Genomic DNA, 72,089 nt, shown 5'->3' on the forward strand with positions numbered 1-72,089 from the left:
GCTCTATTTCATTATGTGTTTAAGTTTAACCCTATTGAGCCTTGTGTAGCCTATGTTCTTTGTTAACCCACACTATCCTCACCTAGCTTAGATTAGGACCATCCATACCCTTCTTGAAGTATAGTGGAGCATAACTTAGAAAGAATTCATTTTGATCAACATTATTGCAGAAAACAAGTGTGGGGGAATTTAGATTTCAAAGTTGTGTTTTTTTTGTGTGTGCCAAAGAAATTGGGCATGGCAGAGAGAAAAATTCGTGAAAAAAAAGAAAAAGAAAAGAAAAATAAATGCATGAGTTGCATGAATTTTCCCTTGTGTTTAAAAGTAGATTTCTGCATTCTAAGAGAATTCTAAGTACCTAAATCATTACTTTGCTCACTATTGCTTTAAGAACATTTGTTTACCCTTACCTTTCTTTGTTAGCCAACGCCCTTAACCCCATTACAACCCTTGACTTCTATCTTGAGTGTTGTGTATTTCAATATGTGGAGTTTGAAATTGGTATGAGCATATGATATCACTGATTCTCGCTTCTAAGTAGTGGCAATCCGTTCATGAGATCATATATATACATGCATTAATAATTCCAGAAATTGTTTCTTTGTCAAAAAACATATGTGAGTACTAGTTTTCTTGTTTACATCAATCTTCTCATATATACCTAGTATAGGGAGTGTAGTAAAAAACTTCTTGTGTGAAAATAAGAGTGTATCTGGTAAGGAATTAAGGGAATTCTCTAAGGCATGTTACTACATTCAAAATGCTAGTTTAATTGATTAAATGTGAGCTAGTGAATGGTGACTATGATCAAGTATGCTCGAGGGTAAGGATCGCTTAAATCTATGTGAGTGGTGATCTTTGGCATGTCATGTTTCATTGAAAATCCCTGAGGCAAATGTTGGAAGGTATAGGTTATGTTTTGTTTGTTTCGTTGTTTTGTTTTGCTCGAGGACTAGCAAAAGCTAAGTGTGGGAGAATTTGATAAGAACATATTTATGCAATTGAGTTAGCTTGTTCTCATGCATTTATGTTGTTATTTCTTAGTTAATTATGTATTTTAAGCTATTTTCGTGTGTTTGTAGGTCCATAGGCCTTATAAAGCAATAAGGTGCATTTTGGTGCATTTTGGAGTAGTTTTGGGCTTGGAATGGATAGCACATGCATGGAGCAAGGTGGATCGACGAAATTGAAGACTAAGGAAGCTTGGAATGTGTTAAAAAGAAAGAAGAATTAATGTAAAAATGACAAAGAGCTCAGCAACCAAAGAAGAAACATGAGTCAAGATTACCTTATCATCATCCATGTTCCCTCCTTGCACTTAATTGCTACTCCATTCCTTGTTCCCTCCATCATTTCAGATTTCATGCATCATTACTTTGAATCATTTCAATACCACTCCATTTTACCCATGCTTTGCATCATTACTTCACTTTCACCTTTGAATCATTTCAACACCACTCCATTTTACCCATGCTTTGCATCAATACTTCACTTTCACCTTTGAATCATTTCAACACCCATGCTTTGCATCAATACTTCACTTTCACCTTTGAATCATTTCAACACCACTCCATTTTACCCATGCTTTGCATCATTACTCCACTTTCACCTTTGAATCATTTCAACACTACTCCATTTTACCCATGCTTTGCCTTGCACTTCCTCTATAAAAGTGTGTGTAACATAAATGGAGTTCATATATTTTTAGATCATTCACTCCCATTTGAATACAACCTTCATCCAAACACATCCATTCCTCCATACAGACAAACCTTCAAACACTCACCAACACCTTGTGCCGTAGCAAAGGAAGGAAAGGAAAGTGCTTGGACGTGCGTGCTGTCAACTTGGATCGTTGGAGCGTTTAGGTGTTTTCTTTCTTTTGTTTCCAATGTTAAATCCATTTTCTGATTTTGTTGTAATTATGAGTGGCTAAACCCCCATTTAGTTAGGGGGAAGTTTGAAGCCATGAACATGCTTGAGATATGATATGATATTAACTAGCACTCAAATTAACCCTCTTGTTATCAATTGTAGCAAAGTATGTAAGTAGGGATCGTTCTAGGCCGGAGATTAGGAGCGATTACTAAATCACTAGAAAACTGACTCAAATACGTAAAAACAAGTTTAAAACACTAAACTAGACTCAAAGAATGCAAAACTAAACTTTAAAACACCAAAACAAACCAAAAGACTCAAAACAGCAAACAAAAACTCAAAACTGCCTTAAAAACACTTTCTGGGCAGTTTTTTTTACACCAAGGAAGAATTTGGACGAAAATTGGTTATAACTTGACTCAAGACACTTAACAACACAAACTAAATTGATTTCTAACTAATATGACTCAACCAAGTAAAGGGGGATTGATTTTGGACGAATTTAAAAACAAAACAAGTAAACTAATGTAAACAGATTTTAAAATGAAATTGGTTAAAGTGAATGGATGGAAGGCTAGCTAAGGGGTTCTTCTCCACACATGTCACACTTGCATACAAAACGATTTCCAATTGCTTCTCAATAAACCATGAATTCTCAACGCCCCAAGTTAATTAGGTTCGCTTAAATTAACCCTCAGATTTTCCTTAAGTTATTGAATTGGATGAATTGCATACGACAACCCAAAGCATTCCCCACAAGTTCCCTACATGAAAGCGCATAATAGAGACACATGCAAGAATCATTAAGTTCTATGAAAACCATAAGCATTGACGAGGCACTTGTTACTATGAATTGCATGAAACTTATGCCAAGAATTTACTTAACACGATTGTGATCAACAACCTTTACTACTTGTGAATATAAGTTCATAACAATTAATTGAAATTCCCTTATATCCTAGCATCAAATTCATGCATGCAAACTAAGCGGGCCCTCTTAACCAACATACACAAACCAGTTTTAATTCATATAGATAAGTAAATTGAATTCACAACTTATGAAACGCAATTAGAAGTAATCAAATCATATAGCAAGCATAAACATGGTTTTGAATCCCCCCTAGCCAAGGGGGGTTTAGTTCCTCATATGCACAAAGCAAAGATAAATAAGTTTAAACATTGAAATCCAAAGAAAGAAAACACCTAGATACTCCAACTTGGACAGCAAGTGCATCCACGAAGTTCCTTCCTTTCTCCTTGCTGCGGCACAAAGGTTGTGGACAGGTTTTGGGGTTATGAATGGTGTAGAATGGATAGGGGATGTGTGGTGGTGTCTAGGGTTGATGGGTGGTGCGGCTAGGGATGATTTTGGGCAGAAATTATGGAATATGGTGGTGGAAGGGTGCGGCAGAGAGCAAGGGATGATTTCTGGCGTGAATTGATGTGTATGAGAGGTGGTAATTTAGCCAAAGGGTTAATATGAGTATATATAGGCACTTAAAACCCTAGGGGAATCAGATATGGACTTGTATAATTAAAACCCATCAGGAAAAGGCTTAAAACAATCAGATTTTGAATGGGAAAAGGCCTCCTAGGTGCGGCAGGTAAGGGATAGGGTGGATAAGGCTTCTAAAAAGCCTTGCAAGGCAAGGAAATCAGATTTCTAGAAGGGAATAGGTGCGGCACTAAGGGATAAGGTTGATTGTGAAGGGATAAGGTGTCCTAAAGTGTTTAGGACTCCTCTTTGGAGCTGAAATCTTTGTACATTAGGATTAGGAAAGTTTGTCTTTGTCAATCCTTCATCATCTTGGATTCCTTTTCCTTCTTGGACTTGGAAAACTTCTTTGTTGCTGAAACTTGATGCCATTTGGATTTAACTTTCCTACTTCAAGTAGGAAACCTTGTTTGAGTAGGAATCTTCATCTTCTAGGAATCCCAATTCCACTAGGAAACCTATTTCAACTAGGAATCCTAATTCAACTAGGATTCCATCTTCAATTAGGGACTTTCCTACTTCAACAAGGAAACCTTGTTCAAGTAGGAAACATCATCTTCAAATCTTCAATTTCGTCCATCCTTTTGGCTCCAAGCATATGATGTCCATTCCAAGCTCTAATTTGCTCCATAAGGCTCCAAAATGCATCATTTTGCATACTTTGCCCTTATAGCCTGAAAACACATAAAACTAGCTTAAAAAACTACTTTAACTGAGGAAAAACAATGTAAATGCACAAGAACAAGCTAACTAAGGTGCATAAATATGCCCCTATCAAATTCCCCCACACTTAGCTTTTGCTAGTCCTTGAGCAAAACAAAACGAAAACAAAGTAAACAAAACGAAATAAAACAAGTAAAACACAACCTAAACCTTCCAACGATTGCCTCAGGGATTTCCAATGCACATGACATGTTAAAAATCATCATTCCCACAAATTTTAGCCATCTTTACACTTAAGCACATACTTAATCATAGTCACTACTTACTAGTTCACATTTAACCATTTAAAACGATGTTTTGAATGTAGTAACATGCCTTAGAGAATTTGCTCAATTCCTTACTAGATATGCACTCAATTTTCACTCAGATTTGATGTAGACTGATGTGAAAATTATGTTGACACTCAAATTAACCCTCTTTTTATCAATTGTAGCAAAGTATGTAAGTAGGAATCGTTCTAAACCAGGGATTAGGAGGGATTGCAAAATCACTTGAAAACTGACTCAAATACGTAAAAACAAGTTTAAAACACTAAACTAGACTCAAAGAATGCAAAACTAAACTTTAAAATACCAAAACAAACCAAAAGACTCAAAACAGCCCAGAAACACTCAAAACTGCCTTAAAACCACAATCTGGGCAGTTTTGAACACTAGACACAAACTTGGACGAAAATTGGTTTTAACTTGACCTAAGACACTTAAAAACACAAACTAAAGTGATTTCTAACTACTATGACTCAACCAAGTAAAGGGTGATTGATTTTGGACGAATTTAACTTTTAAAACAAAAACTTTGAAAACAAACTTTAACAAGAACGATTTTGATGAAATAGGATGGTGAAAGGCTAGTTAGAGGGTTCCTTCTCCACACATGAAACATATGCATACGACTCGATTTCCAGTTACTCCTTCAACAAACCATGAATGACAATGCCCCAAATTAACTAGATTGCACCAATTAATTCTCAGATTTCCCTAGATTCATTGAATTGAATGGAATACGCATTACAACCAAATTATTCTTATCAAGGACCCTAACTATGGAATACGCATGATAGAGACACATATCAAAGATCATTAAGTTCAATGGAAATCATAAGCATTGACGAGGCATTCATAACTATGGGATACGCATGTTACTCTTGCCAAGGATTTACTCAACACAATCGTGACTAGCGACTTTTACTACTTATGAATATAAGTTAATAACGATTAGGTGAAATTCCCTTATACTCTAGCATCAAATTCATGCATGCGAACTAAGTATGCATCCTTAATTAACACACAAGAACAAGTTATCAATCAAATAGATAAGTAAACTACATTCACGATTCATGAAATCATAACTGGAGGTAATCAAGTCATATAAAACATATGATCATGGCTTTGAATTCCCCTCTAACTATAAAGAAATTAGTTCCTCATGTTCGCAAATAAACAAAGATAAATAAATTTAAACATTGACATAAAGATAGAAAACACCTAGAAACGCTCCGACAATCCAACGTCTTGAATGGCATGCACGGCTCCAAGTTGTCTTCCTTCTTCTCCTTGCAAATTCACGGCACAAGAGGTATGATTGGTGAATGGTGTAGTGAAAATCTGGTAGAGGGTGGTGAATGAAAGGGTGCGGCAAGGCCTTGTATTTATAGGCTGAAAATCCCATCTCCTAGGTAGCCAAGGACAAGGTTTTAAAAGCCTAAGTTGCATAGGATAATAACATACAATCCTATAAGGAAAACAAGTCAAAACCCAAAGGGATTGGGAAATAAGGTGCGGCACAAAGATAGGAGATGATAAGGCTTCTAGAAATCTGAAATTCCAAGGGAAATAAGGTATAGGGTGCGGCACTTATCTAGGAAGGGATAAGGCTTCTAGAAATCCCATTTTAAGCATCCTAATCTAATTAGAAACCCTCCTAAGTGGCTGGAATGTGGATAGTTTAGGATTAGGATAAGATAAGATAGGATAAAGTTTGTATGGATAAGATAAGCTAAGATAAGGTTATGGATGTGGTTTTGGATAAGATCCTTCTCTTGAGCTGATTCTTTGACTTTACTCTTCTTCTTCACATAGGAAACCTTGCTTGAGTAGGAAACTTTATTCGTCTAGGAATCCATCTTCAATTAGGACTCCTACATTGATTAGGAATCCTTCTTCATTTAGGAATCCTTCATGTAAGCTCTTTCCTACTTCAACTAGGAAACTTGGTATCTTCAATTCTTCAACTTTGAAACGCCTTCCTAGCTTCATCAATTCCTCAAATTCGTCCATCCCTTGTGCTTCATGTGCATGAACTCCATTTTAGCCCAATTTTGCTCCAAAATGCTCCAAATTGCATCCTTTTGCTCACTTTGTCTCTAAAACCTGAAAACACATGAAAATAGCTTAAAAAGACTAACTTAACTAAGAAAACACAACATAAATGCATAAGAACTAACTAACTAAGGCGCATAAATATGCTCCTATCATAGACATAAAAATGAACCCTCGCACATATATATATATAACAAATAAAGCATTTTCAGGAGTTAATAAGCATTTAGATATGATCTCATGAATGGAATGCTACTACTTAGATGCGAGAACCATTGACACCATATGCTCATTGATAGGAGCATATTTATGCGCCTTAGTTAGCTAGTTCTTATGCATTTTCGTTATGTTTTCTTATTTAAAGTAGTCTTTTAAGCTATTTTCATGTGTTTTCAGGTTTTTAAGGCATATTATACAAAATGATGCAAATTGGAGCTTTTTGGAGCAAAAGTGAGCTTAGAGTGAATAGCACATGCTTGGAACACAAGGTTTGGATGAAATTGAAGATTTGAAGATTTGAGGATTCCTAGTACAAGAAGGATTCCTAATTAACGAGGGATTCCTAGTTGAAGATGGATTCCTAGAAGAATGAAGATTCCTACTCAAACAAGGTTTCCTACTTGAAGTAGGAAAGCTAAGCCTAAGATTTCCTATTTTGGGTTGATCTTTCCTAAACCTACATGGCCTTGAGTTTTAGCAACATTAGAAGGTTCCTAAGCGTTGGAAGACACGAAGAATGGTTGTAGAACATTTTCCTCATCTCTGTCGTGGGTTAGGGCCTATGTTTTCTTGGTTTTGGGCTTTTTAGAAGCCCTATCTTCATTCCCTAAGCTTGCCGTGCTACCCTGATGCGAAATATATTAAGCACACAAATTAAACCCTCTTTTGTCAAATTGTAGTAGAGATGTAAGTAGGGATCGTTCTAGACCGGGGATTAGGAGGGATTGCTAAACACTTGGAAATTGACTTAAAAACTCAAAAACAAAGTTTAAACCACTAAACTAGACTCAAAGAATGCAAAACTAAAGGTTAAAACACTTAAACAAACCTAAAACTCAAAACAGCAACCTAATGAATCAAAACTGCCTAAAAACCACTTTCTGGGCAGTTTTGAGAACCTAACAAGAACTTGGACGAATTTGAGTGAAAACTTGAATCAAAACACTTTCTAACTAATCTAAGACTTCAAAATAAAGGGGGATTTATTTTGGACGAAAATTGAAAACAAAACAGAAACTTTAAACTAAACAGATTGTAGAACGTTTTTGAATAAAAGGATGGATAAAAGGCTAGTTAGGAGGTTCTTCTCCACACATGTCACACTTGCAAACAAAACGATTATCAGTTGTTCTTCCAATGAATTATGAATACTCAACGCCCCAAATTAACAGTGAATTGCACTAGTTAACCCTCAGTTTTTCCACAAGTTATTAAGTTGGATGATTGCATACGACAACCCAAAACATTCCCTACAAGTTCCCTACATGAATTGCATAATAGAGATACAAGCAAGAATCATTACGTTCTATGAAAAACATAAGCATTGACGAAGCATTTGTTACTATGAATTGCATGAAACTTATGCCAAGAATTCATTCAACACGATCGTTTTCAAGCGATCTTCACTACTTGTGATTATAAGATTGTAACTATTAGGTGAAACTCCCTCATAATCTAGCATCGTATTCATGCATGAAAACTAAGCGTGCACTCTCAATCAACATACACAAATAAGTTATCAATCAAATAGATGAACGAATTGAATCCACAACTCATGAAATAACAACTGAATGTAATCAAATCATATTGCAAGCATGTACATGGTTTCGAATTACCCCCCAACTAAGGGGGTTTAGTTCCTCATACTCACAACACAAAGTTTATTGAATTGAAACATCGAAGACATAAGAAAGATTACACCTAAAACGCCCAACAATTCCACTTTGAATTCTGCACGTCAAGCTCCTCTTTCTTCTTCTCCTTGCTGCGGCAGAGAGGGTTTAGGGGATTTTTGGATGTGATTTTGGGTTTGGAAGGGAGTTAGGATAGTATTGTGGTGCGGCAAGGTGTATGGATGGTGTATGGAGGTGTAGAATGGTGTATGGTTGTGGAGAAGGGTTGCGGCAAGGTGTGGGAAATGGCTCGAATGGATGGAGGAGTGGCGGCTAAGGGTATAAGGATGATGGTGGCTGCGGCAAGGAATGGGAATATAGGGTTGGATGAATTTCTGAATTGTGGAGAGGTGATGTGTGCGGCTAGGTGTAGAAATATATATATAGGCACTTAAAAACCCTAGCAAATCAGATTAGGGTTTCTAGAAACCCAAATCCACCAGAAAAATAGGTTAAACAATCAGAAATTTGGTGAGAAAAGGGCCTAGGGTGCGGCAATTAAGTGGGCTAGGGTTAGGGCTTCTAGAAAGCCTTGCAAGGCAAGGAAATATGTGTTCTAGAAGGGGAAAGGTGCGGCTGGTTAGTGGGAATGTGGATAGGGCTTCTAAAAAGCCCAAAACCAAGAGAAATTAAGCCCTAACCCACGGCAAGAATGAGAAAATATTCTAACACCTTTCTTTGTGTCTTCCAACGCTTCGGAACCTTCTAATGTTGCTCAAACGCAAGGCCATTCCGGTTTAGGAAAGATCAACCCAAAATGGAAACTTTTAGGCTTAGCTTTCCTACTTCAAGTAGGAAACCTCAAATCTTCAACTCTTCAATTTCATCCCAACCTTGTGTTCCAAGCATGTCCTTTTCATTCCAAGCTCACTTTTTGCTCCAAAAGCTCCAAATTGCATCATTTCATGTAATATGTCCTTTAAACCTGAAAACACATGAAAGTAGCTTAAAAGACTACTTTAACAAAGAAAACATAACGAAAATGCATAAGAACTAGCTAACTAAGGCGCATAAATATGCTCCTATCAAATTCCCCCACACTTAGCTTTTGCTAGTCCTCGAGCAAAACAAACAAAAGAAAGAAAACAAAACGAAACAAACTAACCAAAACAAAACCTAAACCTTCCAACGTTTGCCTCAGGGATTTCCAATGCATATGACATGTTAAAGATTGTTATCCCCACAGATTTGAGTCATCTTTACACAAGCACATACTTAATTAAAGCCACTACTCACTAGTTCACAAGTAATCAATTAAAACAATGCTTTGAATGTTACTACATGCCTTAGAGAATTCCCTCAATTCCTTACAAGATATACACTCTATTTTCACTCAGATTTTCTAACTCCACACCCTACACTAGTCATATGTGAGAAGACTGATGTAGATATGACAACGAATGCTCACATATATGTATCACAAAGAACGCAATTTCTAGAGTTAAGAAGCATGTTTAGATATGATCTCATGAATGGAATGCTACTACTTAGATGCGAGAACCAGTGACACCATATGCTCATACCAAATTCAAACTCCACAAATTGAAACACATAATACTCAAGATAGAAGTTAAGGGTTGTAATGGGGCTCGGGGTATTGGTTAACAAGGAAAGGATAAGGAAAACAACCGTTCTTCAAGCGATAGTAAGCAAAGCAATGAAATTGAGACTTAGAATTCACTTAGATTGCAGACATTAACTTTAACACACAAGGGGGAGACTTAAACAACTCCTTAGGGTCAAATTCATTGTTTTGGACCCTTACTTCAACAAACAATACTTTGGAAGTCTTTGTCTCAACTTTTCAACTCTTTTTTTCATACTTCTCATATTTTTTCTTCATTTTTTTCTTTTTCCACGAATTTTTTTTCTTTTTTTTTTCTTTTCACACGTGCCTATGGCACACAAAATCACAAAAGAAATACTTCCCCCACACTTGTTTTCTGCCAACATAAATCAAAAGGAATTCAATTTGAATCATGCTTTACTATGCTTTAAGAACAAGGTATGGATGGTCCTAATCTAGGCTAGGTGAGGAGAACATGGGTTAACAAATAACGAAGGCTAACAAGGCTCAATGGGGTTAAAAACCTACAAAACATAATGACATAGGGCACACGGCTTTTTGGCTAAGGTGGTGGTCACTACACAACTTCATCTTGAATGTGTGTTATGCAAATCAATAACATGCTTTGAATGAAATGGGCATGAGTTCTAGCATTTGGAACTAAATGATGAAACGCCTTCTAAGTAGCAACCAAGCAAAGAATAATGAGATCATGCAACGACTTTAGAAAACAAAGAATGCACAGATTTTAACTCTCCAAATAAACGTTTAGGCTCAAGTCTCACACGGTTGTAGCGTTAGTTTGAGTTCCTTCCTTCAAGCATGTTACAAAAACTGATTTTTTTCTTTTATGATTGCATGTGAATTCATAAGTTATAACCACAACTAAGCATAACAAAGAGTAAATCAAACTTTCATCCATGTTAATCACTCTCTTTAACAGCCATGTAATTACAAACCGAATCCTCATCATTGTGTTGGAAGGTACCCTAAGACACAAACAAACACACAAAAACAACTCTTTTTGGGTTTTTTAAAACAAATTTTTCAAATTTTTATGTGATTTTCGGATTTTTGCATCAAAACACACTAAAACACATCAAAACTGCTCAAAAACACTTAAAAACAGCAAGGAACAAGTCTCCAAGTTAAGGGTGATAAAATCCCACGAATTTGCATCTAAAACACTTAGTTACCCCCCCCACACTTAAATCAAACATTGTCCTCAATGTTTCAAGCATAAAATCACACTAAACAAAAAGAAACACACAAACAGCAACTAAAACAACTAAAGAGGCAGATTCGAAATAAACAACAAAGTGAAGAGTTTAGGAACGCAAATCTGGAATTGGAGTAATTCCTTGGTCTTCCTTTGTTGAATTGCATGGGTTGCCTCCCAAGTAGCGCTTTCTTTTACGTCGTACAGCCGGACGAAAAGCCCATTCATTCTCCATTTGTGCCCACGGCACCCAAAGAAATATCATCCACGGTTTGTTCAACAAAGCTCTCATAATATGGCTTCAAACGGTGTCCGTTCACTTGGAATTCATGACCTGTTTTGAGACTTTGAATCTGGATGGCACCATAAGAAGATATGTTAGTAATAACAAACGGTCCAATCCACTTAGAACGTAACTTACCGGGAAACAAACGTAAACGGGAATTGAACAATAGCACTTTCTGCCCAATTGAGAATGATTTCCCACGGATCATGTTGTCATGGAAAGCTTTGGTCTTTTGCTTGTAAATGCTTGCATTATCGTACGCCTCGTGCCGTATCTCATCAAGCTCATTCAATTGCAAGCTCCTTTGACTTCCTGCTTCCTCGAGGTTCATGTTAAACTTCTTGATGGCCCAAAGTGCTTTGTGCTCCAATTCAACAGGAAGATGGCACGCCTTGCCATAGACAAGTCGGAAGGGGGACATCCCAATGGGTGTTTTGTACGCCGTACGATACGCCCAAAGTGCGTCATCAAGTCGTAGACTCCAATCCTTCCTCGTTGGCCCAATGGTCTTCTCTAAGATTTGCTTGATCTCACGGTTGGAAACCTCGGCTTGCCCATTAGTTTGAGGATGGTAAGGTGTAGAAACCTTATGGGTGACACTGTATTTCCTCAATAACGCTTCAATGGTCCGATTGCAAAAGTGTGACCTTCCGTCACTAATGATCACTCGTGGCATTCCGAACCTCGCAAAAATGTTAGTTCTAATAAAATATGCAACCACTTTAGAATCAATAGTTCGGGTGGCCTTTGCTTCCACCCACTTCGACACATAATCAACCGCAAGCAAAATATATGTAAAACCATACGAAGAAGGAAAAAGACCCATAAAATCAATACCCCAAACATCAAAAATTTCAACATTTAGGATAGAAACCTGCGGCATTTGGTCCCTAGCACTAATACCACCCATTCGTTGGCATTTATCACATGTTAAGCAAAAAGTTTTAGCATCTTTGAAAATACTAGGCCAATAAAATCCACATTGTAACACCTTAAGGGCTGTGCGTTGTGTGCCAAAGTGCCCTCCACATGCATATGTGTGACAAAAACTCAAAATTGAATGACATTCAGAATCGTGCACACAACGACGTATAATCTGATCGGGGCAAAATTTCCATAAGTACGGATCATCCCACACATAAAACCGTGCATCATGCCTAAGTTTATCACGTTGGTGCCTAGTGAACTCACTTGGAATACGTTTTGACACAAAAAAATTAACAATATCGGCATACCAAGGTGCACTAACCTTAATGGACAGCAATTGTTCATCGGGGAATGTCTCCAAAATCGGCAAAGACTCCTCATTATGCACCATTCGGCTTAGGTGGTCAGCCACCACGTTTTCACTTCCCTTCTTGTCCCGAATCTCTATGTCGAACTCTTGAAGTAGCAATATCCATCGAATAAGCCGTGGCTTGGCCTCCTTTTTGGTGAGCAAGTACTTCAGAGCTTCATGATCAGTGAAAACAATTACTTTAGTTCCAATTAGATATGATCGAAATTTATCTAAAGCAAAGACAACGGCAAGGAGTTCTTTTTCCGTAGTGGAGTAGTTCAATTGTGCATCGTTCAACGTCCGGGAGGCGTAGCAAATGACATGCGGCCTCTTGTCCTTTCTTTGTCCTAAAACAGCTCCTAAAGCATAGTCGGACGCATCACACATGAGCTCGAAAGGTAGACTCCAATCCGGTGAAACAATGATGGGTGTCGTGGTCAACAACTCCTTGAGTTGGTTGAATGATGCTGTGCACTCCTTGGTGAATTCAAATGCCACTTCTTTTTGTAGGAGTCGGCAAAGAGGTTGCGCGATCTTCGAGAAATCTTTGATGAACCTACGATAGAATCCTGCATGGCCAAGAAACGAACGAACCTCTCTAACCGAAGTCGGAGAGGGTAAGTGACGTACAAGATCTATTTTCGACTTATCAACCTCAATACCCTTTTCAGAGATTATATGACCTAAAACGATGCCTTGTTTAACCATAAAATGACACTTTTCCCAATTAAGAACAAGGTTAGTTTCAACGCAACGTTTTAAGATCAAACTTAGATTATGCAAGCAGCTATCAAACGAATCACCAAATACGCTAAAATCATCCATAAACACTTCAATTATCTTTTCTACGTGATCAGAAAATATGCTCATCATGCATCTTTGAAATGTAGCAGGTGCATTACATAAACCAAAAGGAATGCGACGATATGCAAATGTACCAAACAGGCATGTAAAAGTGGTTTTTTCTTGGTCCTCGGGTGAAATGACAATTTGATTATAACCAGAATAACCGTCAAGAAAACAATAGAAAGCATAACCCGTTAACCTCTCAAGCATTTGGTCAATGAACGGCAATGGGAAGTGGTCCTTCCTCGTGGTGGTGTTTAGCGTCCTATAGTCAATGCACACCCTCCAACCAGTTTGAATACGTTGAGGGACAAGCTCATTCTCGGCATTAGCTACCACCATCACTCCGGATTTCTTTGGTACACATTGAACGGGCGAAACCCACCTACTATCCGAGATTGGATAGATAACCCCACAATCTAGAAGCTTTATGATCTCCTTTTTCACAACTTCCATCATAGGAGGGTTGAGACGGCGTTGAGCCTCTCGAGTTGGTTTGGCCCCCTCCTCAAGAAATATGTGATGCATACAAGTCGTAGGGCTTATACCTTTGATGTCGGCCAATGTCCAACCTAAGGCAGATTTGAACTCCTTCAAAACTCGAAGCAATTTCTCCTCCTCTTGTGCCGTGAGGGAGGAGGAAATGATGGCAGGTAGTGTTTCATTTTCTCCCAAGAAAATGTACTTAAAATGGCTTGGCAAACGCTTGAGTTCAAGGATAGGTGCCTGAATTATGGATGGAAGTAATTTGTTAGTCGAAATGGGAATGGACTCACGGGTAGCATACTTACCATCAAGCTTAGGTGAGGACTCAAGGGCAGCCACAACTTCAATTAGATCCTCACTAGGGGGCACGGCATGGCCTAGTCCATGTATGCCATGGGTTACACTATAATCTGCCCCCTTGGTTTTAAATTCCATGCCTCGTGTAATGACTTTTTCAAGCGCATCGTCATTCAAATCGTCGAGATATCCCTGCGCCAAAGAGTCAATTATATCAATAGAAAAGCATGAATGGTCCTCACTTGGGTATTTAATGGAATCAGAAAGATTAAAATTAACAACTTCCCCATCGAATTCCATGGACAAAGTTCCACTATACACGTCGATCTTCGTCCGGGCCGTCTTCATGAATGGCCTTCCAAGTAGAATGGGCAGTGAAGAAGCGTGGTCCGATTCATCCATTTCGAGGACATAGAAATCCGCCGGGAAGACTAAATGATTAACCTGCACAAGCACATCTTCCAAAACTCCCTTTGGATAGGCGTTAGATCTATCGGCCAATTGTATTATTACCCCATCATTTTTCATTGCTCCTAAGTTCATAGATGCATAAATGGAATATGGCATAACATTTATAGAAGCACCTAAATCAAGCATGGCAGATTCAAATCTAGTATTCCCAATGACACAAGGAATGGTAAAGCTACCTGGATCTTTGCATTTAGGAGGTAGTTTGCGTGGCAAGATGGTGGACACATTCTCACCTACCTTTACCACTTCCTTAGTTGACATCCTCTTCCTAGTGGTACACAACTCCTTCAAGAACTTAGCATACCTCGGAACTTGCTTGATTGCATCTAACAAAGGTATGTTAACTTGAACTTTCCTAAAGGTTTCAAGGATATCCTTTTCTGCCACTTCTTTCTTCATTTGCATGAACCTACTAGGAAAAGGCACATTTGAAGGGAAAACATTAGTATGAACCGAATTTGACACATTCTTACCTTTGTGGGACAAATTGGGCAGATTTGGGGCCTTAGGGACTTGCAGAAAAGGTGGAACCACCTTTGCCGTGGGCAACCTTGATTCCTTCTCTTCCATTTGCAAAATTTCATCCTCGTTATGACCTGTTTTTGATGAAGAACCTGCCCCAAAACATTGAATTTGACCCCAAGTGTTGCATGAATTTCCCCTTTGAGTTTAAAAGTTGATTTTTGCATTCAAAAGTGAATTCGAAGAGTCAATTTCATTGCTTTGCTTACTATTGTTTTAAGAACGTTTGTTTACCCTTCACCTTTCTTTGTTAGCCAATACCCCAAGCCCCGTTACAACCCTTAACTTCTATCTTGAGTGTTATGTATTTCAAATTTGTGGAGTTTGGGATTGGTATGAGCATATGGTGTCACTGGTTCTCGCGTCTAAGTAGTAGCATTCCTTTCATGAGATCATATACATGCTTATTAAATTCAGAGAAAGCTTTCCTTGTTATAACATATATGTGAGCATTCGTTTTCATATTTACATCAATCTTCTCACATATAACTAGTATAGGGTGTGTAGTCAGAAAATCTGTGTGAAAATTGAGTGCATATCTAGTAAGGAATTGAGCAAATTCTCTAAGGCATGTTACTACGTTCAAAATCATGTTTTAATTGGTTAAATGTGAACTAGTACGTGGTGACTATGATTAAGTGTGTGCTTAAGTGTAAAGATGACTAAAATCTGTGGGAATGATGATTTTTAACATGTCATGTGTATTGGAAATCCCTGAGGTAAATGTTGGAAGGTTTAGGTTGTGTTTTGTTTGTTTTGTTCGTTTTGTTTTTCTTTAATTCTTTATTTTGCTCGAGGACTAGCAAAAGCTAAGTGTGGGGGAATTTGATAGGAGCATATTTATGCGACTTTGTTATCTTGTTTTCTTGCATTTACGTTGTTAGTTATTGTTTATTATAGTAATTTAAGCTAGTTTCGTGTGTTTGTAGGTTCATATGGCAATTGAAGCAAGAAAGTGCATTTTGGTGCATTTTAGAGCAAAAATGAGCTTAAATGGAATGTATGCTTATGGAGCATAGGGAATGGACAAGTTTGAAGGTCAAATGAGTTTAAGAAATGAAGAAATGAAAGTGAAGAACAAAGAAGTCGGAATTGGCAACCAAAGTTTCTAATGTTGGAAGTTTCTATTCTTGAAGGTTTCCATTTTTGAGAGTTTCTATTCTTGGCTTTGGGCTTCTAGATGAAATAAGCTTTCTAGAAACCCTATTTTCCTTGCCTTGCAAGGCTTTCTAGAAACCCTATTTTCCTTGCCTTGCAAGGCTTTCTAGAAACCCTAATTCATTGTGGATCTCTACCCTTGCCGCACCCTAAACCCTAGCCCATTACTTGTGCTGATTTCTCTAGGGTTTTGTGGTGCCTATAAATACATATTTTAGGGTTGAATCACCTAATTTTTCGTCCATACTTCCAGCCACACCATTCTACACATCCAAAAGCCTCAAAAACACAATTCTAGCCATTTTTCTTCCTTGCCGCAAGCCATCTACCACCATTCTTCCATATTTTCTAACCTTCCCCCATCCTTTTGCCGCAACACTTCCATTCCACCAAAGAGAGGAGCTTTGCCGTGACCTTTGGAGAGGAGGAAGGCTTTGTCGCTTGCAATCTTCAACCATTGGAGTTTCTAGAGTTCTTTCTTTCTTTGTTTCTGTTTTCATGTTTAATTTAACTTGCTTTTCAATTATGTTAAACATGTGGAACTAATTTCTTTTTAGTTAGAGGTGAATTTGAAGCCATGGACATATGTTTTATATGATTTGATTTCTTCCAATTATGATTTCAGAAATTGTGAATGTGATTTACTTATCTATTTGATTGATAACTTGTTTATGTATATGGGTTGAGGGTCGACACTTAATTTGCATGCTTAAACTTGATGCTAGGGTATAACGGAATTTCACCTAATCGTTATTAACTTATATTCATAAGTAGTGAAAGTCGCTAGTCACGATTGTGTTAAGTAAATCCTAGGCAAGAGTAACATGCGTATCCCATAGTTATGAATGCCTCGTCAATGCTTATGATTTCCATTGAACTTAATGATCTTTGATATGTGTCTCTATCATGCGTATTCCATAGTTAGGGTCCTTGAGAAGAATAATTTGGTTGTAATGCGTATTCCATTCAATTCAATGAATCTAGGGAAATCTGAGAATTAATTGGTGCAATCTAGTTAATTTGGGGCATTGTCATTCATGGTTTGTTGAAAGAGTAATTGGAGATTGAGTTGTATGCATATGTTCATGTGTGGATAAGGAACCCTCTAACTAGCTTCTCACCATTCTATTTAATCACAATCTGTTTTGCTTTACATTTGTTTTTAAAGTTTGAGTTTTAAAGTTTTAATTTCGTCAAAATCATTCCCCCATTTATTTTAAAGTGTTAGATTAGTTAGAAATCCATTTAGTTGTGTTTTTAAGTGTTTTGAGTCAAGTCATAGTCCAAATTCGTCCAAACTAGTGTTAGGTACTCAAAACTGCCCAGAAAGTGGTTTTAAGGCAGTTTTGAGCCTTTTAGTTGCTGTTTTGAGTTTTTAGTTTGTTTAGGTGTTTTAAACCCTAGTTTTGCATTAATTGAGTCTAGTTTAGTGTTCTACATTATATTTTTATGTTCTTGAGTCAGTTTTACATTGATTAGCATCCCTAGTTAATCCCCGGTTAGAACGATCCCTATTTGCTCATATACTACAATTGTCATCCATAGGGTTTAATTTGTGTGTCAAGTTAATTTTCACATCAGGCACTACTTCTTTCTCCTTCAATGGTGGCTGCACGAGGTGGTGATGGTGGTGGAAAGGTGCGGCTAGGGTTGTAGAAGTCTGAAATATGGGAGTTTGGGGGTGGAAGGCTGCGGCAAGAACTTAGAACTAGGGAGAATGATGTTGGTGGTTGCGGCAAAGGGCTTAGGGTAAATTTCTGGAGTGAATGGATGATATGGGAGGTGGTATATTTGGCCAAAGGCTTTAAAGGAGTATATATAGGCACCTAAAAACCCTAGCAATCAGATTAGGGTTTCTAGAAACCCAAATCCAACAGAAAATAGGTTAAAACAATCAGATTTTGCATGGGAAAAGGCCTAGGGTTCGGCTGGTTTATTAGGGTTAGAGATGGGCCTTCTAGAATGCCTTGCAAGGCAAGGAAATCAGGTATTTAAAACCCTAGGTACGGCATAGGATTAGGGAGATCAGATTTGGAAATGGGCTAGGGTTTAGGTGCGGCATAGGGTGAATATCCACAAAGAATTAGGGCTTAGGTCCACTTAGTTTTAGACAGGGATTTGTATAACCCAAATCCACAACTAAAGGCCCTAATAAGTCAGAATTTAAGAGAGAATGGGCTAGGAAGTGCGGCTCAAGTCCAAGAGGTAAGGATAGGTCATCCAAAAGCCCAACGCCAAGAATAGAAACTCACAAAAACGGAAACCTCCAAGAATAGAAACTTCCAACATTAGAAACTTTGGTTTCCAATTCCGAATTCTTTGTTCACTTTCATTTCTTCATTTCTTAGCTTCTTTGACCTTCAAACTCGTCCATTTCATGTGCTCCATTAGCATACACAACATTCCAGCTCAGTTTTGCTCTAAAATGCACCAAAATGCACTTTCTTGCTTCAATTGCCATATGAACCTACAAACACACGAAACTAGCTTAACTCACTATAATAAACAATAACTAACAACGTAAATGCAAGAAAACAAGATAACAAAGTCGCATAAATATGCTCCTATCAAATTCCCCGACACTTAGCTTTTGCTAGTCCTCGAGCAAAACAAAGAAACAAAACAAATCCTAAACCTTCCAACATTTGCCTCAGGGATTTCCAATGAACATGACATATTAAAAATCATCATTCCCACAGATTTTAGCCATCTTTACACTTAAGCACATACTTAATTATAGTCACCACGTACAAGTTCGCATTTAACCAATTAAAACATGATTTTGAATATAGTAACATGCTTTAGAGAATTTGCTCAATTCCTCACTAGATATGCACTCAATTTTCACTCAGATTTTCTGACTACACACCCTATACTAGTTATATGTGAGAAGATTGATGTAAATATGAAAACGACGAATGCTCACATATGTTATAACAAGGAAAGCTTTTTCTGAATTTAATAAGCATGTATATGATCTCATGAAAGGAATGCTACTACTTAGACGCGAGAACCAATGACACCATATGCTCATACCAATCCCAAACTCCACAAATTGAAATACACAACACTCAAGATAGAAGTTAAGGGTTGTAACGGGGCTTGGGGTATTGGCTAACAAAGAAAGGTGAAGGGTAAACAAACGTTCTTAAAACAATAGTAAGCAAAGCAATGAAATTGACACTTAGAATTCACTTTTGAATGCAAAAATCAACTTTTAAACTCAAAGGGGAAATTCATGCAACACTTAGGATCAAATTCACTGTTTTGGACCCCTTCTTCAACAACCAACAGCTTAGAGCTCATTTTCATGCTCTTTCAACTCTTTTTCACACTTTTCACTTTTTTTTTTTTTTTTTTTTTCTACGAATTTTTTTTTCTTTTCTTTTTATTTTCTACCCCATGCCTCATTTAAGACTTTGGCACACAATACACAAGGCTCACTTTCCCCCACACTTGTTTTCTGCACACCCTTGATCAAAAGGAATTCATTTTAAATCATGCTTACTATGCTTTAAGAACACGGGTATGGATGATCCTAATCTAGGCTAGGTAAGGATAATGTGGGTTAACAAACAATATAGGCTAAATAAGGCGCAACGGGGTTAAACCTACAAAAACAAATGTATGGAATGAAGGCTTTTTGGATATGGTGGCAACTACTAAACAACTTCTTCTTGAATATGTGTTATGAAATTCAATAACATGTTTTGAATGAAATTGGCATGAGTTCTAGCATTTGGAACTAAAGTGATAAAACGCATTCTAAGTAACAACCAAGCAAAGAATAATGAGATCATGCAACGACTTTAGACAACAAGACTGCACAGATTAATAACTCTCCAAATAAAGTTTAGGCTCAAGTCTCTCAGGGATGTAGCGTTAGTTTGAGTTCCTTCCTTCAAGCATGTTACAAAAACTGATTTTTTTTCCTTTTTGATTACATGTGAATTCATAAGTTATAACCACAACCAAGCATAACCCAAAGAGTAAATCAAACTTTCATCCATGTTTATAACGTTCTTTAACAGTCATGCAATTAAAAACCGAATCCTCATCATTGTGTTGGAAGGTACCCTAAGACACAAACACACACACAAAAAAAACTTAAAAACGACTCTTTTTGGGCTTTTTTAAAACAAATTTTCAAGTTTTTATGGAATTTTCGGATTTTTGAATCAAAACACATTAAAACACACCAAAACAGCCTAAAAACACCTAAAAACAGCAAGAAACAACATTGGGAAGTATGAGTGAGAAAACCCTACGAATTTGCATCAAAACACTTTGGTTACCCCCCCACACTTAAATCAAACATTGTCCTCAATGTTTCAAAGCATAAACTAACACAAAAACACATAAACAAACAAACAAACACTAACAAACTAAACATGGCAGAAACTAAATAAGCAACAAAGAGAAGGGTTTAGGAACGCAAATCTGGAATTGGAATGCTCTCTAGGTCTTCCTTTGTCGAATGCATGGGTTGCCTCCCACGAAGCGCTTGCTTTAACGTCTTCCAGCCGGACGGTACCTCCGTTTAAGCTTGACTAGGTGCCACGGCATGGAGGGGTACCTCCTCCGCGACATGTTCCTCAAACATCTCGTAATAAGGCTTCAATCGATGCACATTCACTTTGAATTCTTGTTGCGTCGTCCTTGCACTCTTGATTTGCACTGCACCATGAGGGAAAACATTAGTGACAATAAAAGGACCAACCCATTTGGAACGCAACTTACCCGGAAACAATCGTAGGTGAGAATTGAACAACAACACTTTCGGCCCCATATAGAACGTCTTGGCACGAATCATCTTGTCATGGAATGCCTTCGTTTTCTCCTTGTAAATCCAGGCATTCTCATATGCTTCATGTCGGATTTCCTCAAGCTCACACAATTGAAGCTTCCTATGTACACCTGCGGCATCAAGATCCATATTAAACGTTTTGACGGCCCAATGTGCACGATGCTCTAACTCGACGGGAAGATGGCATGGCTTCCCATAGATGAGCCGGAAAGGTGACATCCCAATGGGGGTCTTGTAGGCAGTGCGATACGCCCACAATGCATCGTTTAAGCGTAAACTCCAATCCTTCCTTGTAGGCCCCACGGTCTTCTTAAGAATCTGCTTGATTTCCCTATTCGAAACCTCGGCTTGCCCGCTCGTTTGAGGATGATAAGGTGTGGCCACCTTATGCGTGACATTGTATTTCTTGAGCAACGCCTCGATGGTTCGATTACAAAAATGGGAACCTCCATCACTGATTAGCACTCGTGGCATTCCAAACCTTGCAAAAATGTTAGTTTTCACAAAATCTGCAACCACTCGAGAATCATTAGTTCGGGTGGCTTTTGCTTCCACCCATTTCGACACATAATCCACAGCAAGCAATATATAAAGAAACCCATGTGACGAAGGAAAGGGACCCATAAAATCAATACCCCAAACATCAAAGATTTCAACACTAAAAATGGGGGTTTGCGGCATTTGTTGTTTAGGACCAATATTGCCCGTTCTTTGGCATCTATCACAAGACATGCAAAATGTTCTAGCATCCCTAAAGATGGTAGGCCAATAGAAACCACATTCTAACACCTTAAGTGCTGTTCTTTGAGTGCCAAAGTGTCCCCCACAAGCATAAGTGTGACAAAAGGTTAGAATAGCATTAAACTCAGAATCGTGCACACACCTACGTATAACTTGGTCAGGGCAATATTTCCATAAATACGGGTCATCCCACACATAAAACCGTGCCTCTTTCTTCAATTTATCACATTGGTGTTTAAGTAATTCACTAGGAACATGTTTAGACACCAAATAGTTCACCAAATCAGCATACCACGGTTCACTTACCTTGACGGACATCAGTTGCTCATCGGGGAATGTCTCTATGATAGGCACGGCATCCTCCTCATGCACCATACGGCTCAAGTGGTCAGCCACCACGTTTTCACTTCCCTTCTTGTCCCGGATCTCGATATCGAACTCTTGAAGAAGAAGCATCCAAAGAATGAGGCGTGGTTTGGCCTCCTTCTTGGTGAATAAATACTTCAATGCTGCATGGTCCGTATAAATAATAACTTTAGTACCAAGCAAATAAGAACGGAATTTATCTAAAGCAAATACAACAGTAAGAAGTTCTTTTTCAGTGGTAGAATAATTCAATTGTGCATCATTTAAAGTCCGAGAGGCATAATAGATAACATGCGGCCTCTTGTCCTTCCTTTGCCCCAAAACAGCTCCTAATGCATAATCGGAAGCATCACACATAAGCTCAAAAGGAAGGCTCCAATCTGGTGGAACTATGATAGGGGCCGAAGTTAGCATGTCCTTGAGGTGATTGAACGCCTTCTCACACTCCTCGTTGAAGTCAAATGCCACATCTTTCTGGAGGAGACGGCAAAGAGGGTTTGAGATCTTGGAGAAGTCCTTGATAAATCGCCTATAAAATCCTGCATGACCAAGAAACGAACGAACCTCTCGAACCGAAGTAGGAGAGGGTAAGTAGCGTACAAGATCTATTTTCGATTTATCCACTTCAATTCCTCTTTCTGAAACAATATTCCCTAGAACTATGCCTTGTCTAACCATAAAGTGACATTTTTCCCAATTAAGCACAAGGTTAGTTTCTACACATCGTTTCAAAATTATTGTGAGATTTTCCAAACATCCATCAAATGAATCACCAAACACACTGAAATCATCCATAAATACCTCAATAATCTTTTCCACAAAATCTGAAAAGATACTTACCATACACCTTTGAAATGTGGCCGGAGCATTGCATAACCCAAAAGGCATGCGACGATAAGCAAAGGTACCAAAGGGGCATGTGAAAGTTGTCTTTTCTTGGTCATCCGGCGCTATGACAATCTGATTATATCCAGAATAACCATCAAGGAAACAATAAAAAGAATGACCGGCTAACCTTTCAAGCATTTGATCAATGAACGGCAAAGGGAAGTGGTCCTTCCTTGTGGTGGTGTTGAGCTTCCTATAATCAATGCACACTCGCCAACCTGTTTGGATGCGGGTTGGCACAAGCTCATTCTCGGCATTCTTCACCACGGTCACTCCGGACTTCTTTGGAACACATTGCACCGGTGACACCCAACGACTATCAGAGATCGGATAAATCACTCCACAATCAAGAAGTTTGATAATCTCATTTTTCACAACTTCCATCATTGGAGGGTTGAGACGGCGCTGAGCCTCTCGAGTTGGTTTAGCACCCTCCTCTAGAAGTATGCGATGCATGCACGTAGTCGGGCTAATTCCCCTAATATCGGCCAAAGTCCACCCAATGGCCGTCTTGTGCTCTTTCAACACTCGGATCAACTTCTCCTCTTCTAGGGTGATAGGAGCATATTTATGCGCCTTAGTTTAGCTTGTTCTTGTACATTTATAGTGTTTTTGCTTAGTAAAGTAGTCTTTTAAGCTAGTTTTATGTGTTTTCAGGTTCTAAGGGCAAAGTATGAAAAAGGATGCATTTTGGAGCCTTTTGGAGCAAAGTTGAGCTTGGAATGAATGTCATATGCTTGGAACCAAGAGGATGGACGAAATTGAAGATTTGAAGATGATGTTTCCTACTTGAACAAGGTTTCCTAGTCGAAGTAGGAAAGCGCCTAAGTGAAGATGGAATCCTAGTTGAATTAGGATTCCTAGTCAAAATGGGTTTCCTAGTTGAATTAGGATTCCTTGAAGATGAAGATTCCTACTCAAACAAGGTTTCCTACTTGAAGTAGGAAACTTAAATCCAAATGGCATCAAGTTTCAGCAACAAAGAAGTTTTCCAAGTCCAAGAAGGAAAAGGAATCCAAGATGAAGAAGGAGAAGAATTCCAAGTCAAGGGAGGATTGAGACATGTTTTCCTAATGCTAGAAGGACTCCTAAGTGTTGTAGGACACAAATGAGAAGTTTCTAGAGTGTTCCCCTCCTTGCCGTGAGTTTCCTACATTTCCTATCAGTTTTGGGGCTTTCTAGAAGCCCTATCCCTAATCCCTACATTGGTGCCGCACCCTAGCTTCTAGAAATCTGATTTCCTTGCCTTGCAAGGCTTTCTAGAAGCCTTATCCACCTTATCCTATCCCTGCCGCACCTAGGACCCCTTTTCCCTTGCAAAATCTGATTGTTTAGACCTATTTCCTTGTGGATTTGGGTTATCCAAGTCCATATCTGATTACCCTAGGGTTTTAAGTGCCTATATATACTCCTATTAACCTCTAAATCAGATCACCACTCACCACAATTCACAATTCACTCCAGAAATTCGTCCAAACTCTCTCCACACCTTTGCCGCACCATTCCCTTCCCCTAAACACTACTACATCCCTCCATAACCATGCATCCATACACCTAAGGTCCTAAACCTGTCCCTAGACCCTTGCCGCACCAAGGAGGAGGAGAAGGAAGCTCGGAAGTTCATGCAATTCAAGTTCGCGTCGCTGGAATTTCTAGGTGTTTCTTTTCCTTTGATTTCAATGTTTAAATTCAATTCTCTTTGTTTTGTGCATATGAGGAACTAAACCCCCCTTGGCTAGGGGGGGATTCGAAATACATGTTTATGCTTGCGTTATGATTTGATTACTTCTAATTGCGTTTCATAAGTTGTGAATTCAATTTACTTATCTATGCGAATTACATTGATTTATGTGTATTGGTTGAGAGTGCACGCTTAATTATCATGCATAAATTGAATGCTAGGATATAAGGAAATTTCACCTAATCGTTATGGAATTATATTCACAAGTAGTAAAGGTTGATGATCTCAATCGCGTTAAGTAAATTCTTGGCATAAGTTTCATGCAATCATAGTAACAAGTGCTTCGTCAATGCTTATGGTTTTCATAGAACTTAATGATTCTTGCTTGTATCTCTATTATGCAATCATGTAGGGGACTTGTGGGGAATGTTTGGGTTGTCGTATGCAATCATCCAATTCAATAATGTTAGGAAAATCTGAAGGTTAATTTAAGCGAACCTAATTAACTTGGGGCATTGAGAATTCATGGTTTATTGAAAAGCAATTGGAAATCGTTTTGTATGCAAGTATAACATGTGTGGAGATGAACCCCTTAGCTAGCCTTCCATTCACCCATTTAAATCAAATTCGTTTTTACAATCTGTTCTAATTTACAAAGTTTGTTTTGTTTTTAAATTCGTCCAAAACCAATCCCCCTTTGTTTTAAAGTGTCAAATTAGTTAGTAAGTGTTTTACTTTGTGTTTTTAAGTATTTTGATTCAAGTTAAAACCCAAATTCGTCCAATTTGGTGCTTAGTGTCCAAAACTGCCCAGATTGTGTTTTTAAGGCAGTTTTGAGTGTTTTGGTGCTGTTTTGAGTCTTTTGGCTTGTTTTGGTGTTTTAAAGTTTAATTTTGCATTCTTTGAGTCTAGTTTAGTGTTTTAAACTTGTTTTTTACGTTTTTGAGTCAATTCCAAGTGATTTTGCAATCCCTCCTAATCCCCGGTCTAGAACGATCCCTACTTACATACATTGCTACAATTGATAAAAAGAGGGTTTAATTTGAGTTTCAACATAATTTTCACATCAAATTTTGGCGCCGTTGCCGGGGATTAGCAACTTTGCTAATCCCTTGGATTGTTATTTTCGTTTTTCTTATTAGATCAGATTCTTATGTTATTTTGTTTCTTGTTTTAGGTACTTGTTTATGACTCGGAGTTCTAATCCGGTTCACGAACATATTTTAGACTTTGACGACGATTTTGAGCGTGAGTTGAGACGAAAGAGGAAGAACCCGGAACCTAGTGAATCAAGTGCAAGTTCCGAGTCTGTTTCTGAATTTGAAGAGGAAGTGGAAGACATGGCAGTGGACAACCGAACGATCAAGGAGCTTTCCGCTTCGGGATTGGATAATGCCGCACCTCTATGTATCCAATACCCTAGGGCGGCTCAGGACAAAACTGCCGAGTTTGAATTGAAGTCAAGCTTGTTACATCACATTCCGAAGTACCATGGGCTGTCCATGGAAGATCCGAACAAGCATTTGAAGGAGTTTGAAGTCGTTTGCTCAAGCATGACTCCGGTGAACGTGGATGAGAGCATCTTGAAAATGAAGGCCTTTCCCTTTTCTCTCCTAGAGAAGGCGAAAGATTGGTTGTACGAATTGGCTCCCGGAACTGTCACGTCATGGGAGAGCATGAAACGAGCTTTCTTGGAGAAGTTTTTCCCAACTTCTCGAGTCATCCTCCTACGTAAAAGGATAAGTGGCATTCAACAAGATGAAGGTGAATCCTTTCCTACTTATTATGAACGTTTTAAATCTCTTGTTGCTTCATGTCCACAGCATCAAATGAAGGAGGAACTACTTCTACAATACTTCTACGAGGGACTTCTACCAATTGAACGTCAAATGCTAGATGCCTCGGCGGGAGGAGCATTGGTGGATAAGACCCCTACAGCTACAAAGATGTTGATTGCTAATCGAGCGTTGAACGCTCAACAATACGAAGGTGTTGGACAAAGGAGCATGCCACGGCAACAACAAGTCAATGAGGTAAGTGCCATAACTGAACTTCAAAATCAAATGGCTACCCTTACTACGTTGCTTTCTCAGGTGGTGGAAGGTCCAAAAGTCAAAACCGTAGCTTCTTGTGGCGTATGCTCCACGCAAGGACACCCTACGGACAAGTGCCCACAATTAATCGAGAATGGAGGATGGGAAACACTCAATGCCGTGGGATATGGCAACCAATATCAATCACGTGGTGACCCGTTTTCCAATACTTACAATCCCGGTTGGCGTGATCATCCGAATTTCAAATGGCGAGACCCCCAACAAGGCCAACAACAAGGCGGATTTAGGCAACAACCCCCGGGGTTCTATCAAAAGCCGTTGGCAGCACCACAAGTCCAAGCACAACCTGCCCAAAGCAATGTAAGTAATTCAAGTGATAATGATAAGATTTTTCAATTACTTACTACTTTGACGCAGGAAGTCCAAACTCAAAACAAAGAGAGGCAAATCCAAGACAAGAGGGTGGACAACTTGGAGAAGCAAGTGGGACAAATTGCCGAGTTCATGGGGCAATTTCGTGAGCAAGGAAGGTTGCCTAGCTCAACGGTGGTCAATCCGAAAGGTGGATTTGAATCTGCAAAAGCTATGCATTTGCGAAGTGGAAAGCAAGTCGAATCTGACCTCAACCCATCCATGCCACGTTCCAACGAGGAGGAAGAGTTGAGAATTGAAGAGGAGGAACAAAGGCCACTCATGGCCAAGGTGGAACCAAATGTGCTGCAAGTTCCAAGTGATCCCAATTCGTCCAATTCATCCAAGAAAGGTAAAAACGTGTCAAGTTCAGTTTCTACTAATGATTTCCCTACAAATATTCCTTTTCCTAGTAGGTTTAAGCAAACAAAGAAAGAAGAAGCGGAAAAAGACATTTTGGAGACATTTCGGAAAGTTCAAGTCAATATCCCCCTTTTGGATGCAATCAAGCAAGTCCCGAGGTACGCCAAGTTCTTGAAGGAACTTTGCACCAATAGGAGGAGGATTTCGACCAAGGAGGTGGTCAAAGTAAGTGAAAACGTCTCAGCCATCTTACAACGCAAGCTGCCCCCAAAATGCAAAGATCCGGGTAGTTTTACAATTCCGTGTGTTATTGGTAATTCTAGGTTTGAATCTGCCATGTTAGACCTAGGTGCATCTATAAATGTCATGCCATATTCAATTTATGCATCTATGAACCTAGGAGCGTTGAAAAACGATGGTGTAATCATACAATTAGCCGATAGATCTAACGCCTATCCAAAGGGAGTTTTGGAAGATGTGTTAGTGCAGGTTAATCATTTGATCTTCCCGGCGGACTTCTACGTACTTGAGATGGATGAATCGGACCATGCCCCTTCATTACCCATCCTCCTTGGAAGGCCATTCATGAAGACTGCTAGGACGAAGATTGACGTCTATAATGGCACTCTAACAATGGAATTTGATGGGGAAGTTATTAATTTCAATCTCTCTGATTCTATGAAGTTTCCTAATGAAACCCATTCATGTTTTGCTATTGATGTAATTGATGCTTTGTCGCAGGACCATTTGGACAATTTGAAGGATGATGCACTTGATTTGGCCATTGCACAAGGAAAGACGTTGAAGGACATGGAATCAAACCCCAAGGAAGCCCACGGCATGCAATTGGAGTCCATTGCCGTGCTCCCTAGTGAAGAGGTCTTTGAGATGGTGGCTGCCCTTGAGTCATTGCCATCACAATCGGGTAAGTATTCGGACCCTATTTTAAGTTCAGTTTCGGCTAATAAAATGCTTCCCTCAGTGGTACAGCCACCTACACTTGAACTTAAGCCGTTACCTAGTCATTTGAAGTACGTTTTCTTGGGCGAGAATGACACGTTGCCCGTCATTATTTCATCCTCACTCACGGCACAAGAAGAGAGCAAATTGGTGCGAGTGCTTAAGGAGTACAAAACGGCAATTGGATGGACATTGGCCGACATCAAGGGAATTAGCCCTACTACATGCATGCATCGCATACTTCTAGAGGAGGGGTCCAAAACATCCCGAGAGGCTCAACGCCGTCTCAACCCTCCGATGATGGAAGTTGTGAAGAAGGAGGTAATCAAGCTGTTGGATTGTGGCGTAATCTATCCAATCTCGGATAGCAAGTGGGTCTCACCCGTTCAATGCGTTCCGAAGAAATCTGGAGTGACTGTGGTTGCAAATGCCGAGAATGAACTTGTTCCTCAACGCATTCAAACCGGTTGGAGGGTGTGCATCGATTATAGGAAGCTAAACGCCGCAACAAGGAAGGATCACTTCCCATTGCCGTTCATCGACCAAATGCTTGAGAGATTAGCCGGGTATGCTTTCTATTGTTTTCTTGATGGTTATTCTGGTTATAATCAAATTGTCATAACACCCGAAGATCAAGAAAAAACCACTTTTACATGCCCCTTCGGTACTTTTGCATATCGTCGCATGCCTTTTGGTTTATGTAATGCACCGGCTACATTTCAAAGATGTATGATGAGCATATTTTCTGATTATGTTGAGAAAACCATTGAAGTGTTTATGGATGATTTTAGTGTATTTGGTGATTCTTTTGACGGTTGCTTACATAATCTTAGTCTAATCTTAAAACGTTGCGTTGAAACTAACCTTGTTCTTAATTGGGAAAAATGCCATTTCATGGTTAAACAAGGCATAGTTTTAGGTCATATAGTCTCTGAAAACGGTATTGAGGTTGATAAGTCGAAAATAGATCTTGTACGTCACTTACCCTCTCCAACTTCGGTTAGAGAGGTTCGTTCTTTTCTTGGCCATGCAGGATTCTATCGTAGGTTTATCAAGGATTTCTCGAAGGTTGCACAACCTCTTTGCCGTCTCCTACAAAAAGACGTGACGTTTGAATTCACCAAGGAGTGCACGGCATCATTCAACCAACTCAAGGAGCTGTTGACCACGGCACCCATCATTGTGCCACCGGATTGGAGCCTACCTTTCGAGCTTATGTGCGATGCATCCGATTACGCGTTAGGGGCTGTTTTGGGACAAAGGAAGGACAAGAAGCCGCATGTCATCTACTACGCCTCACGGACGTTGAACGATGCACAATTGAACTATTCCACTACGGAAAAAGAACTCCTTGCCGTTGTCTTTGCTTTAGATAAATTTCGATCATATCTAATTGGTACTAAAGTAATTGTTTTCACTGATCATGCAGCTCTGAAGTACTTGCTCACGAAAAAGGAGGCCAAGCCACGGCTAATTCGATGGATGTTGCTACTTCAAGAGTTCGACATAGAGATTCGGGACAAGAAGGGAAGTGAAAACGTGGTGGCTGACCACCTAAGCTGAATGGTGCACAATGAGGAGTCTTTGCCGATTTTGGAGACATTCCCCGATGAACAATTGCTGTCCATTAAGGTTAGTGCACCCTGGTATGCCGATATTGTTAATTTTTTGGTGTCAAAACGTATTCCAAGTGAGTTCACTAGGCACCAACGGGATAAACTTAGGCATGATGCACGGTTTTATGTGTGGGATGATCCGTACTTATGGAAATTTTGCCCCGATCAGATTATACGTCGTTGTGTGCACGATTCTGAATGTCATTCAATTTTGAGTTTTTGTCACACATATGCATGTGGAGGGCACTTTGGCACACAACGCACAGCCCTCAAAGTGTTACAATGTGGATTCTATTGGCCTAGTATTTTTAAAGATGCTAAAACTTTCTGCTTAACATGTGATAAATGCCAACGAATGGGTGGAATTAGTGCAAGGGACCAAATGCCGCAGGTTTCTATCCTAAATGTTGAAATTTTTGATGTTTGGGGTATTGATTTTATGGGTCCCTTCCCTTCCTCGTATGGTTTCATGTATATTTTGCTTGCAGTTGATTATGTGTCGAAATGGGTGGAAGCCAAGGCCACCCGGACTAATGATTCTAAAGTGGTTGCAGATTTTATTAGAACTAACATTTTTGCAAGGTTTGGAATGCCACGAGTGATCATTAGTGATGGAGGGTCACATTTTTGCAATCGGACCATTGAAGCGTTATTGAGGAAATACAGTGTCACCCATAAGGTTTCTACACCTTACCATCCTCAAACGAATGGCCAAGCCGAGGTTTCCAACCGAGAGATCAAGCAAATACTTGAGAAGACAGTTGGGCCAACAAGGAAGGATTGGAGCTTACGGTTAGATGATGCACTTTGGGCGTATCGTACGGCGTACAAAACCCCCATTGGGATGTCCCCCTTCCGACTTGTCTATGGCAAGGCGTGCCATCTTCCCGTTGAATTGGAGCACAAAGCACTTTGGGCCATCAAGAAGTTTAACATGAACCTCGATGAAGCGGGAAGTCAAAGGAAATTGCAATTGAATGAGCTTGATGAGATACGGCATGAGGCGTACGATAATGCAAGCATTTACAAGCAAAAGACCAAAGCTTTCCATGATAACATGATCCGTGGGAAATCATTCTCAATTGGGCAGAAAGTGCTATTGTTCAATTCCCGTTTACGTTTGTTTCCCGGTAAGTTACGTTCTAAGTGGATTGGACCGTTTGTTATTACTAATGTTTTTGTTCATGGTGCAGTCCAAATCCAAAGCTTGAAAACGGGACAAGAATTCAAGGTGAACGGGCATCGTTTGAAACCCTATTATGACACCTTTGTGGAGCATGCCGTGGATGACATACCCTTGGATGCCGTGGGCCCTAGTAAGGAGTGAATGAGGTCTACGTCCGGCTGTACGACGTTAAAGCAAGCGCTACTTGGGAGGCAACCCATGCATTCAACAAAGGAGAACATAGAGAGCACTCCAATTCCAGATTTGCGTTCCTAAACTCTTCTCTTTGTTGTTCAATTCGTTTCTGCTATGTTAGGTTGTTTAGATATTGGTTTGTTTGTTTGGTTGTTATTTGTGTGCGTCTATGCTTGAAACATTGAGGACAATGTTTGATTTAAGTGTGGGGGGGTAACCAAAGTGTTTTGATGCAAATTCGTAGGGTTTATCACTCATAATTTCAAATGTTGTTTCTTGCTGTTTTTAAGCCTTTTTAAGCTGTTTTGGTGTGTTTTAATGTGTTTTGAGTCAAAAATCCGAAAATCCCATAAAAATATAAAAATTTTGTTTTAAAAACCCAAAAAGAGTCGTTTTTGTGTGTTTGTTTGTGTCTTAGGGTACCTTCCAACACAATGATGAGGATTCGGTTTGTAATTGCATGACGGTTAAAAAGAGTTATAAACATGGATGAAAGTTTGATTTACTCTTTGGTTTATGCTTGGTTGTGGTTATAACTTATGAATTCACATGTAATCATAAAGTAAAAATCCGTTTTTGTAACATGCTTGAAGGAAGTAACTCAAACTAACGCTACAACCATGTGAGACTTGAGCCTAAACGTTTATTTGGAGAGTAAAATCTGTGCATTCTTTGTTTTCTAAAGTCATTGCATGATCTCATTATTCTTTGCTTGGTTGCTACTTAGAACGCGTTTCATCACTTAGAACCAAACACTAGAACTCATGCCCATTTCATTCAAAACATGTCATTGATTTGCATAACACATATTCAAGATTAAGTTGTGTAGTGTCCACCATAGCCCAAAAGCCGTATATCCCTATTCCATTATGTTTTGTAGGTTTTAACCCCGTTGAGCCTCATTTAGCCTATTTCCCTTGTTAACCACATTATCCTCACCTAGCTTAGATTAGGACCATCCACACCCTTGTTCTTAAAACGTAGTAAAGCATAACGCAAGATGAATTCCTTTTGATCAATGTGTGCGGGAAACAAGTGTGGGGGAAGGATTAGTGATATAGGGATGTACCAAAGTCTTGAATGAGGCACGGAAAAGAAGAGAAAAAAATGAGAAAAGAAAGAAAAAAATTCGTGAAAAATAGAAAGAAAAAAGAAAAGTTGTGAAAAACATGCAAAATAGTTGAAATGCATGTGAAAAAGAGTTCCAAAGTGTTGTTTGTTGAAGAAAGGGTCCAAAGAGTTGCATTCGGCCCTAATTGATTGTTTGAGTCTTCCCTTCTGTTGTGAATTTGATTTCGGCATGCTAAAGTGAATTCTAAGTTTCGATTTCCATACTTTGCTTACTATTGTTTTAAAGAACGTTTGTTTTCCATATCCGTTTTTGTTAGCCAATACCTTAAGCCCCGTTACAACCCTTAACTTTAATCTTGAGTGTTGTGTATTTCAATTTGTGGAGTTTGAAATTGGTTTGAGCATATGGTGTCATTGGTTCTCGCATCTAAGTAGTAGCATTCCATTCATGAGATCATATTTATAAACATGTTATTAACTCCGGAAATTGCTTTCTTTGTTATACATATATGTGAGCATTCGTTTTTATTTTTACATCAATCTTCTCACATATCACTAGTGTAAGGTGTGTAGTTAGAAAAGCTGAGTGAAAATAGAGTGCATATCTAGTAAGGAATTGAGCAAGTTCTCTAAGGCATGTTACTACATTCAAAACATCGTTTTAATTGGTTATTTGTGAACTGCACCATGAGGGAAAACATTAGTGACAATAAAAGGACCAACCCATTTGGAACGCAACTTACCCGGAAACAATCGTAGGTGAGAATTGAACAACAACACTTTCGGCCCCATATAGAACGTCTTGGCACGAATCATCTTGTCATGGAATGCCTTCGTTTTCTCCTTGTAAATCCAGACATTCTCATATGCTTCATGTCGGATTTCCTCAAGCTCACACAATTGAAGCTTCCTATGTAAACCTGCGGCATCAAGATCCATATTAAACGTTTTGACGGCCCAATGTGCACGATGCTCTAACTCGACGGGAAGATGGCATGGCTTCCCATAGATGAGCCGGAAAGGTGACATCCCAATGGGGGTCTTGTAGGCAGTGCGATACGCCCACAATGCATCGTTTAAGCGTAAACTCCAATCCTTCCTTGTAGGCCCCACGGTCTTCTTAAGAATCTGCTTGATTTCCCTATTCGAAACCTCGGCTTGCCCGCTCGTTTGAGGATGATAAGGTGTGGCCACCTTATGCGTGACATTGTATTTCTTGAGCAACGCCTCGATGGTTCGATTACAAAAATGGGAACCTCCATCACTGATTAGCACTCGTGGCATTCCAAACCTTGCAAAAATGTTAGTTTTCACAAAATCTGCAACCACTCGAGAATCATTAGTTCGGGTGGCTTTTGCTTCCACCCATTTCGACACATAATCCACAGCAAGCAATATATAAAGAAACCCATGTGACGAAGGAAAGGGACCCATAAAATCAATACCCCAAACATCAAAGATTTCAACACTAAAAATGAGGGTTTGCGGCATTTGTTGTTTAGGACCAATATTGCCCGTTCTTTGGCATCTATCACAAGACATGCAAAATGTTCTAGCATCCCTAAAGATGGTAGGCCAATAGAAACCACATTCTAACACCTTAAGTGCTGTTCTTTGAGTGCCAAAGTGTCCCCCACAAGCATAAGTGTGACAAAAGGTTAGAATAGCATTAAACTCAGAATCGTGCACACACCTACGTATAACTTGGTCAGGGCAATATTTCCATAAATACGGGTCATCCCACACATAAAACCGTGCCTCTTTCTTCAATTTATCACATTGGTGTTTAAGTAATTCACTAGGAACATGTTTAGACACCAAATAGTTCACCAAATCAGCATACCACGGTTCACTTACCTTGACGGACATCAGTTGCTCATCGGGGAATGTCTCTATGATAGGCACGGCATCCTCCTCATGCACCATACGGCTGATAGGAGCATATTTATGCGCCTTAGTTAGCTAGTTCTTATGCATCTTTGTTATGTTTTCTTCGTTAAAGTAGTCTTTTAAGCTACTTTCATGTGTTTTCAGGTTTAAAGGACATATTACATGAAATGATGCAATTTGGAGCTTTTGGAGCAAAATGTGAGATTGGATTAAAAAGGACATGCTTGGAACACAAGGTTGGGATGGAATTGAAGAGTTGAAGATTTGAGGTTTCCTACTTGAAGTAGGAAAGCTAAGCCTAAAAGTTTCCATTTTGGGTCGATCTTTCCTAAATCGGAATTGGCAACCAAAGTTTCTAAAAGTGGAAGTTTCTATTCTTGGAGGTTTCCATTTTCGAGAGTTTCTATTCTTGGCGTTGGGCTTTTAGATGACCTAAACCCAAATTTCCTTGTGGACCTTCAACCCATGCCGAACCCTAGGGCCTAATCATCTAAAATCTGCCATGTTAAACCCTAGTCCATTCCTCCTAAACCCAAGCCGCACCTTTCCACCTAGAAGCCCTATTTTACAAACCCTAAACCCTAGTCCACTTAAGTGCCGCACCTAACCCTAGCCCATTATTAAAAATCTGATTTCATTAGGGTTTCTAAGTGCCTATATATACCACCCTTACACCCTAGCCGCACACTCTCTCCCTCTCCATATTCAGAAATTCGTCAAAACCCTATTCCCCACTTTGCCGCAGCCTTCATCCATTCCAGCCACCATTCTCCACCTCTATACACCATCCTACACCTCCATACACCACACACACACCTTGCCGCACCCCCATACCATCCTAATTCCCTTCCTACATCAAAAATCACATCCAAAAACCCCCAAAACCATCTCTGCCGCAGCAAGGAGAAGAAGAAAGAGGAGCTTTCTGTGCAGATTTCAAAGTGGACTTCTTTGGCATTTTAGGTGTAATCTTTCTTATGTCTTCGATGTTTCAATTCAATAAACTTTGTGTTGTGAGTATGAGGAACTAAACCCCCTTAGTTGGGGGGTGATTCGAAACCATGTACATGCTTGCAATTTGCTTCGATTACATTCAGTTGTTATTTCATGAGTTATGGATTCAATTCATTCATCTATTTGATTGATAACGTATTTGTGTATGTTGATTGAGAGTGCACGCTTAATTCTCATGCATGAATATGATGCTAGATTATGAGGGAGTTTCACCTAATAGTTACAATCTTATAATCACAAGTAGTGAAGATCGCTTGAAAACGATCGCGTTGAATGAATTCTTAGCATAAGTTTCATGCAATTCATAGTAACAAATGCTTCGTCAATGCTTATGTTTTTCATAAAACGTAATGATTCTTGCTTGTATCTCTATTATGCAATTCATGTAGGGAACTTGTAGGGAATGTTTTAAGTTGTCGTATGCAATCATCCAACTTGATAAATTCTGGAAAAACTGAGGGTTAATTAGTGCAATTCACGGTTAATTCGGGGCATTGAGTCTTTATAATTTATTGGAAGAACAACTGAAAATCATTTTGTTTGCAAGTGTGACATGTGTGGAGAAGAACCTCCTAACTAGCCTTTTATCCATCTATTTCACCAAAATCGTTTTTACAATCTGTTTAGTTCAAGTTTCTGTTTTGTGTTAAATTTTCGTCCAAAACAAATCCCCCTTTAATTTGAAGTCTTAGATTAGTTAGAAAGTGTTTTGATTTGTGTTTCTAAGTATTTTGATTCAAGTTTTCATCAAATTTCGTCCAAATTAGTGTAGGTGCTCAAAACTGCCCAGAAAGTGGTTTTTAGGCAGTTTTGAGTCTTCTAGTTGCTGTTTTGAGTTTTAGGTTTGTTTAAGTGTTTTAACCTTTACTTTTGCATTCGTTGAGTCTAAGTTAGTGTTTTTAAACTTTGTTTTTGAGTTTTAAGTCAGTTTCTAAGTGTTTAGCAATCCCTCCTAATCCCCGGTTTAGAACGATCCCTACTTACATCTTTGCTACAATTTGACAAAAAGAGGGTTTAATTTGTGTGCTTATCTATTTCGCATCAAATTTATGCATGAGAATTAAGTGAAACTCCCTCATAATCTTCACTACTTGTGATTATAAGATTGTAACTATTAGGTGAAACTCCCTCATAATCTTCACTACTTACATCTAGAATATGATGCTAGAATATGATGCTAGATTATGAGGGAGTTTCACTTAATTCTCATGCATAAATTTGATGCGAAATAGATAAGGCTTCTAGGTTAATAATGAAATCAGATTTTTAATAATGGGCTAGGGTTAGGTGCGGCACTTAAGTGGACTAGGGTTTAGGGTTTGTAAAATAGGGCTTCTAGGTGGAAAGGTGCGGCTTGGGTTTAGGAGGAATGGACTAGGGTTTAACATGGCAGATTTTAGATGATTAGGCCCTAGGGTTCGGCATGGGTTGAAGGTCCACAAGGAAATTTGGGTTTAGGTCATCTAAAAGCCCAACGCCAAGAATAGAAACTCTCGAAAATGGAAACCTCCAAGAATAGAAACTTCCACTTTTAGAAACTTTGGTTGCCAATTCCGATTTAGGAAAGATCGACCCAAAATGGAAACTTTTAGGCTTAGCTTTCCTACTTCAAGTAGGAAACCTCAAATCTTCAACTCTTCAATTCCATCCCAACCTTGTGTTCCAAGCATGTCCTTTTTAATCCAATCTCACATTTTGCTCCAAAAGCTCCAAATTGCATCATTTCATGTAATATGTCCTTTAAACCTGAAAACACATGAAAGTAGCTTAAAAGACTACTTTAACGAAGAAAACATAACAAAGATGCATAAGAACTAGCTAACTAAGGCGCATAAATATGCTCCTATCAAATTCCCCCACACTTAGCTTTTGCTAGTCCTCGAGCAAAACAAACAAAAGAAAGAAAACGAAACGAAACAAACTAACCAAAACAAACCTAAACCTTCCAACGTTTGCCTCAGGGATTTCCAATGCACATGACATGTTAAAGATTGTTATCCCCACAGATTTGAGTCATCTTTACACAAGCACATACTTAATTAAAGCCACCACTTACTAGTTCACAAGTAATCAATTAAAACAATGCTTTGAATGTAGTAACATGCCTTAGAGAATTCCCTCAATTCCTTACAAGATATACACTCTATTTTCACTCAGATTTTCTAACTCCACACCCTACACTAGTCATATGTGAGAAGATTGATGTAGATATGAAAACGAATGCTCACATATATGTTTCACAAAGAACGCAATTTCTAGAGTTAAGAAGCATGTTTAGATATGATCTCATGAATGGAATGCTACTACTTAGATGCGAGAACCAGTGACACCATATGCTCATACCAAATTCAAACTCCACAAATTGAAACACATAACACTCAAGGTAGAAGTTAAGGGTTGTAATGGGGCTTGGGGTGTTGGTTAACAAGGAAAGGATAAGGAAAACAAATGTTCTTCAAGCAATAGTAAGCAAAGCAATGAAATTGAGACTTAGAATTCACTTAGAGTGCAGAAATTAACTTTAAAACAAAAGGGAAAGATTTAAACAACTCCTTAGGGCCGAATTCATTGTTTTGGACCCTTACTTCAACAAACAATACTTTGGAACTCTTTTTCTCAACTTTTCAACTCTTTTTCACACTTTTCATATTTTTTTCTTCATTTTTTCTTTTTCCACGAATTTTTTTCTTATCTTTTTTTTTTCTTTTCTTTCCACACGTGCCTATGGCACACAAAATCACAAAAGAAATACTTCCCCCACACTAGTTTTCTGCCAACATAAATCAAAAGGAATTCAATTTGAACCATGCTTTACTATGCTTTAAGAACAAGGGTTTGGATGGTCCTAAACTAGGCTAGGTGAGGAAAACATGGGTTAACAAATAACGAAGGCTAACAAGGCTCAATGGGGTTAAAACCTACAAATCACAATGACATAGGGCACACGGCTTTTTGGCTAAGGTGGTGGTCACTACACAACTTCATCTTGAATATGTGTTATGCAAATCAATAACATGCTTTGAATGAAATGGGCATGAGTTCTAGCATTTGGAACTAAATGATGAAACGCCTTCTAAGTAGCAACCAAGCAAGGAATAATGAGATCATGCAACGACTTAGAAAACAAAGAATGCACAGATTTTAACTCTCCAAATAAGCGTTTAGGCTCAAGTCTCACAAGGTTGTAGCGTTAGTTTGAGTTCCTTCCTTCAAGCATGTTACAAAAACTGATTTTTTCTTTTATGATTGCATGTGAATTCATAAGTTATAACCACAACTAAACATAACAAAGAGTAAATCAAACTTTCATCCATGTTAGTCACTTTCTTTAACAGTCATGCACTTAAAAACCAAATCCTCATCATTGTGTTGGAAGGTACCCTAAGACACAAACAAACACAAAAACAACTCTTTTTGGGTTTTTAAAACAAATTTTTCAAATTTTTATGTAATTTTCGGATTTTTACTTCAAAACACACTAAAACACATCAAAACTGCTCAAAAACACTTAAAAACAGCAAGGAACAAGTCTTCAAGTTTAGGGTGATAAAATCCCACGAATTTGTATCTAAAACACTTAGTTACCCCCCCACACTTAAATCAAACATTGTCCTCAATGTTTCAAGCATAAAACCACACTAAACAAAAAGAAACATAAAACAGCAAGTAAAACAACTAAATAGGCAGATTCAAAATAAACAACAAAGAGAAGGGTTTAGGAACGCAAATCTGGAATTGAAGTAATTCCTTGGTCTTCCTTTGTTGAATTGCATGGGTTGCCTCCCAAGTAGCGCTTTCTTTTACGTCGTACAGCCGGACGAAAAGCCCTTTTATTCTCCATTTGTGCCCACGGCACCCAAAGAAATATCCTCCACAGTTTGTTCAACAAAGTTCTCATAATATGGCTTCAAACGGTGTCCGTTCACTTGGAATTCATGACCTGTTTTGAGACTTTGAATCTGGATGGCACCATAAGAAGATATGTTAGTAATAACAAACGGTCCAATCCACTTAGAACGTAACTTACCGGGAAACAAACGTAAACGGGAATTGAACAATAGCACTTTCTGCCCAATTGAGAATGATTTCCCACGGATCATTGATGTGAAAATTATGTTGACACTCAAATTAACCCTCTTTTTATCAATTGTAGCAAGTATGTAAGTAGGGATCGTTCTAGGCCGGGGATTAGGAGGGATTGTAAAATCACTTGGACTTGACTTAAAAACGTAAAAACAAGTTTAAAACACTAACAAGACTCAAAGAATGTAAAACTAAACTTTAAAACACTAAAACAAACCAAAAGACTCAAAACAGCAAATAAACACTCAAAACTGCCTTAAAACCACTTTCTGGGCAGTTTTGGACACTAGGGAAGAATTTGGACGAAAATTGGTTTATACTTGACTTAAGACACCTAAAAACACAAACTAAATGGGTTTCTAACTAATATGACACTTAAAACTAAAGGGGGATTGGTTTTGGACGAATTTAAAAACAAAACAAACTTTGTAAATTAGAACAGATTGTAAAAACGAAACTGATTTAAATGGGTGGATGGAAGGCTAGCTAAGGGGTTCATCTCCACACATGTTATACTTGCATATAAAACGATTTCCAATTGCTTTTCAATAAACCATGAACTCTCAACGCCCCAAGTTAATTAGATCCGCTTAAATTAACCCTCAGATTTTCCTAACGTTATTGAATTGGATGATTGCATACGACAACCCAAAACATTCCCCACAAGTCCCCTACATGATTGCATAATAGAGATACAAGCAAGAATCATTAAGTTCTATGAAAACCATAAGCATTGACGAAGCACTTGTTACTATGAGTGCATGAAACTTATGCCAAGAATTTACTTAACGCGATTGAGATCATCAACCTTTACTACTTGTGAATATAAGTCCATAACGATTAGGTGAAATTTCCTTATATCCTAGCATTCAATTTATGCATGATAATTAAGCGTGCACTCTCAACCAACACACACAAATCAATGTAATTCACATAGATAAGTAAATTGAATTCACAACTTATGAAACGCAATTAGAAGTAATCAAATCATAACGCAAGCATAAACATGTATTTCGAATCCCCCCCTAGCCAAGGGGGGGTTTAGTTCCTCATACGCACAAAACAAAGAGTAATAAGTTTAAACATTGAAATTAAAGGAAAGGAAACACCTAGAAATTCCAACGGCGTGAACTTGAATTGCATGAACTTCCAAGCTTCCTTCTCCTCCTCCTTGGTGCGGCAAAGGACTTTGGACAGGTTCTTTGGGGTTATGGATGGTGGAGAAGGGTTATGGATGGATGTAGTAGTGTTTAGGGGAAGGGGATGGTGCGGCAAAGGTGTGGAGAAGTATTTGGACGAATTTGTAGAGTGAATGAATGTGTATGAGAGGTGGTGCCGCAAAGGGTGCAGCAATGAGTTGTATATATAGGCAGAAAATCCCTCTCCTAGGTAGCAAAGGACAAGGTTTAAAAGACCTAAACTGCATAGGATAATAACATACAATCCTACTAGGAAAACAAGTCAAAAACCCAAAAGGAATGGGAGATAAGGTGCAGCACAAAGAGTGTGAAATGATAAGGCTTCTAGAAACCAAAATCCCAAGGAAAATAGGGTAGAAAATTCGGCACAAGGGCTAGGGTTCTAGAAGATAATGCAAGGCAGATTTTTAGGGGCTTCTAGAAAGGTTCTAGGCGCCATTTATGTAGGATAAGATTAGGTCTTCTAGAAATCCCTTTTTAAGCATCTTAATCTAGTTAGAAACCCTCCTAAGTGGCTGGAATGTGGATAGTTTAGGATTAGGATAAGATAGGATAGGATAAGGTTGGTTTAGATAAGATAAGCTAAGATAAGGTTATGGATGAGGTTTTGGATAAGGTTCCTTATCTTGAGCTGATTTTTGACTTTAACTCTTCTTCTTCACATAGGAACCCTTGCTTGAGTAGGAAACTTCATTCGTCTAGGAATCCATCTTCAATTAGGACTCCTACATTGATTAGGAATCCTTCTTCATTTAGGAATCCTTCGTTTAAGCCCTTTCCTACTTCAACTAGGAAACTTTGTATCTTCAATTCTTCAACTTTGAAATGCCTTTCTAGCTTCATCAATCCTTCAAATTCGTCCACCCCTTGTGCTTCGTATGCATGAACTCCATTTTAGCCCACTTTTGCTCCAAAAGGCTCCAAAATGCATCCCTTGTCCTTAGAACCTGAAAACACATAAAACTAGCTTAAAAGACTACTTTACTAAGGAAAAACACTATAAATGCACAAGAACAAGATAAACTAAGGCGCATAAATATGCTCCTATCAATCATGTTGTCATGGAAAGCTTTGGTCTTTTGCTTGTAAATGCTTGCATTATCGTACGCCTCAAGCCGTATCTCATCAAGCTCATTCAATTGCAATCTCCTTTGACTTCCTGCTTCCTCGAGGTTCATGTTAAACTTCTTAATGGCCCAAAGTGCTTTGTGCTCCAATTCAACAGGAAGATGGCACGCCTTGCCATAGACAAGTCGGAAGGGGGACATCCCAATGGGGGTTTTGTACGCCGTACGATACGCCCAAAGTGCATCATCTAACCGTAAGCTCCAATCCTTCCTTGTTGGCCCAACGGTCTTCTCTAGGATTTGCTTGATCTCACGGTTAGAAACCTCGGCTTGCCCATTAGTTTGAGGATGGTAAGGTGTAGAAACCTTATGGGTGACACTGTATTTCCTCAATAACGCTTCAATAGTCCGATTGCAAAAGTGTGATCCTCCGTCACTAATGATCACTCGTGGCATTCCGAACCTTGCAAAAATGTTAGTTCTAATAAAATCTGCAACCACTTTAGAATCATTAGTTCGGGTGGCCTTTGCTTCCACCCACTTCGACACATAATCAACCGCAAGCAAAATATATGTAAAACCATACGAAGAAGGAAAAGGACCCATAAAATCAATACCCCAAACATCAAAAATTTCAACATTTAGGATAGAAACCTGCGGCATTTGGTCCCTAGCACTAATACCACCCATTCGTTGGCATTTATCACATGTTAAGCAGAAAGTTTTAGCATCTTTAAAAATACTAGGCCAATAAAATCCACATTGTAACACCTTAAGGGCTGTGCGTTGTGTACCAAAGTGCCCTCCACATGCATATGTGTGACAAAAACTCAAAATTGAATGACATTCAGAATCGTGCACACAACGACGTATAATCTGATCGGGGCAAAATTTCCATAAGTACGGATCATCCCACACATAAAACCGTGCATCATGCCTAAGTTTATCACGTTGGTGCCTAGTGAACTCACTTGGAATACGTTTTGACACCAAAAAATTAACAATATCGGCATACCAAGGTGCACTAACCTTAATGGACAGCAATTGTTCATCGGGGAATGTCTCCAAAATCGGCACCAACTCCTCATTATGCACCATTCGGCTTAGGTGGTCAGCCACCACGTTCTCACTTCCCTTCTTGTCCCGAATCTCTATGTCGAACTCTTGAAGTAATAATATCCATCGAATTAGCCGTGGCTTGGCTTCCTTTTTGGTGAGCAAGTACTTCAGAGCTGCATGATCAGTGAAAACAATTACTTTAGTTCCAATTAAATATGATCGAAATTTATCTAAAGCAAAGACAACGGCAAGAAGTTCTTTTTCCGTAGTGGAGTAGTTCAATTGTGCATCGTTCAACGTCCGTGAGGCGTAGTAAATGACATGCGGCCTCTTGTCCTTTCTTTGTCCTAAAACAGCTCCTAGAGCATAGTCGGACGCATCACACATGAGCTCGAAAGGTAGACTCCAATCCGGTGGAACAATGATGGGTGCCGTGGTCAACAACTCCTTGAGTTGGTTGAATGATGCCATGCACTCCTTGGTGAATTCAAACGCCACTTCTTTTTGTAGGAGTCGGCAAAGAGGTTGTGCTATCTTCGAGAAATCTTTAATAAACCTACGATAAAATCCTGCATGGCCAAGAAACGAACGAACCTCTCTAACCGAAGTCGGAGAGGGTAAGTGACGTACAAGATCTATTTTCGCCTTATCAACCTCAATACCCTTTTCAGAGATTATATGACCTAAAACGATACCTTGTTTAACCATAAAATGACACTTTTCCCAATTAAGTACAAGGTTAGTTTCCACACAACGTTTTAGGATCACACTTAGATTATGCAAACAACTATCAAACGAATCACCAAATACGCTAAAATCATCCATAAACACTTCAATTATCTTTTCTACATGATCAGAAAATATGCTCATCATACATCTTTGAAATGTAGCAGGTGCATTACATAAACCAAAAGGCATGCGACGATATGCAAACGTACCAAACGGGCATGTAAAAGTGGTTTTTTCTTGGTCCTCGGGTGAAATGACAATTTGATTATAACCAGAATAACCATCAAGAAAACAATAAAAAGCATAACCCGCTAACCTCTCGAGCATTTGGTCAATGAACGGCAATGGGAAGTGGTCCTTCCTCGTTGTGGTGTTTAGCTTCCTATAGTCAATGCACACCCTCCAACCGGTTTGAATCCGTTGAGGGACAAGCTCATTCTCAGCATTAGCTACCACCGTCACTCCTGATTTCTTTGGTACGCATTGAACCGGCGAAACCCACCTACTATCCGAGATTGGATAGATAACCCCACAATCTAGAAGCTTTATTATCTCCTTTTTCACTACTTCCATCATCGGAGGGTTGAGACGGCGTTGAGCCTCTCTAGTTGGTTTGGCCCCCTCCTCAAGAAATATGTGATGCATACAAGTCGTAGGGCTTATACCTTTGATGTCGGCCAATGTCCAACCTAGAGCAGATTTGAACTCCTTCAAAACGCGACGCAACTTCTCCTCCTCTTGTGCCGTGAGGGAAGAGGAAATGATGGCAGGTAGTGTTTCCTTTTCTCCCAAGAAAATGTACTTCAGATGGCTTGGCAAAGGCTTGAGTTCAAGGATAGGTGCCTGAATTATAGATGGAAGCAATTTGTTAGTCGAAATGGGAATGGACTCACGGTTAGTATACTTACCATCAAGCTTAGGTAAGGACTCAAGGGCAGCCACAACTTCAAGTAATTCCTCACTAGGGGGCACGGCATGGGATGAACCATGTATGCCGTGAGCATGCATGCAATCAGCCCCCTTTGTTTTGAGTTCCATGCCTCGTGTAATGACTTTTTCAAGCGCATCGTCATTTAAATCGTCGAGATATCCCTGCGCCAAAAAGTCAATTATATCAATAGAAAAGCATGAATGGTCTTCCAAGTAAAATGGGCAGTGAAGGAGCATGGTCCGATTCATCCATTTCGAGGACATAGAAATCCGCTGGGAAAACTAAATGATTAACCTGCACAAGCACATCTTCCAAAACTCCCTTTGGATAGGCGTTAGATCTATCGGCCAATTGTATTATTACCCCATCATTTTTCAATGCTCCTAAGTTCATAGATGCATAAATGGAATATGGCATAACATTTATAGAAGCACCTAAGTCAAGCATGGCAGACTCAAATCTAGTATTCCCAATAACACAAGGAATGGTAAAGCTACCTGGATCTTTACATTTGGGAGGTAATTTGCGTTGCAAGATGGCGGACACATTCTCACCTACCTTGACCACTTCCTTGGTCGCCATCCTCTTCCTCGTGGTACACAACTCCTTCAAGAACTTAGCATACCTCGGAACTTGCTTGATTGCATCTAACAAAGGTATGTTAACTTGAACTTTCCTAAAGGTTTCAAGGATATCCTTTTCGGCCTCTTCTTTCTTCGTTTGCATGAACCTACTAGGAAAAGGCACATTTGAAGGGAAAACATTAGTATGAACTGAATTGGACACATTCTTACCTTTGTGGGACGAATTGGGCAGATTTGGGACATTAGGGACTTGCGGCAAAGGTGGAACCACCTTTGCCGTGGGCTGCTTTGATGCCTCCTCTTCCATTTCCAAAAGTTCATCCTCATTATGACCTGTTTTTGGTGTAGGACCTGCCCCAACTTCCTTACCACTTCTTAAGGTGATAGCTTTGGCACTTTCGAAACCTCCCTTCGGATTTGGAATGGTGGAACTAGGGAGTTGTCCGGGATCTCGAAACTTACCTACAAACTCGGCCTCTTTCTTCAATTTATCACATTGGTGTTTAAGTAATTCACTAGGAACATGTTTAGACACCAAATAGTTCACCAAATCAGCATACCACGGTTCACTTACCTTGACGGACATCAGTTGCTCATCGGGGAATGTCTCTATGATAGGCACGGCATCCTCCTCATGCACCATACGGCTCAAGTGGTCAGCCACCACGTTTTCACTTCCCTTCTTGTCCCGGATCTCGATATCGAACTCTTGAAGAAGAAGCATCCAAAGAATGAGGCGTGGTTTGGCCTCCTTCTTGGTGAATAAATACTTCAATGCTGCATGGTCCGTATAAATAATAACTTTAGTACCAAGCAAATAAGAACGGAATTTATCTAAAGCAAATACAACAGTAAGAAGTTCTTTTTCAGTGGTAGAATAATTCAATTGTGCATCATTTAAAGTCCGAGAGGCATAATAGATAACATGCGGCCTCTTGTCCTTCCTTTGCCCCAAAACAGCTCCTAATGCATAATCGGAAGCATCACACATAAGCTCAAAAGGAAGGCTCCAATCTGGTGGAACTATGATAGGGGCCGAAGTTAGCATGTCCTTGAGGTGATTGAACGCCTTCTCACACTCCTCGTTGAAGTCAAATGCCACATCTTTCTGGAGGAGACGGCAAAGAGGGTTTGAGATCTTGGAGAAGTCCTTGATAAATCGCCTATAAAATCCTGCATGACCAAGAAACGAACGAACCTCTCGAACCGAAGTAGGAGAGGGTAAGTAGCGTACAAGATCTATTTTCGATTTATCCACTTCAATTCCTCTTTCTGAAACAATATTCCCTAGAACTATGCCTTGTCTAACCATAAAGTGACATTTTTCCCAATTAAGCACAAGGTTAGTTTCTACACATCGTTTCAAAATTATTGTGAGATTTTCCAAACATCCATCAAATGAATCACCAAACACACTGAAATCATCCATAAATACCTCAATAATCTTTTCCACAAAATCTGAAAAGATACTTACCATACACCTTTGAAATGTGGCCGGAGCATTGCATAACCCAAAAGGCATGCGACGATAAGCAAAGGTACCAAAGGGGCATGTGAAAGTTGTCTTTTCTTGGTCATCCGGCGCTATGACAATCTGATTATATCCAGAATAACCATCAAGGAAACAATAAAAAGAATGACCGGCTAACCTTTCAAGCATTTGATCAATGAACGGCAAAGGGAAGTGGTCCTTCCTTGTGGTGGTGTTGAGCTTCCTATAATCAATGCACACTCGCCAACCTGTTTGGATGCGGGTTGGCACAAGCTCATTCTCGGCATTCTTCACCACGGTCACTCCGGACTTCTTTGGAACACATTGCACCGGTGACACCCAACGACTATCAGAGATCGGATAAATCACTCCACAATCAAGAAGTTTGATAATCTCATTTTTCACAACTTCCATCATTGGAGGGTTGAGACGGCGCTGAGCCTCTCGAGTTGGTTTAGCACCCTCCTCTAGAAGTATGCGATGCATGCACGTAGTCGGGCTAATTCCCCTAATATCGGCCAAAGTCCACCCAATGGCCGTCTTGTGCTCTTTCAACACTCGGATCAACTTCTCCTCTTCTAGGGTGATAGGAGCATATTTATGCGCCTTAGTTTAGCTTGTTCTTGTACATTTATAGTGTTTTTGCTTAGTAAAGTAGTCTTTTAAGCTAGTTTTATGTGTTTTCAGGTTCTAAGGGCAAAGTATGAAAAAGGATGCATTTTGGAGCCTTTTGGAGCAAAGTTGAGCTTGGAATGAATGTCATATGCTTGGAACCAAGAGGATGGACGAAATTGAAGATTTGAAGATGATGTTTCCTACTTGAACAAGGTTTCCTAGTCGAAGTAGGAAAGCGCCTAAGTGAAGATGGAATCCTAGTTGAATTAGGATTCCTAGTCAAAATGGGTTTCCTAGTTGAATTAGGATTCCTTGAAGATGAAGATTCCTACTCAAACAAGGTTTCCTACTTGAAGTAGGAAACTTAAATCCAAATGGCATCAAGTTTCAGCAACAAAGAAGTTTTCCAAGTCCAAGAAGGAAAAGGAATCCAAGATGAAGAAGGAGAAGAATTCCAAGTCAAGGGAGGATTGAGACATGTTTTCCTAATGCTAGAAGGACTCCTAAGTGTTGTAGGACACAAATGAGAAGTTTCTAGAGTGTTCCCCTCCTTGCCGTGAGTTTCCTACATTTCCTATCAGTTTTGGGGCTTTCTAGAAGCCCTATCCCTAATCCCTACATTGGTGCCGCACCCTAGCTTCTAGAAATCTGATTTCCTTGCCTTGCAAGGCTTTCTAGAAGCCTTATCCACCTTATCCTATCCCTGCCGCACCTAGGACCCCTTTTCCCTTGCAAAATCTGATTGTTTAGACCTATTTCCTTGTGGATTTGGGTTATCCAAGTCCATATCTGATTACCCTAGGGTTTTAAGTGCCTATATATACTCCTATTAACCTCTAAATCAGATCACCACTCACCACAATTCACAATTCACTCCAGAAATTCGTCCAAACTCTCTCCACACCTTTGCCGCACCATTCCCTTCCCCTAAACACTACTACATCCCTCCATAACCATGCATCCATACACCTAAGGTCCTAAACCTGTCCCTAGACCCTTGCCGCACCAAGGAGGAGGAGAAGGAAGCTCGGAAGTTCATGCAATTCAAGTTCGCGTCGCTGGAATTTCTAGGTGTTTCTTTTCCTTTGATTTCAATGTTTAAATTCAATTCTCTTTGTTTTGTGCATATGAGGAACTAAACCCCCCTTGGCTAGGGGGGGATTCGAAATACATGTTTATGCTTGCATTATGATTTGATTACTTCTAATTGCGTTTCATAAGTTGTGAATTCAATTTACTTATCTATGCGAATTACATTGATTTATGTGTATTGGTTGAGAGTGCACGCTTAATTATCATGCATAAATTGAATGCTAGGATATAAGGAAATTTCACCTAATCGTTATGGAATTATATTCACAAGTAGTAAAGGTTGATGATCTCAATCGCGTTAAGTAAATTCTTGGCATAAGTTTCATGCAATCATAGTAACAAGTGCTTCGTCAATGCTTATGGTTTTCATAGAACTTAATGATTCTTGCTTGTATCTCTATTATGCAATCATGTAGGGGACTTGTGGGGAATGTTTGGGTTGTCGTATGCAATCATCCAATTCAATAATGTTAGGAAAATCTGAAGGTTAATTTAAGCGAACCTAATTAACTTGGGGCATTGAGAATTCATGGTTTATTGAAAAGCAATTGGAAATCGTTTTGTATGCAAGTATAACATGTGTGGAGATGAACCCCTTAGCTAGCCTTCCATTCACCCATTTAAATCAAATTCGTTTTTACAATCTGTTCTAATTTACAAAGTTTGTTTTGTTTTTAAATTCGTCCAAAACCAATCCCCCTTTGTTTTAAAGTGTCAAATTAGTTAGTAAGTGTTTTACTTTGTGTTTTTAAGTATTTTGATTCAAGTTAAAACCCAAATTCGTCCAATTTGGTGCTTAGTGTCCAAAACTGCCCAGATTGTGTTTTTAAGGCAGTTTTGAGTGTTTTGGTGCTGTTTTGAGTCTTTTGGCTTGTTTTGGTGTTTTAAAGCTTAATTTTGCATTCTTTGAGTCTAGTTTAGTGTTTTAAACTTGTTTTTTACGTTTTTGAGTCAATTCCAAGTGATTTTGCAATCCCTCCTAATCCCCGGTCTAGAACGATCCCTACATACATACATTGCTACAATTGATAAAAAGAGGGTTTAATTTGAGTGTCAACATAATTTTCACATCATAGGGCCGTGAGTGATGAGGAGACAATGACGGGCAATGTCTCGTTGTCTCCCAGAAAGACGTACTTTAAATGATCGGGCAACGGTTTAAGCTCAAGTACAGGTGCCTGAATCACTGAGGGTAACAACTTATTAGTGGAAACTGGAATTGAAATTGGGTTAGAAGGCTTACCATGGTGTTGAGGTAGTGACTCAAGGGCAACCACTATCTCGGCCTCCTCCTCACTTCTAAGCACGGCAAAACCAGATGTTTGCCCAATTCCTTGTGCAATTGTCGTTTCAAGTGTATCCCTCTCCAAACAATCGAGGAAATCCTGCGCCAAATCATCAATTATATCAATAGAAAAGCAAGAATGATCGTCCTTAGGAAATTTAATACTTTCAGAAAGATTAAAATCAATGACTTCCCCATCAAATTCCATCGTTAAAGTTCCTTTAAACACATCTATCTTGGTGCGAGCTGTTTTCATGAAGGGCCTCCCTAATAGAATCGGCAATGGGGTGGAATGGGGTGAATCCTCCATGTCAAGCACGTAGAAATCCGCTGGAAAAATCAAGTTACCAACCTGCACCAAAACATCTTCCAAAACACCCTTTGGATATGCATTAGAACGATCGGCTAATTGAATTATCACACCATCATTTTTAAGCTCACCTAAGTTCATAGATGCATAAATAGAGTATGGCATAACATTAATCGAAGCCCCTAAGTCTAACATGCATTGTTCAAACTTAGTATTACCAATAACGCATGGAATTGTAAAACTACCCGGATCTTTGCATTTAGGGGGTAATTTCCTTTGTAACACAGCAGAGACATTTTCACTTACTTGAACCACCTCTTTGTTCGAAATCCTTCTCCTTGTTGTACAAAGTTCTTTTAAAAACTTAGCATACCTCGGGACTTGCTTAATCGCATCAAGGAGCGGGATATTGACTTGAACTTTCCGAAAGGTCTCTAGAATGTCCTTCTCGGCTTCTTCCTTCTTTGATTGCCTAAACCTGCCAGGAAAGGGCACATTTAGTGGAATAGAACTAGAAAAAGTCGAATTGGGACTTACCTTGGTGGTTGGGGACGGTTTAGGAGGACTAGGTAGTGGCGGCAAGGTTTGGTCATCCTTGGCCGTGGGCTTTGCTCCCTGTACTTCCTCTTTCAGCAACTTGTCCTCCTCGTCTTGACTTGATTTGGATGTATTTGAGTCCGCTCCAACCTGTTTACCACTTCTTAACATGATGGCCTTAGCGGTTTCAAATCCTCCCTTCGGGTTCACAACGGTTGAACTAGGCAATCTGCCTTGCTCTCTAATTTGCCCCATAAACTCGGCAATTTGACCCATTTGCTTCTCCAAATTATCCACCCGTTTGTCTTGGATTTGTCTCTCCTTATTTTGAGTTTGTACTTCCTGCGTCAAAGTAGTAAGTAACTTAACAACTTGATCATTATCCAAAGACGTACCTGAGGTTGGTGGGGCAGATTGCACTTGGTTTTGATTGGGGACGAATGGCTTTGTATAAAAGCCCGGTGGTTGCTGCCTAAATCCTCCTTGTTGTTGGGGTTGTTGAGGATCCCGCCATTTGAAATTTGGATGGTCTCTCCACCCCGGATTGTAGGAATTAGAGTATGGATCATGGCGGGGTTGATTTTGGTTCCCAAAACCCACGGCATTGGCAGATTCCCAACCCCCATTCTCAATCAATTTAGGGCATTGATCGTTGGCATGTCCTTGCATAGAGCACACGCCACACACACTTGGTCCATGAATCTTCATTCCCTCGGCCAACTGAGAAACAATAGAGGTAAGGTTAGCTAATTGGGATTGAATTTCGGGCATAGAACTTACCTCATTCACTTGTGGCCGTGGGGGGTCTCTTCGTCCAACACCTTCGTATTGTTGTGCATTATGTGCTCGGTTGGCAATTAGAACTTTTGCAGCCCCCGGAGTTTTATCCACCAACGCACCTCCCGCCGAGGCATCAAGCATTTGGCGTTCCATGGGAAGGAGTCCTTCGTAGAAGTATTGAATGAGTAGCTCCTCCTTCATTTGATGCTGTGGACAAGAAGCAACAAGTGATTTAAAACGTTCATAATAAGAAGGAAACGATTCACCTTGATTTTGTTGGATGCCACTAATCCGTTTCCTCAAGAGAATGACTCTTGAAGTTGGGAAAAACTTCTCCAAGAAAGCTCTTTTCATACTATCCCAAGATGTAACCGTTCCGGGTGCTAACTCGTAAAGCCAATCCTTCGCCTTTTCCACAAGTGAGAATGGAAAAGCCTTCATCATCAGAATGTTCCCGTCGACATTTATGGGTGTCATACTCGAACAAACAACCTCGAACTCCTTGAGATGCTTGTTGGGATCTTCCATGGAAAGCCCATGGTATTTTGGAATGTGGTGCAACAAGCTTGACTTCAACTCGAATTCATCGGTCTTTCCTTGGGCAGCCGCGGGGTATTGAATGCATAATGGTGCGGCATTGGTCAACCCTGAGGCCGAAAGCTCTTTAATGGTCCGATTGTCCGCTGCCATAACTTCTTCTTCCACTTCTTCAAACTCAGATTCGGCCTCTGAACTTGAACTAGGTTCACTAGGTTCGGGATGCCTCCTCTGTCTTCTCAAATCACGTTCAAAATCGTCGTTAAAGTCCAAGATATTTGCATGCACAGTTTGAGAACTCCGCGTCATGCACTAGTACCTAAACCAAGAAAACAAAACAACATCAGTAAACTAAGTAAATTATACTAAAACACACGGAAAAAACACAAGGGATTAGCAATTTTGCTAATCCCCGGCAACGGCGCCAAAATTTGATGTGAAAATTGACTTGACACACAAATTAAACCCTATGGATGACAATTGTAGTATATGAGCAAATAGGGATCGTTCTAAACCGGAGATTAACTAGGGATGCTAATCAATGTGAAACTGACTCAAGAACATAAAAACATAATGTAGAACACTAAACTAGACTCAATTAATGCAAAACTAAAGTTTCAAACACTTAAATCAACAAAAAACTCAAAACAGCAACTAAAAGACTCAAAACTGCCTTAAAACCACTTTCTGGGCAGTTTTGAGTACCTACACTAATTTGGACGAAATTGGACTAAAACTTGACTCAAGACACTTAAAAACACAAACTAAATTGATTTCTAACTAATCTAACACTTTAAAATAAATGGGGGATTGATTTTTACGAACTTAAAACTTTAAAACTTAAACTTTGAAAACAAACTTAAAGCAAAACATATTGTGATGAAATAGAATGATGAGAAACTAGTTAGAGGGTTCCTTATCCACACATGAACATATGCATAAAATTTGATTCCCAGTTGTGACTTCAACAAACAATGAATGACAAGTTAATTAGGTTCGCTTAAATTAACTTTCAGATTTCCCTAGATTCATTGGATTGAATGGGATACGCATTACAACCAAATTATTCCTCATCAAAGCCCCTAACTATGGAATACGCATGATAGAGACATTCAACAAAGATCATTAAGTTCAACGGAAATCATAAACATCGACTAGGCATTCATAACTATGGAATACGCATGTTAATCCAACCTAGGGTTTACTTAAACACAATCGTGACTAGTGATCTTTACTACTCATGAATATAAGTTCATAACGATTAGGTGAAATTCCCTTATATCCTAGCATCAAGTTTAGGCATGCAAATTAAGTGTCGACCCTCAACCCACATACATAAACAAGTTCTTAATCAAAACAGAAAAGTAAACCACATCTAAAGTTCATGAATTCATAACTGGAGTAAATCAAATCATAACCAACATATGTCCGCGGCTTCAAATTCGCCTCTAACTAAAAAGAAATTAGTTCCACATGTTTAACATAATTGAAAAGCAAGTTAAATTAAACATGAAAACAGAAACAAGAGAAGAAAGAACTCCAAACACTCCACTAATGGCAGATTGCATGTGCAAGGTTTCTCCCTCCTTTGGACTGCACGGCACTACTTCTTTCTCCTTCAATGGTGGCTGCACGAGGTGGTGATGGTGGTGGAAAGGTGCGGCTAGGGTTGTAGAAGTCTGAAATATGGGAGTTTGGGGGTGGAAGGCTGCGGCAAGAACTTAGAACTAGGGAGAATGATGTTGGTGGTTGCGGCAAAGGGCTTAGGGTAAATTTCTGGAGTGAATGGATGATATGGGAGGTGGTATATTCAGCCAAAGGCTTTAAAGGAGTATATATAGGCACCTAAAAACCCTAGCAATCAGATTAGGGTTTCTAGAAACCCAAATCCAGCAGAAAATAGGTTAAAACAATCAGATTTTGCATGGGAAAAGGCCTAGGGTTCGGCTGGTTTATTAGGGTTAGAGATGGGCCTTCTAGAATGCCTTGCAAGGCAAGGAAATCAGGTATTTAAAACCCTAGGTGCGGCATAGGATTAGGGAGATCAGATTTGGAAATGGGCTAGGGTTTAGGTGCGGCATAGGGTGAATATCCACAAAGAATTAGGGCTTAGGTCCACTTAGTTTTAGACAGGGATTTGTATAACCCAAATCCACAACTAAAGGCCCTAATAAGTCAGAATTTAAGAGAGAATGGGCTAGGAAGTGTGGCTCAAGTCCAAGAGGTAAGGATAGGTCATCCAAAAGCCCAGCGCCAAGAATAGAAACTCACAAAAACGGAAACCTCCAAGAATAGAAACTTCCAACATTAGAAACTTTGGTTTCCAATTCCGAATTCTTTGTTCTTCACTTTCATTTCTTCATTTCTTAGCTTCTTTGACCTTCAAACTCGTCCATTTCATGTGCTCCATTAGCATACACAACATTCCAGCTCAGTTTTGCTCTAAAATGCACCAAAATGCACTTTCTTGCTTCAATTGCCATATGAACCTACAAACACACGAAACTAGCTTAACTCACTATAATAAACAATAACTAACAACGTAAATGCAAGAAAACAAGATAACAAAGTCGCATAAATATGCTCCTATCAGCTGCCAAGTTGGAGCATTCTAGGTGTTTTCTTTCTTTGGATTCTAATGTTTAAACTTATTTATCTTTGCGTTGTGAGTATGAGGAACTAAACCCCCCTTGGCTAGGGGGGGATTCAAAACCATGTTTATGCCTGCTATATGATTTGATTACTTCTAATTGTGTTTCATGAATTATGAATTCAATATGCTTATCTACAAGAATTAAAACTGATTTGTGTGTGTTGGTTGAGGGTCGACACTTAATTTGCATGCATGAATTTGATGCTAGGATATAAGGGAGTTTCACCTAATCGTTACGAACTTATATTCACAAGTAGTAAAGGTTGTTGATCACAATCGTGTTAAGTAAATTCTTGGCATAAGTTTTATGCGCTTTCATAGTTATGAGTGCCTCGTCAATACTTATGATTTCCATTGAACTTAATGATCTTTGATTGTATCTCTATCATGCGCTTTCATATAAAGAACTTTTGAAGAATAATTTGATTGTGATGCGCTATTTCCGTCCAATTCATTGACATAAGGGAAATCTGAGAGTTAATTTAAGCAGACCTAATTAACTTGGAGTGTTGAGTATTCATGGTTTATTGAATTGCAATTAGAGATCGTTTTGTATGCAAGCATGACATGTGTGGAGAAGAACCCCTTAGCTAGCCTTCCATCCATCCATTTAACCCAAATTCGTTTTAAAACCTGTTTTGTTTTACAAAGTTCTTGTTTTTTTTAAAATTCGTCAAAACCAATTCCCCCTTTAGTTTTAAGTGTCATATTAGTTAGAAAGTGATTTAGTTTGTGTCTTTAGGTGTCTTGAGTCAAGTTAGAACCAATTTTCATCCAAATTCTTCCTTAGTGCTCAAAACTGCCCAGAAAGTGGTTTTATGGCAGTTTTGAGTGTTTTGAGTCTTTTGATTTGTTTAAGTGTTTTAAAGTTTAGTTTTGCATCCTTTGAGTCTAGTTTAGTGTTTTAAACTTGTTTTTAGGTAATTGAGTCAGTTTTCAAGTGATTTAGCAATCCCTCATAATCCCCGGCCTAGAACGATCCCTACTTACATACTTTGGTACAATTGATAAAAAGAGGGTTTAATTTGTGTGCTTATATATTTCGCACCACTCATACCAATTTCAAACTCCACAAATTGAAACATACAACACTCAAGATTGAAGTTAAGGGTTGTAACGGGGCTTGGGGTATTGGCTAATAAAGAACGGATAGGGATAAACAAAGGTTCTTTAAGCAATAGCAAGCAAAGCAATGAAATCGAAACTTAGAATTCACTTTAGAATGCAGAAATCAAGTTTTAAACACAAGGGGAAGATTCATGCAACACTTAGGTCAAATTCAACTTTTTGGACCCTTTCTTCAACAATCAACACTTTAGAACTCTTTTTCACATCTTTTTCGACTCTTTTTCAAACTTTTCACAACTTCCCTTTTATTTTATTTTATTTTTTTTCTACCCGTGCCTCATTAAAGACATTGGCACACACACATAACAAATAAATTCCCCCACACTTGTTTTCTGCACTACATTGATCAAAAGGAATTCAATTGAGTCATGCTTTACTATGCTTCAAGAACAAGGGTATGGATGGTCCTAATCTAGGCTAGGTGAGGATAATGTGGGTTAACAAACAATAGAGGCTAAACAAGGCTCAACGGGGTTTAAAACCTACAAAATAAATGACATGGGTGACACGGCAATTTGGCTTAAGTGGTGGTTACTACACAACTTCATCTTGAATATGTGTTATGCAAATCAATAACATGTTTTGAATGAAATAGGCATGAGTTCTAGTATTTGGAACTAAATGATGAAACGCCTTCTAAGTAGTAACCAAGCAAAAAAAATAATGAGATCATGCAACGACTTTAGAAAACAAGAATGCACAGATTTTAACTCTCCAAATAAACATTTAGGCTCAAGTCTCACAAGGTTGTAGCGTTTGTTTGAGTTCCTTCCTTCAAGCATGTTACAAAAACTGATTTTTCCTTTATGATTACATGTGAATTCATAAGTTATAACCACAACCAAGCATTGATAGGAGCATATTTATGCGCCTTAGTTAGCTAGTTCTTATGCATTTTCGTTATGTTTTCTTCGTTAAAGTAGTCTTTTAAGCTACTTTCATGTGTTTTCAGGTTTAAAGGACATATTACATGAAATGATGCAATTTGGAGCTTTTGGAGCAAAAAGTGAGCTTGGATTGAAAAGGACATGCTTGGAACACAAGGTTGGGATGAAATGGACGAGTTGAAGGTAATCATCCCTAGCCGTACCCCCATCAACCCTAAACCTTTCCCTACCATTCCCCATCCATTCTACACCCTAAATACCACCCAAAACCTGTTCTAAACTTCTCTGCCGCAGCAAGGAGGAAAGGGAAATCATTGATGATCCTGCTGCCAAGTTGGAGCCTTCTAGGTGTTTTCTTTCTTTGGGTTTTAATTTCTAAATTTATGTATCTTTGCTTTGCGAGTATGAGGAACTAAACCCCTCTTAGTTAGGGGGTGATTCGAAACCATGTACATGCTTGCAATATGATTTGATTACATTCAGTTGTTATTTCATAAGTTGTGGATTCAATTCGTTCATCTATTTGATTGATAACTTATTTGTGTATGTTGATTGAGAGTGCACGCTTAGTTTTCATGCATGAATATGATGCTAGATTATGAGGGAGTTTCACCTAATAGTTACAATCTTATAATCACAAGTAGTGAAGGTCGCTTGAAAACGATCTCGTTGAATGAATTCTTGGCATAAGTTTCATGCAATTCATAGTAACGAATGCTTCGTCAATCCATGTAGGGAACTCGTAGGGAATGCTTAATGATTCTTGCTTGTATCTCTATTATGCAATTCATGTAGGGAACTCGTAGGGAATGCTTTGGGTTGTCGTATGCAATCATCCAACTCAATAACTCGTGGAAAAACTGAGGGTTAATTAGTGCAATTCACGGTTAATTTGGGGCGTTGAGTATTCATAATTTATTGGAAGAACAACTGAAAATCGTTTTGTTTGCAAGTGTGACATGTGTGGAGAAGAACCTCCTAACTAGCCTTTTATCCATCCTTTTCATCCAAAAACGTTTTACAATCTGTTTTGTTTAGAGTTTCTGTTTTCTTTTCAATTTTCGTCCAAAACAAATCCCCCTTTATTTTGAAGTCTTAGATTAATTAGAATATGTTTTGATTTGTGTTTCTAAGTGTTTTGATTCAAGTTTTCACCCAAATTCGTCCAAGTTCTTGTTAGGTTCTCAAAACTGCCCAGAAAGTGGTTTTAGGCAGTTTTGAGTCATTAGGTTGCTGTTTTGAGTTTTATGTTTGTTCAAGTGTTTTAAACTTTAGTTTTGCATTCTTTGAGTCTAGTTTAGTGTTTTAAACTTTGTTTTTATTTTTTTAAGTCAGTTTTCAAGTGTTTAGCAATCCCTCCTAATCCCCGGTCTAGAACGATCCCTACTTACATCTTTACTACAATTTGACAAAAAGAGGGTTTAATTTGTGTGCTTGTCTATCCATGTTTATAACTCTCTTTAACAGTCATGCTCTTAAAAACCAAATCCTCATCATTGTGTTGGAAGGTACCCTAAGACACACACAAACATACAAAACAACTTTAAAACGACTCTTTTTGGGTTTTTCAAAACATTTTGTCAAATTTTTATGGGATTTTCGAATTTTTATGTCAAAACACACTAAAACACACCAAAACAGCCTAAAAACACCTAAAAACAGCAAGGAACAATATTTGAAATTATGGGTGATAAAACCCTACGAATTTGCATCAAAACACTTTGGTTACCCCCCCACACTTAAATCAAACATTGTCCTCAATGTTTCAAGCATAAACTAACACAAATAACCAACAAACAAAGAAAACAACAACTAAACAATCTAACATGGAAGAAACGAAATAACAACAAAGAGAAGGGTTTAGGAACGCAAATCTGGAATTGGAGTGCTCTCTTGGTCTTCCTTTGTCGAATGCATGGGTTGCCTCCCAAGTAGCGCTTTCTTTAACGTCTTGCAGCCGGACGATGCTCCATTGAAGGTTTATGGAACCTCACGGTATGGAGGGGTTTTTCCACTACCTGTCCTACGAAATACTTCATTCTTTGGGTCCTTGAATGGGATGGGATAATGATCCTTTCTTATTGTCGTGTTTTGCTTCTCTAAATCAACACGAACTCTCCCACCACGTTGACTTCGATTAGGTACCTACACTATACAAGGTAGCAACCTATTAGTTGAAATGGGAATCGAAATTGGAATAGGTGGCTTACCTTTGTACGGCAAAGAAGTGGTAGCACTATGGACAGATGCACAAGGGGTGCACTCGGCCAGATTTGGTGATTTCAAGGTTGGGGCCATGCACTCTTTGTTGTTTACTCCAATTCCTTCCTCGATGGTGGGTTGTGGTACATTCTTCTTGACTAGTGTTGAACATTCCTGCCCTATATGTTCAATTTCATTAATAGCACAACAAGAACGAACATCATTAGTATTCTCCACCGATTCAGAAATCTTAAAGTTAATCATATCACCACCAAAGGCCATAGTTACTGCTCCCTTGGCCACGTCAATCTTGGTTTGAGCTGTTTTCATGAATGGTCGTCCAAGTAAGAGTGGTGATGGTGGAGAGTGGGTTGAATCCTCCATATCAAGCATATAGAAATCTGCAGGAAAAATCAAGTGGTCTACCTGCACCAAAACATCTTCCAACACTCCTTTGGGATATGCATTAGATCGATTGGCTAATTGAATAATAACTCCATCATTTTTAAGCTTTCCTAGATTCATAGATGCATAAACAGAATATGGCATGACATTTATAGATGCACCTAAATCTAACATAGCATGATCAAACCTCGTATTGCCAATAACACAAGGGATAGTGAAACTACCTGGATCTTTGCATTTAGGTGGTAACTTTCTTTGCAACAATGCAGATACATTATCACTTACGTGTACCACCTCTTTCTCCCGAATCCGTTTCCTTGTTGTACAAAGCTTCTTAAAAAACTTGGCATACTTCGGGATTTGCTTTATAGCATCAAGGAGTGGGATATTGACATGCACCTTCCTAAACGTCTCGAGAACATCTTTCTCCTCTTCTTTGTTCTTGGCTTGCAAAAATCTGCTAGGAAACGGTACATTCGGAGGAATGACATTAGAATTAACTTGAATTGGACCTTCCTTACCTATGGTGGCCGAATTGGAATGCTTGGGTGGTTGCGGCAAGGGTGTTTCTACCCTTGTCGTGGCCTTTGCTTGGTTCTCCTCCTCAATTTGCAACTTCTCGTCCTCCTTGGGGGCAGATCTCAATGGTTGTGGCTCAGTTCCTACTTCTTTCCCTCTCCTTAGCGTCATGGCCTTGGTAGTTTCGAATCCTCCCCTCGGATTGACAACGGTTGAACTTGGCAACTTGCCTTGCTCTCAAAATTGGCCCATGAACTCCGCAATCTGCCCTACTTGCTTCTCCAACTCTTCCATCCTTTTGTCTCTCTTTTGCATACCCTGAGCCATAGAAGTTAGTAATTGAAAAATCTGATCATTATCAATGGACGAACCTGAATTGGTTTGGGTAGGTAGTGCTTGAGGTTGTATGGGTGCAAACGGCTTTTGATAGAAACCCGGGGGTTGTTGCCTAAATGTGCTTTGTTGTTGGCCTTGTTGGGGTTCTCGCCATTTGAAGTTTGGATGATCTTTCCAACCGGGATTATAGGTATTAGAGAAAGGATCACTTCTTTGTTAATATGGCTGCCCAAGACCCACGGCATTGAGGGTCTCCCACCCTCCATTCTCTATCAATTGTGGGCACTTGTTCGTAAGGTGTCCTTGCATGGAACACACGCCACAAGCACTTACATTTTGTACTTTTGGTCCTTCCACAACCTGAGAAAGAAGAGTAGTAAGGTTAGCCATTTGATTTTGAAATTCGGAGATGGCACTTACCTCATTCACTTGGTGTTGCCATGGGTTTGTGATAGGAGCATATTTATGCGCCTTAGTTAGCTAGTTCTTATGCATTTCCATGGTGTTTGATGTGAAAATTAACTTGACACACAAATTAAACCCTATGGATGACAATTGTAGTATATGAGCAAATAGGGATCGTTCTAACCGGGGATTAACTAGGGATGCTAATCACTGTAAAACTGACTCAAGAACATAAAAATATAATGTAGAACACTAAACTAGACTCAATTAATGCAAAACTAGGGTTTAAAACACCTAAACAAACTAAAAACTCAAAACAGCAACTAGAAGGCTCAAAACTGCCTAAAAACCACTTTCTGGGCAGTTTTGAGCACCTACACTACTTTGGACGAATTTGGACTATGACTTGACTCCAAACACTTAGAAACACAACTAAATGGATTTCTAACTAATCTAACACTTTAAAATAGATGGGGGAATGATTTTGACGAAATTAAAACTTTAAAACTCAAACTTTAAAAACAAATGTAAAGCAAAACAGATTGTGATTAAATAGAATGGTGAGAAGCTAGTTAGAGGATTCCTTATCCACACATGAACATATGCATACAACTCGATCTCCGATTACTCTTTCAACAAACCATGAATGACAATGCCCCAAATTAACTAGATTGCACCAATTAATTCTCAGATTTCCCTAGATTCATTGAATTGAATGGAATACGCATTACAACCAAATTATTCTTATCAAGGGCCCTAACTATGGAATACGCATGATAGAGACACATATCAAAGATCATTAAGTTTAATGGAAATCATAAGCATTGACGAGGCATTCATAACTATGGGATACGCATGTTACTCTTGCCTAGGATTTACTTAACACAATCGTGACTAGCGACTTTCACTACTTATGAATACAAGTTAATAACGATTAGGTGAAATTCCCTTATATCCTAGCATCAAGTTTAGGCATGCAAATTAAGTGTCGACCCTCAACCCACATACATAAACAAGTTATCAATCAAATAGATAAGTAAATCACATTCACAATTTCTGAAATCATAATTGGAAGAAATCAAATCATATAAAACATATGTCCATGGCTTCAAATTCACCTCTAACTATAAAGAAATTAGTTCCACATGTCTAACATAATTGAAAAGCAAGTTAAATTAAACATGAAAACAGAAACAAAGAAAGAAAGAACTCCAAACACTCCACTAATGGCAGATTGCATGTGCAAGGTGTCTTCCTCCTTTGGGCTGCACGGCACTCCTTCTTCCTCCTCCAATGGTGGCTGCACAAGGTGGTGATGGTGGTGGAAAGGTGCGGCTATGGTGGATGAATGGTTATTTGAATGGAAGGTTGCGGCAAGGTTGAATTTGGGCAGAAAGTTGGGAGTTTGGGGATGGAAGGCTGCGGCAAGAACTAGAACTAGGGTTTTAGCGTGTAGAATGAATATGGGAGGTGATAGATTCGGCCAAGAGGTTTAAGAGAGTATATATAGGCACTTAAAAACCCTAGCAATCAGATTAGGGTTTCTAGAAACCCAAATCCACCAGAAAATAGGTTAAAACAATCAGAATTTGCAAGGGAAAAGGCCTAGGGTTCGGCTGGTTTAGTGGGCTAGGGTTTAGGCTTCTAGAATGCCTTGCAAGGCAAGGAAATCAGAAATTTTAAAGGCCTAGGTGCGGCAAATTAGTGGGCTAGGGTTAGGGTTTGTAGATAGGTCCAAGAGGCAAAGATGGGTCATCCAAAAGCCCAAAGCCAAGAATAGAAACTCTCGAAAATGGAAACCTCCAAGAATAGAAACTTCCAACTTTAGAAACTTTAGTTGCCAATTCCGACTTCTTTGTTCTTTACTTTCATTTCTTCATTTCTTAAGCTCCCTCGACCTTCAAACTCGTCCATTCCTTGTTCCAAGCATGTACTTTTCAATCCAAGCTCACTTTTGCTCTAAAATGCTCCATTTTGCCATCTTTTATGTCATATGCCCTTTGAACCTGAAAACACATGAAAGTAGCTCAAAAGACTACTTTAACTAAGAAAACATAACGAAGGAGAAAGAAGGAAGGACTCTTGGATGCTTAAGCTTCATCGTTGGTGCATTCTAGGTGTAATTCGTTTTATGCTTTCAATGTTTAATTTCTTTTCCTTTCGTTTTGCTACGAACATGAGTGGCTAAACCCCTATTGGTTAGGGGTAATTTCGAAGCCATGACTATGTATGCAAGTTGATTTAATAAATTCCAGTTATGAGTTCTTGAATCGTGAATGCAATTGGCTTAACTGTGCGAGTAATAACTTATTTGTGTTTGTTAATTAGGGGTCGGCACTTAATTGGCTTGCATGAATATGTTGCTAGAATATAAGGTTGTTTCACATAATCGTCACACACTTATATTCATATGTAGTGAAGGTCGCTAGTCACGATCGCGTTAAGTTCAATTCCTAACATGAGTGACATGATGTCATAGTTGCAAGTGCTTTGTCAATGCTTATAGTTTTCATTGAACGTAATGATCTTTGATTGTATCTTTATTATGATGTCATGTAGGGAACTTTTGAGGAATGCTTTGGGTTGTCGAATGATGTCATCCAATCCAATAACACAAGGAAAACTTGAGAATTAACTAGTGATGTCACGGTTAATTTGGGGCATTGTCATTCATAATTCAACGAAGGAATAACTGGAAATTGAGTCGTTTGCATACTTGTCATGTGTGGAGAAAGAGCCCCTAACTAGCCTTCTACCCATCTATTTCACAAAAATCGTTTTTACAATCTGCCCTATTTCCAATCTGTTTTCTTTATTTTAATTTTCGTCAAAACAAAATCCCCCTTTATTTTAGAGTCTTAGATTAGTTAGAAAGTGTGTTAGTTTATGTTTTCTAGTGTTTTGAGTCAAGTTATAACATAAATTCGTCCAAATTTGTGTTAGTACTCAAAACTGCCCAGATTGTGCTTCTAAGGCAGTTTTGAGTGTTTATTTGCTGTTTTGGTTCCTTTGCCTTGTTTTGGTGTTTTAACTTTTAATTTTACATTCTTTGAGTCTAGTTTAGTGTTTTAACTTTGTTTTTACATCATTGAGTCAGTTTTCAAGTGTTTAGCAATCCCTCCTAATCCCCGGTTTAGAACGATCCCTACTTACATCTTTGCTACAATTTGACAAAAAGAGGGTTTAATTTGTGTGCTTATCTATTTCGCATCAAATTTTTGGCACCGTTGCCGGGGATTAGCAACTTTGCTAATCCCTTGGTTCTTTTCTTTTTGTTTAGTTTGTTTCTGTTTTAGTTTCTGACTTAATTTTGTTTTCCTTGTTGTGTGTTACTTTTTATATTTGATTTAGTTCTCTTTCTTTGATTTTAGGTACTAGAGAAGTAAGACATGGATTTTGCTAGCATTCAAGCTCAATTAGCAAATCTTACTTCTCAATTGTCACAGATTGCCGAAAGGACCACAATGGAGTTCTTGTCATTGAGTTCTTGTCGGACAAAGTAACTACACTAGAATCTAAACCAATGCCAGTTCATTTCAAGTATCATCGTCCATTCAAAGATCAAATCCATGCCGTGGGACCTAGGGGAGCTTAAAGAGAAGCATTCAAATAAGGAAGATTGAGGACAATGCCGTGGGACCTAGGAATTGCTCTAACAACCAGATTTGAGTTTCTAAAACCCTTCACTTTGTTGCTTGTTTTTAATCTGCCAATTTTGTTTTTAACTTGCTGTTTGTGTGTTTCTTTGTGTTTTGTGTGAGTTTGTGCTTGAAACATTGAGGACAATGTTTGATTTAAGTGTGGGGGGGGGGTAAATAAGTGTTTTTGATGCAAATTCGTGGGATTTTATCACCCTTTACTTATAGACTTGTTCCTTGCTGTTTTTAAGCTGTTTTGGTGTGTTTTAGGGTGTTTTGAAGTAAAAATCCAAAAATCACATAAAAATTTGAAAAATTTGTTTTAAAAACCCAAAAAGAGTTGTTTTTGTGTGTTTGTTTGTGTCTTAGGGTACCTTCCAACACAATGATGAGGATTTGGTTTTTAATTGCATGACTGTTAAAGAGAGTGATTAACATGGATGAAAGTTTGATTTACTCTTTGTTTATGCTTGGTTGTGGTTATAACTTATGAATTCACATGCAATCATAAAGGAAAAATCAGTTTTTGTAACATGCTTGAAGGAAGGAACTCGAATTAATGCTACAACCTTGTGAGACTTGAGCCTAAACGTTTATTTGGAGAGTTAAAATCTGTGCATTCTTTGTTTTCTAAGTCGTTGCATGATCTCATTATTCCTTGCTTGGTTGCTACTTAGAAGGCGTTTCATCATTTAGTTCCAAATGCTAGAACTCATGCCCATTTCATTCAAAGCATGTCATTGAATTGCATAACACATATTCAAGATAAAGTTGTGTAGTGACCACCACCATAGCCAAAAAGCCGTAAATCCCCTCTGTTATTATGTTTTGTAGGTTTTTAACCCCGTTGAGCCTTGTTTAGCCTATTCTTTGTTAACCCATGTTTTCCTCACCTAGCCTAGATTAGGACCATCCATACCCTTGTTCTTAAAGCATAGTAAAGCATGATTCAAATTGAATTCCTTTTAATTTATGTTGACAGAAAACAAGTGTGGGGGAAGTATTTCTTTTGGTGATTTTGTGTGCCATAGGCACGTGTGGAAAGAAAAGAAAAGAAAAAATTCGTGGAAAAAGAAAAAAATGAAGAAAAAAAGTGTGAAAAGTATGAAAAAAGAGTTGAAAAGATGTGAAAAAGAGTTCCAAAGTATTGTTTGTTGAAGTAAGGGTCCAAAACAATGAATTCGGCCCTAAGGAGTTGTCTAAATCTTTCCCTTGTGTTTTAATGTTAATTTCTGCAATCTAAGTGAATTCTAAGTCTCAATTTCACTACTTTGCTTCCTAATGCATGAAGAACGTTTGTTTTCCCTATCCTTTCTTTGTTAACCAATACCCCAAGCCCCGTTACAACCCTTAACTTCTATCTTGAGTGTTATGTGTTTCAATTTGTGGAGTTTGAATTTGGTATGAGCATATGGTGTCACTGGTTCTCGCATTTAAGTAGTAGCATTCCATTTATGAGATCATATCTAAACATGCTTCTTAACTCTAGAAATTGCGTTCTTTGTGAAACATATATGTGAGCATTCGTTTTCATATCTACATCAATCTTCTCACATATGACTAGTGTAGGGTGTGGAGTTAGAAAATCTGAGTGAAAATAGAGTGTATATCTTGTAAGGAATTGAGGGAATTCTCTAAGGCATGTTACTACATTCAAAGCATTGTTTTAATTGATTACTTGTGAACTAGTAAGTGGTGGCTTTAATTAAGTATGTGCTTGTGTAAAGATGACTCAAATCTATGGGGATAACAATTTTTAACATGTCATGTGCATTGGAAATCCCTAAGCCAATTGTTGGAAGGTCTAGAGTGTGTTTTGTTTCTTTTGTTTGTTTTGTTTAGCTCGAGGACTAGCAAAAGCTAAGTGTGGGGGAATTTGATAGGAGCATATTTATGCGCCTTAGTTAGCTAGTTCTTATGCATTTCCATGGTGTTTTCTTAGTTAAAGTAGTCTTTTAAGCTAGTTTTATGTGTTTTCAGGTTTTAAGGCCAAAGGATGCATGAAGATGCATTTTGGAGCTTTTTGGAGCAAAATTGGGCTTGGAATGATTATCACATAATTGGAGCCAAGGTTTGGACGAATTTGAAGACTTGAAGATGATGATTCCTACTTGAACAAGGTTTCCTAGTTGAAGTAGGAAAGTGCTTACATGAAGGAGGATTCCTAATCGACGAAGGATTCCTAATCGACGAAGGATTCCTAATCAATGAAGGATTCCTAATCACATGAGGATTCCTAGAAGAACAAGGATTCCTACTTGAAGTAGGAAAGTTAAGCCAAGGTTTCCTACTTTGGTTTGATTTTTCCTAATTGTCCCTAAAAGTTTCAGCAATTATGAAGACTTTCTAAGCATTTTAGGACACAAAACAAAAGCCTAGAACCCTTTTGAACCCTTGCCGCACCCCCCTTTGCATTTCCTCTTCCCTATTTCCTGTTTTTATGCTTTAAAACACCTTCCTTTTGTGTTTTAAACCCTAGCCGAATTTCCCTTGCCCTTTCCCTTAATTTTTTGATTTGTTTCCTTAATTCTAGAAGCTTTAAACTTAATTCCTGATTACCTAATTAGCCTAGGGTTTTTAATTTCCTAATCCCTTTAAATAAACCTGTTTGTGCAGCCACAAACAGAGCCATTCATCCAGAAAATAATCCTTCACGCCAGAAACCATTCTCCATCTTCAACAGCCCCATTCCTTCACCATTCACCCAAATTTCTGCCACAAAACCACCCTAGCCGTCCCATACACCTATCCCAGTCATAAACCCATCGTTCTACACCATTCATAACCCCCAAAACTCACCCATTCGTGTGCAGCAGCAAGGAGAAAGAAGGAAGGACTCTTGGATGCTTAAGCTTCATCGTTGGTGCATTCTAGGTGTAATTCGTTTTATGCTTTCAATGTTTAATTTCTTTTCCTTTCGTTTTGCTACGAACATGAGTGGCTAAACCCCTATTGGTTAGGGGTAATTTCGAAGCCATGACTATGTATGCAAGTTGATTTAAGAAATTCCAGTTATGAGTTCTTGAATCGTGAATGCAATTGGCTTAACTGTGCGAGTAATAACTTATTTGTGTTTGTTAATTAGGGGTCGACACTTAATTGGCTTGCATGAATATGTTGCTAGAATATAAGGTTGTTTCACATAATCGTCACACACTTATATTCATATGTAGTGAAGGTCGCTAGTCACGATCGCGTTAAGTTCAATTCCTAACATGAGTGACATGATGTCATAGTTGCAAGTGCTTTGTCAATGCTTATAGTTTTCATTGAACGTAATGATCTTTGATTGTATCTTTATTATGATGTCATGTAGGGAACTTTTGAGGAATGCTTTGGGTTGTCGAATGATGTCATCCAATCCAATAACACAAGGAAAACTTGAGAATTAACTAGTGATGTCACGGTTAATTTGGGGCATTGTCATTCATAATTCAACGAAGGAATAACTGGAAATTGAGTCGTTTGCATACTTGTCATGTGTGGAGAAAGAGCCCCTAACTAGCCTTCTACCCATCTATTTCACAAAAATCGTTTTTACAATCTGCCCTATTTCCAATCTGTTTTCTTTATTTTAATTTTCGTCAAAACAAAATCCCCCTTTATTTTAGAGTCTTAGATTAGTTAGAAAGTGTGTTAGTTTATGTTTTCTAGTGTTTTGAGTCAAGTTATAACATAAATTCGTCCAAATTTGTGTTAGTACTCAAAACTGCCCAGATTGTGCTTCTAAGGCAGTTTTGAGTGTTTATTTGCTGTTTTGGTTCCTTTGCCTTGTTTTGGTGTTTTAACTTTTAATTTTACATTCTTTGAGTCTAGTTTAGTGTTTTAACTTTGTTTTTACATCATTGAGTCAGTTTTCAAGTGTTTAGCAATCCCTCCTAATCCCCGGTTTAGAACGATCCCTTCTTACATCTTTGCTACAATTTGACAAAAAGAGGGTTTAATTTGTGTGCTTATCTATTTCGCATCAGTTTGTCCTTTGCCCAACACCTTCGTATTGTTGAGCGTTCAACGCTCGATTGGCAATTAAAGTCTTTGCTGCCGTGGGGGTCTTGTCCACCAAGGCTCCTCCTGCTGAGGCGTCTAGCATTTGACGTTCGATTGGTAAAAGCCCCTCGTAGAAGTATTGTAGAAGAAGCTCTTCTTTCATTTGATGCTGTGGACAAGAAGCAACAAGAGATTTAAAACGTTCATAATAAGTAGGAAAAGATTCACCTTCATCTTGTTGAATTCCACTTATCCTTTTTCGTAGGAGGATGACTCGAGAAGTGGGGAAGAACTTCTCCAAAAAGGCCCGCTTCATGCTCTCCCAAGATGTGACAGTCCCGGGAGCTAATTCATACAACCAATCTTTCGCATTTTCTAAGAGAGAAAAGGGAAAGGCCTTCATCTTCAAAATACTTCCATCAACATTGATGGGGGTCATGCTTGAACACACCACTTTGAATTCTTTCAAGTGCTTGTTAGGATCCTCCATGGACAACCCATGGTACTTTGGAATGTGGTGTAGCAAACTTGACTTCAACTCGAATTCTTCGGTCTTTCCTTGGGCAGCTGCGGGGTATTGGATGCATAGGGGTGCGGCATTGTCCAATCCCGAAGCCGGAAGCTCCTTGATTGTACGATTGTCTTGTGCCATGACTGCCTCTACTTCACCCACTCTTGCCGTGGGTTCCTCTTCTTCAAACTCAACTTCGGCTTCTGAATTTGAACTTGATTCACTAGGTTCGGGATTCTTCCTCTTTGATGCGAAATATATAAGCACACAAATTAAACCCTCTTTTTATCAATTGTAGCAAAGTATGTAAGTAGGGATCGTTCTAGGCCGGGGATTAGGAGGGATTGCTAAATCACTTGAAAACTGACTCAAATACTTAAAAACAAGGTTAAAACACTAAACTAGACTCAAAGAATGCAAAACTAAACTTTAAAACACCAAAATAAACCAAAAGACTCAAAACAGCAAACAAAGGCTCAAAACTGCATAGAAAACACTTTCTGGGCAGTTTCTGACACCAAGGAAGAATTTGGACGAAAATTGGTTATAACTTGACTCAAGACACTTAAAAACACAAACTAAACTGATTTCTAACTAATCTAACACTTTAAAATAAATGGGGATTTGGTTTTGACGAAAATTGCAAACAAAAAGAAAACTTGTAAATTGAACAGATTCTAAAACGAATTTGGTTGAATTGAAGGGATGGAAAACTAGCTAAGGGGTTTTTCTCCACACATGTCACACTTGCATACAAAACGATTTCTAATTGCAATTCAATAAACCATGAATACTCAACACTCCAAATTAATTAGGTCCACTTAAATTAACTTTCAGATTTCCCCTTATGTCAATGAATTGGATGGAAAAAGCGCATCGCAATCAAATTATTCCTCAAAAGTTCTCTATATGAAAGCGCATAATAAAGATACAATCAAAGATCATTACGTTCAATGGAAATCATAAGTATTGACGAGGCACTCGTAACTATGAAAGCGCATGAAACTTATGCCAAGAATTTACTTAACACAATTGTGATCAACAACTTTTACTACTTGTGAATATAAGTTCATAACGATTAGGTGAAATTTCCTTATATTCTAGCATTAGATTTATGCATGACAATTAAGCGTGCACTCTCAACCAACACACACAAATCAGTTTAATTCAAATAGATAAGCAAATTGAATCCACAACTTATGAAACGCAATTAGAAGTAATCAAATCATATAGCAAGCATAAACATGGTTTCGAATCCCCCCCTAGCCAAGGGGGTTTAGTTCCTCATACTCGCAAAGCAAAGATACATAAATTTAGACATTACAATCCAAAAAAAGAGAACACCTAAAATGCTACTACTTCGCAGTAGGTGCATCCACGATTCCTCCTTCCTCCTTGCTGCGGCAGAGAGTTTGTGGACAGGTTTTGGGTGGTATTTGTGGTGTAGAATGGATGGGGAATGGTATAGAAGGGTTTAGGGTTGATAGGTGGTGCGGCAAGGGGTTGTTTTTGGCAGAGATTTGGGAGAATGGTGGTAGAAGGTTGCAGCAGAGCACAAGGGTGAATTTCTGGTGTGATTTATGAATATGGGAGGTGGTAATTTCGGCCAAGGGAGTTAATGAGTATATATAGGCACCCAAAACCCTAGGGCAATCAGATTAGGGCTTCTAGAAACCAAATCCATCAGAAAATAGGTTAAAGCAATCAGATTTTGAATGGGAAAAGGCCTAGGGTGCGGCTGGATGGATAGAGTAAAGGATGGGCCTTCTAGAATGCCTTGCAAGGCAAGGCAAAGGGTTTCTAGAAAGGGGAAAGGTGCGGCAGGTTTAGGGGATGCAGATAGGGCTTCTAGAAAGCCCAAACCAAGAAGAAATAGGCCCTAACCCACGACAAGGATGAGAAAACATTCTAGAACCCCTCTTCGTGTCTTTCAACGCTTAGGAACCTTCTAAGATTGCTTAAACTCAAGGCCATTTAGGTTTAGGAAAGATCAACCCGAAGTGGAAACTTTTAGGCTTAGCTTTCCTACTTCAAGTAGGAAACCTCGTTTGAGTAGGAATCTTCATTCTTCTCAGAATCCATCTTCAACTAGGAATCCCTCGTTGATTAGGAATCCTTCTTCAATTAGGACTCCTCCTTGGACTAGGAATCCTCAAATCTTCAAATCTTCAATTTCATCCAAACCTTTTGTTCCAAGCTTGTGCTATTCATTCCAAGCTCCAATTTTGCTCCAAATTGCATCATTTTATGTAATATGCCCTTAAAACCTGAAAACACATAAAACTAGCTTAAAAGACTACTTAAACTAAGAAAACATAACGAAAATGCATAAGAACTAGCTAACAAAGACGCATAAATATGCTCCTATCACTCTTTCGTCTCAACTCTCGCTCAAAATCGTCGTCAAAGTTCAAGATGTGTTCACGAATCGGATGAGAACTCCGAGTCATAAACTAGTACTCAAATTAACTAGCACTCAAATTAACCCTCTTGTTATCAATTATAGCAAAGTATGTAAGTAGGGATCGTTCTAGGCCGGGGATTAGGAGGGATTGCTAAATCACTTGAAAACTGACTCAAATACGTAAAAACAAGTTTAAAACACTAAACTAGACTCAAAGAATGCAAAACTAAACTTTGAAACACCAAAACAAACCAAAAGACTCAAAACAGCAAACAAACACTCAAAACTGCCTTAAAAACACATTCTGGGCAGTTTTTTTGACACCAAGGAAGAATTTGGACGAAAATTGGTTATAACTTGACTCAAGACACTTAAAAACACAAACTAAATTGATTTTTAACTAATATGACTCAACCAAGTAAAGGGGGATTGATTTTGGACGAATTTAAAAACAAAACAAGTAAACTAAACTAAACAGATTTTAAAACGAAATTGGTTAAAGTGAATGGATGGAAGGCTAGCTAAGGGGTTCTTCTCCACACATGTCACACTTGCATACAAAACGATTTCCAATTGCTTCTCAATAAACCATGAATTCTCAATGCCCCAAGTTAATTAGGTTCGCTTAAATTAACCCTCAGATTTTCCTTAAGTTATTGAATTGGATGAATTGCATACGACAACGCAAAGCATTCCCCACAAGTTCCCTACATGCAAGCGCATAATAGAGACACATGCAAGAATCATTAAGTTCTATAAAAACCATAAGCATTGACGAGGCACTTGTTACTATGAATTGCATGAAACTTATGCCAAGAATTTACTTAACACGATTGTGATCAACAACCTTTACTACTTGTGAATATAAGTTCATAACAATTAATTGAAATTCCCTTATATCCTAGCATCAAATTCATGTTGGAAATGTGCCCTAAAGCCAATCATATGATGATACTTTACGGACATTTTACATGTTAAACTAATCTAGTTTAACTATAAAGGGCAAAGATTATTGTTTGAGCCGTCTCATATAAATGTTATATGCTTAAACGATA

The 72,089-nt window shown here is 38.8% G+C and overlaps 1 protein-coding gene across 1 annotated transcript; it reads left to right on the forward strand.

Annotated features, from left to right (window-relative positions):
- Positions 1-27,107: 27,107 nt before the first annotated feature.
- On the forward strand, positions 27,108-30,271 carry LOC139191520 (uncharacterized). Its single transcript, XM_070812407.1, has 2 exons — positions 27,108-27,334; positions 27,505-30,271. The coding sequence occupies exons 1-2, from the start codon at positions 27,108-27,110 to the stop codon at positions 30,269-30,271; spliced, it is 2,994 nt and encodes a 997-aa protein (XP_070668508.1).
- Positions 30,272-72,089: the final 41,818 nt, after the last annotated feature.

The sequence above is a fragment of the Malus domestica genome, chromosome 02 (genome assembly GCF_042453785.1).
Source record: "Malus domestica chromosome 02, GDT2T_hap1".
Taxonomy (NCBI): Eukaryota; Viridiplantae; Streptophyta; class Magnoliopsida; order Rosales; family Rosaceae; genus Malus; species Malus domestica.

Excerpts from the sequence above, each read along its gene's own strand:
- LOC139191520 (XM_070812407.1), top strand. The coding sequence starts at position 27,108 with ATGGAGGATGGGAAACACTCAATGCCGTGGGATATGGCAACCAATATC. Across the intron at positions 27,335-27,504 it reads CACAACCTGCCCAAAGCAAT|GTTGCCTAGCTCAACGGTGG; the intron begins GTAAGTAATTCA and ends TGAGCAAGGAAG.